A 72,089-nucleotide genomic window follows, 5' to 3' on the forward strand; every position below is an offset into this window, starting at 1 on the left:
ACACAACCTTTAAACAACTAGATCTTGTGAGAACTCACCATCATGAGAACAGCATGGGGGAAATATGCCTCCATGACGCAATCACCTCCCAGCAGGTCCCTCTTCCAGCATCGGGGATTACAGTTCAACTTTACATTCCAGCAGGGACACAAATCCAAACTATATCAGACAAATTGGTGTGAAAGGCCTTGAAATTTCAGAACAAAACTTTAACTTGATTCTAGAATGAGAAAACATTCCAAAGAATGTCCAATGAATTGATTTATTCTTTACTTATTAAGTGCATCATATTGTGTCTGGAATTGATGAGTTCTTGGTCTCACTGACTTCAAGAATGATGCCGCGGACCTTCGCGGTGAGTGTTACAGTTCTTAAAGGCGGCGTGTCGGGAATTTGTTCCTTCTGATGTTCGCATGTATTCGGAGTTTCTTCCTTCTGGTTGGTTCGTGGTCTCGCTGGCTCAGGAGTGAAGCTGCAGACCTTCACGGTGAGTGTTACAGCTCTTAAGGCGGCGCGCCTGGAGTTGTTCCTTCCTCCCGGTGGGCTCGTGGTCTCGCTGGCTTCAGGAGTGAAGCTGCAGACCTTCGCGGTGAGTCTTACAGCTCATAAAGGCAGTGCAGACCCAAAGTGTGAGCGGTAGCAAGATTTATTGCAAAGAGCGAAAGAACAAACATTCCGCAGTGCGGAAGAGGACCCGAGCGGGTTGCCACTGCTGGCTGGGGCAGCCTGCTTTTATTCTCTTATCTGGCCTCACCCATATCCTGCTGATTGGTAGAGCCGAGTGGTCTGTTTTGACAGGGCGCTGATTGGTGCGTTTACAATCCCTGAGCTAGACACAAAAGTTCTCCACGTCCCCAGCTGACTCAGGAGCCCAGCTGGCTTCACCCAGTGGATCCCGCACCGGGGCTGCAGATGGAGCTGCCTGCCAGTCTTGTGCCATGTGCCTGGACTCCTCAGCTCTTGGGTGGTCGATGGGACTGCGCGCCGTGGAGCAGGGGGTGGCGCTCGTCGAGGAGGCTCGGGCCGCACCAGGAGCCCACTGAGGTGGTGAGAGGCTCAGGCGTGGCGGGCTGCAGGTCCCGAGCCCTGCCGCAGGAAGGCAGCTAAAGCCTGGCGAGAAATGGAGCGCAGCGCCGGTGGGCCGGCACTGCTGGGGGACCCAGTACACCCTCCGCAGCCGCTGGCCCGGGTGCTAAGCCCCTCATTGCCCGGGCCGGCAGGGCCCGCCGGCTGCTCCGAGTGCGGGGCCCGCCAAGCCCACGCCCACCCGGAACTCCAGCTGACCCGGAACTCCAGCTGGCCCGCAAGCGCCGCGCGCAGCCGCGGTTCCCGCTCGCGCCTCTCCCTCCACACCTCCCTGCAAGCTGAGGGAGCCGGCTCCCGCCTTGGACAGCCCAGAAAGGAGCTCCCACAGTGCAGCGGTGGGCTGAAGGGCTCCTCAAGTGCCGCCATAGTGGGAGCCCAGGCAGAGGCGGCGCCGAGAGAGCGAAGGCTGTGAGGACTGCCAGCATGCTGTCACCTCTCAATATGTTTACATGTTCTAGGTGTTGAGGTTTCAACAATCGGCAATCTTGACAGTGGCCTTCTCGTCCTGAATCATATATTTCAGTTGGGAAGCAAGAGATAGAAACAAAGGAAATTAATAGGCAAGATAACTTTAGAACACGGTAAGTTCTATGGACACAATGAAATTGGGAAGTGGTATGAGGCAGTCCTTGATTATTTTAGCATATATATCTCTCCACTCACTTTCTAAATATTTACCTGATTTCACTGCCGTTTGGATTAAGACCAAAGTGCTGGGAAAGATCTAGCTGTGGGATCCTGTAGTGACAGAGTCTTCCAAATTATGGCTAGAACAAGGAACAGAAAGAAGTCTCAAGTGCCTGGATTGTATTTGGAGGATGGGAATAAGGTAGTTGTAGTAAGAAAGACCAGCTCATGGAAGGCTTGAAAGCCATGGAAAGGAGATTGAATTTAATTCTGAAGGCTTAAGAGATAACCAGAAGGTTATATGCAGTGGAGTAATATGACCTAAGATACATTTTAGAAGGCCGTTTTGGTCCAGTATAAGAACAGTGGAAGTTGAATGATAAAACTAGTGTCATGGCAGTGGGAATGGAGAAAATTAAAGAGTTCACAGACTTTGCTATGGAATGCAAAAGAAAGAGATTATACATGAGAATTTTGCTTGGGTGTCATTGTTGGGGCATTTTAATAAATTTTAATAACTAGCGAATTATAGTACATTTACTAAGACTAATGATTTGGGAAAGAGTCGTATTTTGATATGCTAGGTTGTAGCTGCATAGAAAACATCCAATAAAGTTAGCAAGTCACTATTGCACTATATCATCTAAATTTCAGGGAATTTCCAGGTATCAAGCTGTTGATTTGGTATTGAATGGTCTATAAAGTAATGCGATTACATAAAATCTCTGAGAGATGTTGCTCCTAGAGACAGACAGAATGTGAGGCCAAAATCTGAGCTCTGGATCAGTCTAGCATTTAGGAATCAAAGAGTAAAGCAATTAGGAGGAACAAGTAGTAAAGCAACTAGGAGTCAAAGAGTAAAGCAACTACAAGGAGACCGAGAAGGAGCAGTTACTGAGGTAGGAGGAGAATCATGAGAGCGTATCACATGGAAACCAAAGGAGAATAGTGTGCACAGGTAGAAGCAGTAATAGGAAGGAGTGCTTCTGTGGGTCTCACTTGCCCAGGACAGGGAAGTGGAAACAGGAATTGGGAGGAGGCAGGTTATGGATTTTTTACGACTGACTATTATGGACTCAGGGAGACCACTCCAGTCCAGCATGGATTAAGAAGACTAAAGAAAGTAAGGAAGTATAATCAGCAAATGCTCACAGCCTGTGAGGAGTTTTGCTATAAAGGGAAACAAAGAAAATGAATGAAATCTAGAGTAAAATATAAAACTAAGAGAAATTTTATTATATGTAAATTTATATTTATAATTTTATTATATATGTTTTATACATAAACTTATATTTTATATAATAGTATATATACACTTATAATTTATATATTTGTATATAAATGTATATGTACACATTTATTGTATTTACATATACATTGTATACATAAATACATTGTATTTATGTATACATTGTATATATAAATACTATATATAGTATTTATATATAAACTTATATGTATTTACATGTATGTACAATATGTATATAGTATTTATATATTTATATGTATTTACATATATAAATGTGTATATATAGTACTATATAAATAAATGTAACAATATACAATGGTTCCTTGATATCTTCATTTGGATATTTGATTAATTGCTTAAACCTAGCATACCAAAAGATGACTGTTTCATTTTCCTCCCCAAATACATTTCTCTCTAGTCTTTTACCTACCTTCACATCAGTAAACTTAGTAAAATAATTACCATTTCTAGCTTTTAAATCTTTAAAATTGTGTATTAAAGAATGTTTTATAATTTTGTTTTATGATCTACCCCCTTCCTCCTTCCCTTTTAATCTCTATATATACTTAATTTTATGAATTAATATGTAATTTTATGATATATAAAATATATCTGTGTATATATAGACACATATATAGAGTGTCTTTATATATTTTTTCTATATATAAAGAGATTATACATGAGAATTTGGCTTATGTGAAAATTGGTAAGATCAAGGATTAGAAAGTTTCTCTGGAGCTCTGGAGTGGTGAAGTGTGAGTAACTGAGTTGGTGAGCTAGAAAATTATACTTTTGATTATACGTTTGAATTGGGGATGAAGGTATCGGTTATGAAGATCTAGGTCAAACCCATGGGAGTAGGTAATTGAAGAAAGTAGAGAAAAAACATTTTAGAGATGAGGATGAAATGGAACTACACAACATGTTGAATAGATCATACATGTTTGCTGAAGTTACTAGGAATGATGGCAAAAGTGGTGAAAGGGAATCTAGTTGTTAAATAAATAAGGAAGTAATCAGTTGATTGGTAGCTAAAAGTAATGAATGAAAATAGTAGATGGTGCAAACTAGGTCATGAGCTTCAGAAATATCTCTAGTGTTTGGACAATGGAGGATTGGAAACGTTTAAGACATATCTGTTATTTCATATTTAATACTTATGAGTATTGCTTAATTTGTTAGTATCAATGCAGCATTAAAATTCTCATTCATGTGGACCATTTTAAATGGATTTTTAAATAAATATTGACAGAAAAAGTTTAAGAACAATATCACTGACAGCAACTTAGAAGTTTGTAAAAAGAGAGAAGAGGTTATTTGAAATTTTTTGTAAAATACTGTTTTTGAACACGTCCTACCTCATAAGACCACACAATTCTTTTTAAAATACAAATGCTTTTATCATTGTTGGAGCAAATGAATTGACAAATTACTGAGTTTTGGACTATCTGGAATTGTTTTGGAAATTTATCTCTAAGGCTAAATAGTGTGGCACCATAATTATTGAGTTTAGATGAGGGAAAGGAAGCAAGGACACCCTGGGATAAATGAAATGTCAAAGCAGGGTTGAAGGCAATAGTCATGCCTAGCATGGAGGAAGTCCGTAATGACACTTTTTACAGAGTTCAAAAAAATCATTGCAATTCCCTTTAACTGACATGAATAAGAGTAATCTGTCAGCAAGAACACTTAAGGCTACCCAACTAAATTGGTTTGAGGCATCCTGCAGGAAACCAAATCTAATCTAATCAATAATACTGACACACCAAAGAGAGGTATGTAGGAGCAATTTTAAAAATGAGGAATAATATAAATTTTAAAATGTCAGTCTTTTTTCCCTTTTAAGCTCCTGAGAACTAAAATTTAAAGTAATATTTATGTAGTTTAATGTTCTCTCCAGTTACAGAAAAACCACTATTTTGCTGTTGTTTCCATTTGAGAGATAATTGGCTTAAGATTTAATTATACATATATGCATTCCTGAATATCTGCATGTGTATATATATATATTTTTCAACTAATATATATGTGTGTCTTTGTATGTGTACATGTATTATAGTATAACACACATTATTATGTACCTAACACATCTTATACATACAATAATACATATTATTAATACATAAGTATTATTATAATATAACATACAGTTTTACCCTGATAAATAAGAGTATTCTATTACGGCTTTTTTTTTTTACTTCGTGTTATGTTTTGCTTTTTTTACTTTAAATAATGTTTTTCTTTTTGCTGTGTAGTTATGTTTTAATCCCACCTACAAACATTAGCTAATCAGAACTTTAGTAATTACCAAGCATGGAAAATTCTTCTTATCTTTTACTGACTCATCTGCTTTCAGCGATCTCACCTCAAACTTACAAATGTCTCTAATTGGGCTATTTGCCCAACATTTTCACCTTTTAATTTTATGATTGTCCTTGAAGAAATTGTTCTGGGATCCCACCAATACTAGTAATTATAGCTCCATTATGCCTCTTACTTAACTCAGGAGATATTTAGACTTTGATCAATGTATTCATTACACTTATTGATTGATAATTATAATGCATTACTTGCTGACTTTCCTGCCTACCTCATTAATTGTCTTGCCACAGTCCAGAAACACAGTTGTGAGACACTTGACATACATTTTGCCAGAACATTTTACTTTGCTTTTACACTTACTTGGTGCTTAATTGTTCACTTCCCTTATTACAAAACCATTTTATTATTTATTGTAGCTTTCTGGTGCTACTCATAGGGATCCAAGCAGCATTCACCATTCTAATGTTCCCCACCCACCCCTTAGCTATGCTCCTCTAAACTTACTATTTCCAGAATGTTGTAAAAGAAACTCAGCATAATTTACCTATAATTACTCTAGGATTTATGATTTATTTAGATTTTATTTTTAAATTGTTAACTGAAACCTTACATATGTTAAAACCTGTGGATATTACTATCTGTATTTGAACAAGGTTGATTTAAATACACTATCAGTTCTTTTCGAGTCTTGCACTGTTGCCCAGGCAGGAGTGCAATGGTGCAATCTCGGCTTACCATAACCTCCACCTCCCAGGTTCAAGCGATTCTCCTGCCTCAGCCTCCCGGGTAGCTGGGATTACAGGCATGCACCACCATGCCTGGCTAATTTTGTATTTTTAGTAGAGATGGGATTTCTCCATGTTGGTCAGTCTGGTCTCAAACTCCCGACCTCAGGTGATCCAGCCGCCTCGGCCTCCCGAAGTGCTGGGATTCAGGCGTGAACCACTGCACCCAGCCACTATCACTTCTTAATAATGTAACAACACAAGTTGAGGAAGTGGTAGGATTCAAGACATTCATTAGTGTACAAATGTGTTTTAATTACATATTTTGGCAAGTAATACAGTATTTTTATTTAATCATTTTACTTCATTATGTAAACTACCTTAAATTATTTTCTACATCTAGACAGAGCAGCTTATATTTATTTGTGACCCAAAATATGAATAACAATGCTGTGTATTCTTTTTTCCAGATGAATAGGACTCAACCTTTTGTAGACACTTCAAATAATGCTTTCCGTCATGAAAAAAAAAAAGTTTAATGTGTGACATTTTCATTATCTGTCCACTTTTTAGTCATGTTAGTAATGACACTTACCATTTAATGCCCGTTCCAAGCTTATAAACATCCCAGTATGTTGTCCTTACTGTCGACATTTTATAGTGCTTTGCATGTTTGTGTAATAGTTTGACTCCATGTTCCAATTTTGTCACTAGGGTCTAGATCTCTTTATTCCCAGAACCTAGCATAGGGAAGGTTTTAAGGGAAGGTTTTTTAATACAGATGCTCCTCAACTTCTAATGAGGTCATGTCCTGATACACCAATCATAAGTTAAAAAATCATTTAATACCCTGCCTACCTTAAACATGCTCAGAATACTCACAATAGCCCATAGTTGAACAAAAGCGCCTAGCACAAAGCCTATTTTATAATAACGTGTTGAATATCTCATATAATTTATTGAATACTGTAGTGAAAGTGAAAAACAGAATGGTACGGGTCCCTGAAGAATGGTCTCTACTGAACACGTATCCCTTTTGCACCACAAAATAAAAAAAAAATTAAGTTAAAACATTCTAAATCAGGGATCGTCTGTATATGTTAATTTGTATGTATGTACGTACATATATATGAAAAAGGAAAGTAAAGAATTGACTCAATTTATAATATACTCTCATTTTATAAATTGCATATGCATTAAAGAAAATATCAAAATTTAAAGAGGGATAGCCATAATAAATATCAACAAAGGCAATCATAACTGTTATTTGGTGAAAATGTTTCCTTAACTCATCTACAGGGCTGCATTATTACCTTTTGTTTTATCTCATTATAAGATTTTAATATTTTTTCAATTGCAGCTCATCATTCCAATATTTAATCACATTGTTGCCTAAGAAAGTGGTATTTTTTTTCTTTACATATGCTTTCTTTTTTCTCACAGTTTCTTCAAGCAAACTCTCAACAGTAGCTTCTTAGCATGAGTGTTAGCTTTTCTTATTGTCAACCTTTTAATTGGAGTTTTAAAATAGGAAAGGATTTAGTTGGTAGACAAAAACTGAGTAAAGATAAATTTTAAAAATCTTAAATACTGACTGAAATTAATTTTGTTTCTTTTTTTCTATTTTTATCTATGTTTAGCATAAAACAATATAAGCATAAAGAATATTTTATAAACAATGCAAATATATTATGTGGAAGAGAAAGTGACACGTTCAGAAATATTATTTTTATAATTAAAAATACAAATAATGTTCTATAATGCTTTAAATCATGATACATTAAAAATAAAAAATGTAACTTCCAAAAAAATTCTGTTAAATTAGGAATATATTGGTTTCAACTTCACTTGCAGAATCAGAGAACTAGATTGCTATAAAACAGATGGACTCTTTTGAGTGCCATTGGATTCATAGGAGCAATATGTAAATAATGAGTAAAAAAATCTTGATTATATCCTGTTATTTTACAAAATATTAACCCTTGTGATCTCCCTTAGGTCACCTCACAGGTCCAAACAATTTAGGAAATAAATTCCATCCATCATGATCCAATGCAGTTTTTTTCATACTGAGCCACTTGGAAGGCATTGGATTATTTTCACGCAAGAACTTGGAATATATTTGAATATAGGGAGGTAGGGAGGAGAGGAGAATGAAATGCTGAAAATATTTAAATTTATTTAAAAAATAAGTTGATTAAAAATCTGTTCACACGCATGCTGTTACATACATCCCAAGGGCTATTTGCTTATTCATGTGTAGTTTCAGTGTAAAAACAGGTAACATTTTCATTGACTGTGATCTAAATTAAATTAATGTCTCAAAATAATTCATGAGTTAGCAATGGAAATCAAAGTAGTACTTCAAGCGTACTTGAAGTATTGACTTGTGTTGAAAACAATTTAGTATTTTACCCTGCTTTGCTGTAATATTTTAAATAATCTCTAAAAAAAGTTTCATTTTGAAGATTTCTAGATTAATCTCTGGATTTGCATAATACCTGCCATTGTTTATTTATTTATTTATTTTTTTGAGGTGGAGTTTTGCTCTTGTTGCCCAGGCTGGAGTGCAATGGCACGATCTCGGCTCATAGTAACCTCCGTCTCCTGGATTCAAGAGATTCTCCTACCTCAGCCTCCTGATTAGCTGGGATTACAGGCTCATGCCACCACACCCAGCTAATTTTGTATTTTTAGTAGGGATGACATTTCCTCATGTTGGTCAGGCTGGTCTTGAACTCTCAACCTCAGGTGGTCTGCCCGCCTCAGCCTCTCAAAGTGCTGGGATTACAGGCATGAGCCACCGTGCCTGGCCTTCCATTGTTTATTAATAGCTAACAAGACTAACATTTTAAATAATTTAGAGAGGAAGGCTGATACAAATAAATCAGTATCTTTACATAATAGTTGTCACAAATACCTTTTACTTAATATAATGCTTCTAAGTTTTAAAACCTGCCTCATGAATGATGGTAAACTGAGAATGAAAGTCAACCGTTATTTACAGAAAACTTTGAACATGTCATGGTATCTCCTATTTTCAGTACATATGTGGAGTTAATATATGATTGCATTTCTTAGCAGTCATATGTTGTTATTATATTAACAATGTAACAATGTTTTATTTATTTTACTGCCTCACCTACCTAATCAAATTATATATTTGATTTATTAAATGATCCCGATGGAACATTTATCATTACTCAATAATATAAAATAAATAAAATAACCCAGTAAACTTTTCTAAGGTAAGGAAAAATTCCAGCCACTGATAATAAAATTAGAAATGTATGCTTTGTTACTAAAAAAATTTTAATTATATTTTTAACCTTAAAATTGTATGTTGGTATTTATATGTTTTCTATTTTATCTCATAAATAAGACCAAATGTCATTTCTAAATAGAAAATAATAATTTGTATAAATCTTAATATTTGGAATAATTTTTCCTGACTCTGCTCATCTACAGTTTTTTGCATATTTGCAATCACAGTGTAATACATATTTTGTATTCTTTTCCACTTGATTAATATGTAGCTTATGTTTATTGTGGTTGACAGAATCTTGTCCCCCATGAATTTTGTCCCTTGTGTTATGTCTGTGAAGATATTACCTGACAATAGAAACGGTACAAATGTTAACTGTGGTTATTTAACAGCAGGCTTACAAAATAGGGAGATTATCTTACTGTCCTGGTGGGCTCAATGCAATCACATGAGCCCTTAAACACAGGAGAGAAAGCTGGTGAGATTTGAAGCAAGAGAAAGATTTGATATGCTTGAAGACAGAGAGAACCACATAGAAGGTGTGGGAGGGAATACACTCTAACCAAAACGCTTGTGCCTGAATGAAGACCCAGAGTCCCATGTGAGAGCAGCATCCTTTGCCGATAATTGATTTTAGTTCAGTGAGAACCTTAGTAGAGAATCCAGTCACAATAGGCTGGGCTTCTGCTATAAAGAAAATGCGACGTTATAAATGGTTTTGTTGTGGTGACATTATAAATGTTTTTGTCATGAGCTACTAAATTTGTGGCACTTTGTTACTCAGCAATAGGAAACTAATACATGTATTTTGTTCCCAGTTCTTCATTACTATTCAATATTCAGATTATTAAATTGGTGTGTAACAGGGATACCAGTGTTATAAAGAATGCAATCTAAAGCTAGGAAATAGTATCTACCTTTTAGAAACCCACAATATAACCAGAAAGGCAAACAGCCACACAAGAAAAGTTAAAATATTTTTATTTTTGTCACAGACAGAAATGTTTGGGAGGAGTCAAAGCAGCAAGAGACACTGCTCTGGAGCTGTTTGCTGGAACTAACAGATACAGGAAGAGTTTGTAATGTAAGTCCCTGTCATCTAACTGATGCTCAACATTATCTCATTAACTCTATTTCCACTAACACTGCTGTAGTCAAATGGCTGGAAATGAAGAGAAACTGTAGATAGTATTATGTTAGACATAATACAAGATCAGACTGGAAACCCTATACAAGCTAGGCTAGAGATGGACATAACTAAAATAATTTGTGTACCTAGGAGATTTTCTGTAATTTCAGCATGTGCAAAACATTGACTCCTAAATTTACAGATTACATTTTTGGATATGACCATTTAGGAAGCAACGCTAGGTTGGCTTGTGTAGCATAATACATGATATCCAGGATACAGGAAGGGTAAAAGCCAAGATTTATTCCAAGATTTCTAGTTTGGCCACTGGGGACAAAATATACAATTAAAAGAAACAACATAATTTAACAATTCAATAATTGGGCAGAAGAGGGAACATAAGAGCTTATTTTAAAAGTTATGATATGTTTTGCTATGAATAAATGAAACTGTAACTCCAATTTTCTTCACAGTAAATAAGTCTATTACCTCAACTAATAGCATACAGGGTTGGTAGTTTGAACATTTCAATGTCATCTAGAACGCGAATTTGAATAATAATTTAAATGCATATGTTAATTAATTTGATTTAGTCACTCCACAATGTATTGATATTTCAAAATATCATATTGTACAAGATAAATATATACAACTTTTATTTTTTAATGTAGAAAAATAAAATAAAAAATAAATGAGGACAGAAATTATATGGTTCAACTTATATGAGGTACCTAGAATAGACAAATTCACAGAGATAGCAGAATAGAAGTCACCAGGGTTACAAGGAGGGGAAAGGAATAATCATATTTTGATGGGTAGAGTTTATGTTTGGAATAACAAAAACATGTATGGTATAATAGTGGTGATAAGTACACAGCATTGTGAATGTATTTAATGCCACTGAATTATATATTTACAAATAATTAAAATCATAAACATTAGGCATATTTGATCACAAGAAAAAATAGGAAAAAAAGAGTAACTTAAAACATAAGGTAGAAGTATGATTTTCCAAGTTTAAGAAATGTCATAAAATTCCCAATGCTACAGAAAAGCAAAGTAAGATGAGAATTGCTAAAAGATGACTTGATTCGATGAGTTATAAATCAATAATAATGTTAGATACAGTGTTTAGTAAAGAGTACTTTTCTAACAAATTGTGGAAGTAGAAGTCAGAGCGAAAGGAGAAAGTAGTGAGCAAGTGCAAGCTACATGAGTTGGCTGCTCCCTCATGGCATCCCAAATCAATAGGTGAGAAGGTGTGCCAGGGAGTAGCAGTCTCAATGGAACTTTTTGTTATTGTTTTTGTTGTTACATTATATTATTTTAATTTATAGAAGAAAATATTAAGTAGTTTAGAGAAGAAAATATGAGTCTCTAGATGAGAAAATGGGCAGTTTATATAAAAAGGTTAAAAGTTTAACTATGGAGGACATAAATTTATACACTAATGCCCTGGATAACAGAAGCTAAACTTATAATTTGCACATTGCAGATTATAAATACCCCAAGCATGCCTTCCTCCCAATAAGACTCAAGCTGCAATTTTACTTTAGCAATAACAGTAGAAACTATAGAAAAGAGGCAAGAGAAGATGGTGGGTAAATACTCCTGGCAGTTTGTTAGAGAATCTAGGGAATATGAGTATGTTCATATTTACTGATATCAATTTTCCAGGAAAGTACAAGTTAATGTAATCAGCTGGGAATAAAGGGACAGGAATTTCAGTCTTCAGTAAAAGCTTCAATATTACCTATTTATTCCATTATGTGCCAGTGCTTAACAGATAATTGTACTTCTTACTTGATGAGAGATAAGACAACTTAGACCAACACAGTAGTAGTTGCAATACAACCCAATATAATCACGTAACATTTCTTTCTAGCTCCAGTTCATCCAGTCTTTGATTAATTTTTTATTGTATAGCTTAATTGTGCCTGGTATTTTATTTTATTTTATTTTACAGTGTCACTCTCAGGGTATTGTGCCTATTTTTAAAATATTTGGCTTCCACAAAACTCAGGAAACATTGTGGTGATAATTAGAGATGGCAGAGTTTAGAGGCAAAGGGATTCTTTAAGAGATTAGTCCAGGTGATGATGCTTTGGACTTAAACTAAGAGATTGGAAATGCGTCTAGTTTCTAAATATTATGAAGAACATGATTTTTACCAAACTAAAAGTGATAAATAAGATAGCAAACCTCTGCGTTACAGCCTTGAAAACAATGTGTTATAACGCCATTAATTGAGCTAGATACTATTGATGGGGAAAGATGAGGTTAAGAGGTGATCTGATGTTGTCACTTGGGATATGTTGAATCGAATATGTCTGCAGAAGATACAAGTTGAGATAGCAATTTAGTTAGAGTTAAAATGTAGATATGGAGTTTGGGAAACAATCTCTACAGCTAGGCATCATTCTTTATTTGACTATTGAAGACTTAAGGCAAGTTGGTATTGACTAAGAAGAACAAGTATTGCTTTTTTAAAAAAAGCAAGAAGAGGCTGGGCACGGTGGCTCACACCTGCAATCCCAGCACTTTGGGAGGCCAAGGCAGGCAGATCACAAGGTTAGGAGATTGAGGCCATCCTGGCTAACATGGTGAAACCCCATCTCTACTAAAAATACAAAAAAATTAGCCGGGTGTGGTGGCGGGCGTCTGTAGTCCCAGCTACTAGGGAGGTTGAGGCAGGAGAATCACTTGAACCCGGGAGGTGGAGCTTGCAGTGAGCAGAGATCTCGCCACTGCACTCTAGCCTGGACCACAGAGCAAGACTCTGCCAAAACAAAACAAAACAAAACAAAACAAACAAAGAATCTAGTGAGAAGGAAGAGAAGAAACGAACTAATAGAAAAGATAAAGGAAGAATAATCTTAGATATTGGATTATAATCAGCATTTTCTGAGTATTTTCCGCAAAAAAAATTTCCGCAAATTGGATTTGTTTTGTTCTTACCATAATGCTTTTAGGATGTTATTTATATCTACTTTGCACTAAACAGGAAAGTAGACCTCAGAGAGGTTAAATAATTTGTACATGTTTATTAACATAGAACCTGACTATGGTAGAAGGCCAGACCTATCTGGATCCCAAGCTATTTCTTGTCCTCTAATACCACTCTGTATCTAGGAGATAACTTCAAACCCAAAAAATGTTTCAGGTCATTTACATAACAGCGACTTGCGGATTCCAAGGCAACTGGGTATGAAAGAATATGTGAGTGAGTTTTCTGCTAGCGGTTTTCCTCCATTCAGTCTGCTAAGTCTTTTAGGGAGATGGTTATCCTTTTTGCTTTCCTGGTTTTCCTAATCATCTAGAAAGTCCTTGCTCTATTTTCGCTTACTTTTTGTTATAAGACTTTTTCTGATTCTCCCTCTCCAGGCAGAAGCAAAAAGAAAAAAGATCATTATACGTCTGCTCATCAGCAGAACAAATTCCCATGGCTCTCTGTTCTAATCAGGAGGAAGTAATTTTCCTTTCTCACCTGACTGATTCTCCAACTTGGCTCTTGAAGCTGACTGCTCTCCAACCCCTCCCTCCAGGTACTCAGTTGCAATTTTCGGTTCCTGCTAAGGTTCACTTATTAAACACTTTACCACTTACTCTCTGTTACTTCTACCCATCTTCCCACTCATTTAAAGTTGTACCACAAATTTAACCAAGTTTTGGTGAAAAATAAAGCTAACACATATTTAAACAGCCACTATATGACTTTAAGAGCTATCTGTATTTATTTGACTAGATATTAAGTGCCTGATGACATAAACATAAAAGTCATCACTATCACCATCACACCTATTATTTGCTATGTGCTAGATACTGTGCTAAATATACTTCTCAGGCATCATTTCCTTTAGTTAGGAGTATTTATATCATCTCTCTTTATACAAATATAAATATAACATATATTTAAATACATATTTACATTATATGTACAGAGAGTAATTTATGTAAAACTGGTATATATATATACACATATATAAATATACATATATACTGGTGTGTGTGTGTGTTGTGTGTGTGTATATATATTTATATATATAAAGAATAGTCTTAGATGTTAGATTATAGCAGTATTTTCTGAATATTTTATGCAGCAAATATTGTATATGTAATATATAAATATTTTATATATAAAGTTTAGTTAATGGGATTCCATATATGTGGGGTTTACATATGTCAACCTAGTTTAACAATTTGTTGTGAGTTAGGTGTTATTATCATGGTACTGATAAGGAAATAGTGTTTCAAAGTTATACTGCCTCTCCAGGGCAGAACCAGTTCTTAAAATGCTTGAAGTTTTTAAGTTCTAAGGGTACATAAAAATCTAAGACCCAAGTGAACTTGAACTACCAAAAATATTTAATAAACATATTAAATTGATTTACAAACTAGGAAAGTTTATGGCACATATAAATATAAAACATACATAAATGTACAAAGTAATAGCAAGTTTCAGTTCCCTAAAAATTAAGAAAAGATGCAATACTTATGAAACATAACCCCTTTTCTAAATCAATGTTCAACTTGTAAAGGCAGCCACAAACTAAGAAGTAGTCTAGAGGCTACAACTCAGTGCTGATGGAAACATATTTTGTTTAAAGTAAGCATCTGATATTAAAAATATGCTTTTGAACAGTTACTGAAAGTGAATCAGCACCACAGATCACCTTGTCAGTGCTCTGACAGGAAGGCTGATGTTTAAAGGTGAGTTCCAACTGTTTCCTTAATTTATAGTGTAAGAATTCTGCAGCCACCTGTCTAAGGGAAGCAACCATGCAGCGATTATTGGTCCCCAAGCAGTTTTGTCACCCGTCTTGTTAGACCTCTTGTACAAATCAGCATTTTTTGTGTGTGTAGAATCTAAGCTGTTTTAATCACCTGTTTTTCCTTTTCCCAATCTTTGTATCAGATAATTTTACATAAATCTCAATGGGGAAAAAAACAAGAATAAAAACCAACCACCCCCAAACAGAAAAGCCAATATATCTGGCTTGGCTAATGTTCCAATTATTGGTCTATGGCAAACACTTGCCTTGTTAGGTTTTTAAAAGCTTTCCTCGGCGGGGCGCAGTGGCTCACACCTGTAATCTCAGCACTTTGGGAGGCCGAGGTGGGCGGATCAAGAGGTCAGGAGATCGAGACCATCCTGGCCAACACAGTGAAACCCCGTCTCTACTAAAATTACAAAAAAATTAGCCAGGCATCGTGGCGGGGACCTGTAGTCCCAGCTACTCGGGAGGCTGAGGCCAGAGAATGGCATGAACCCAGGAGGCGGAGCTTGCAGTGAGCTGAGATGGTGCCACTGCACTCGAGCCTGGGCAACAGAGCAAGACTCCGTCTCAAAAAAAAAAAGCTTTCTTCAGAAATAAGTGTTTTTTTTATGTCTCATATATAACATTCCTACTAACTTAGCAGCCACATTTTGAAAGCCATTAATAATCACAGACCCTGAATGTAACCTCAATCTCTTCCCATTGTATAGTATTTATCAGACATCATTCCCTTTGGTGCACCGCTTAGTGTTTTGCCAGTTTCTAGCAATGTTAACAAGGTCTAACAAGACTCGACCTAGCTACAACTCAGATTTCAGCATTAAAAAATGGGCCCAGTTGTACTCCACAGAGTTATTTGAGAAAAATAAGAATGCATGTAGAAATTCATAGCCAAGTGCCTGAAAAATAGTAAGTGCTACAAAGTTTTATGTTCTTTGTTTCTTCATCTTTGCTTTTCCAATCATTCATTACTAAATATGTAACAGCTCTCAAGGGGGAACTCATAGGAGTCAACAATTTAGTCTCCTCCATACACTTACTTATAGGTCACAAGTTGATCACTTGTCACTTTGATTTATTGTTCTTCATTCTCTAGTAGTGCAAAATAATTCTATTCTTCCTCAGTTGTAAGAGTCTCAGGCACAACGTAGTAGTATTCCCTAAGAATGTACACTGTATGATAATAGATGGGTTTCATTTTTTTTCTTTGTTCTGTTGCTTGGTTTATCTTGTTTTTGAAAAACAAAATTGTTACAAAGTAGAAAACATCACAGGAAAAAAATGCTGAGTTTTATGATCTGGGAAAAGTAGGGAAGGAATATATTTCAGTGTTTCCAAGTTATTGAAGATAACCTTTTTTCTCATCGAAAGCATCCTTAACTTCTATGGCATAGACTTTCATCTTCTAATATTTAAAGTGTCCATGGTAAGATTAGATGGAAGAGAGGTGGAGAGAGTCATCAATCATGCTTCTCTTTAAAACTGGAAGTTTAATCTACTCTGTTTTACACTTTCAAAGCAGGAAAGGAATACTTTTTTATATAGCAAGTGGGACACCTTTGCACAAAGGCTTCGAAATAGTAAAAAGAAAAAAAATATATATATACACGTATATGTTAAATATTTCTCATTCATATGGACTCTCAATGTATTCACTCTTAGCAGTGAATGAATGGACTCTCAATGAAACACTTTTAGCAGTACTCATGGATAGGTTAACTGAACTCAAAGATGCTTAAATGCTCTATTTAAGGCAGCAGAGATATACAGGATCCTCCTGTGAGTTCTTGATGGCATTGTTATGTTACTTATTCGACTAGTGCCTACCAAGTGTGAGAGGAGTGAGTTAAGTGGGGAGAATAACATGATTAACTTCCATGTTAGTTGATTGATTGAGTTTTGTACCTAGACAGCTCATATAACTGTAATTTTTCTGTCTATAAACTGAGACAAATTATGCCTCTCTATCAAAAACACTCAGAAGACCACGTTTGTTTTTATTAATGTAGAATACTTCAAGATATTTACATTAAATTGCTTTAAAAATTTTTCTTGTCTTATTAATAATGAAACATAATCTTCTAGCAGTGGAAAAGCTCAATTTGCCTCCTAAAGTATACTGGTAAGAGAATGATACTGGAACCAATTCTAATTTGCTTCTGAAAGGGCTTGTATTATTTTTAAACAGATTACTTCGAGGAGTTCAGATTCCTGTCAGACACATATAAGTATGAAAATATAATAGCATAATAACTGGTACACCAAATATGTGTAATAAATATGCTTTAAAAAAAGCAAATAAACATTTAAAAAATGTATCTTTAAAGCCACAGGTCCCCAGGGTGAGCAAATTGAAAACGTGAAAGAGAATAGAAAGCGGGAAGAATGAAAAGAAGCTATTTTTTAATTAATTGCAAGTTAACTTCTAGGGCCATGCTGTGCATTCCACATATTTGAATCTAATTTTATTAAGCATTTTATTATATTATAATTAAAATAGCTATGACACTGTCTATAGAAGCTAAGGTTTATCTAATTTAAACAGTTTTTCAGGGATCCACAGTTGCTGGACAGGGCTGGAAGTATAAGGTGGTGCTCATAAGTTCTATGTAGGTTTCTTTGTTTCACTTTTGTGTTATCCAAAACCCTCTTCCAGAAGGGTAGTTAATGACCCGGAAAGGGTCTGCTCTATGGCTTCAAGTGATTCCTGGTAATGTAACTGAGTCTATTCAATACAACAAATATTTAATTAAGTGCCTAGTTTGTGCTTATGGGGGTTAGGTGACATTAGTGAAGAAAGCAGACAACTCTTTCTTTTCTACATTGTAATGGAGAGGGACAGAAATCAATAATAAATCTACTGAATGAGGAAATTATATAGTATAAAAGAAGGTGATAAGTGCTAATTAAATACATAAAATAGAGTGAGCAAAAAAGATCAGAAGTGCTATTCATGGGCTAAATTTTAATAGTGTGTTCAAGGTAGGTAGGCCTCACTGTTAAAGTGACTTTTGAGTAAGGAACTAAAAATAAGGTTAAAAGTTAACCGTTGAGGTACCCTAGATAGCCAAGGGGAGGGAAGGCATTCTGGGGAGAAGTAAAAGCCAATGCAAAAACACATGTTAGCAGGGTGTTGTCTGGTCTGTTCTAAACATATCGAGGAGGCCTGTGGCCAGTGAAATGGAGAAAGTGAGGGGAATAAGAGTAGATGACAAATCAGGGAGATAATTGAGGAGGTGGGGATGTATGTCATTAGGATAGGCATGCAGGCTGTCATAAGCACTTCCTCCGAGTTCACGGGGAAGCCATTGCAGAGCTCTAAAGGTAGGAGTGACATAACTCATCTTTTGTTTTAAGAGTTTAACTTTGACTTTGCCAAGAATAGACAGAGGGAATGATATAACCTTAGAAACTGATGACATATAACTTGGTTAGAAATAACAGTGGCTCAGCTGGGCGTGATGGCTCATGCCTGTAATCTCAGCACTTTGGGAGGCCAAGGCAGGCAGATTGCTTGAGCTAAGGAGTTTGAGACCAGCCTGGCCAACATGGTGAGACAGACCCTGTCTCTATAAAAAGTATAAAAATTAGCCAGGTGTGGTGGTGTGTGCCTGTAGTCCCAGCTACTCAAGAAGCTGAGGTGGGAGGATTGCTTGAGCTAGGGAAGTGAAAGTTGCAGTGAGTCCTGATAATCACACTACACTCCAGAGCAGGTGACAGGGAGTTCAAAACAACAGGATTTTTGGTGAGCTATCATAGTCTGAGAACTGAAGAAGAATGAAAAATGAGTCCAAGTTTTTTGGTCTGAACTACCAGAAGATTGAAAATGCCATCAACTGAGGTGAGTAAGAAGACTGCAGATAGAACAGGTTTATGGGGAAAATATTAGAAGTTCAATTTTGAAAGCATTCTGAACATTTAAGAGGAGAAGTCAAATAAGTGTTTCTGAATGCATGTGAATCTGGGGTAGAGATGGAACTTTTGGTGTTGTCAGGATTTAAGTGTTACTTAAAGTAATTATCCTGATTATAGCTGAGACCACAGAAATTAAAAGGATCATTAGCAGCTAGTATGAGCAACTATATGCTAATAAATTGGAAAACCTAGAAGAAATGGATAAATTCCTAGATGCATATAACATGCTAAGGTTGAACGATGAAGAAATCCAAAACCAGAACAGACCAATAACATGTAAAAAGATTGAAGTCTTAATAAAAAGTCTCCTAGCAAAGAAAAGCCTAGGTTCTGATGGCTTCACTGCTGAATTTTACCAAACACTTAAAGAAGAACTAATACCAATCCTACTCAAACGATTCCAAAAATGGAAGAGGAGGGAATCCTCCCAAACTCATTCTATGAGGCCAGTATTACTCTAATACCAAAATCAGAAAAATACACATGAAAAAAGGAAAACTACAGACAAGTATTCCTTATGAATATCAATGTGAAAATCCTCAACAAAATACTAGCAAACTGAATTAAACTACATATTAAAAAGATTATTCATCCTGACCAAGTGGGATTCATCCCAAGAATACAAGGATAGTTTAACATACACATATCAATGTGATACATATCAAAAGAATGAAGGATAAAAATCATATTCATTTCAACTGATGCTGAAAAAGAATTTGATAAAATTCAACATCCTTTCATGATTTAAAAAACTGGATATATAAGGAATATTCATCAATACAATAAAAGCCATATATGACAGATGTACAACTAGCATTATACTGAATGGGGAAAAATAACTGAAAGCCTTTCCCCTAAGATCTGGAACATGACAATGATGCCCACTGTCACCACTGTTATTCAACATATTACTGGAAACCCTAGCTAGAGCAATCAGACAAAAGAAAGAAATAAAGGGCATCCAAATTGAAAAGGAAGATGTCAAATTATCCTTGTTTGCAGTTGACATAATCTTATATTTGGAAAAACCCAAAGACTCCATCAAAAAGTATAAGAACTGTTAAATACATTTAAAAAAGCTGCAAGATAGAAAATTGACATATAAAAATTAATAGCATATTTATATGCCAGCAACAAATAATATGAAAACAAGAAAGTAATCCCATTTACAATAGCTACAAAGAAAATGAAATATATAGGAGTTAACCAAAGAAGTAAAATATCTCTACAATTAAACATTGGTGAAGGAAATTGGAGAGGACACAAAAATATGGAAAGATATTCCATGTTCACAGAGTGGAAGAATCAATATTGTTAAAATGTCCATAGTATTCTAAGAAATCTACAGTTTAATAAAACACCTCTCAAAATACCAATGACATTCTTCACAGAAATAGAAAAACAATCCTACTGTCAGTCCTTTCTTTTCTTTTTCTTTTTTTTAGAAAGACTCATAACAGCCAAAGCTATCCTGAACAAAAAGAACAAAACTGGAGGAATCACATGACCTCACTTCAAATTATAGTAACCAAAACAGCATGGTACTGGCATAAAACCAGATACATAGACGAATGGAACAATATAGACAGCCCATAAACAAATCCATACATCTGCAATGAACTCATTTATGACAAAGGTGCCAAGAACATATACTGGAGAAAGGACAGTCTCTTTGATAAATGGTGCTGGGAAAACTGAATATCCATGTGCAGAAGAATGAAACTAGACCCGTATTTCTCGCTAGATACAAAACTCAAACCAAAATGGATTAAAGACTTAAATCCAAGACGTCAAACTATTCAGTTACTAAAAGAAAACATTGGGGAATCTCTCCAGGACATTAGAGTGAGCAAAAGTTTCTCTAGAAATACCACACAAGCACAGGCAATCAAAGCAAAAGTGGACAAATGGGATCACGTGAAGTTAAAAAGCTTTTGTACAGCAAAGGAAACAAGTAACAAAGTGAAAAGACAATCCACAGAATGGGAGAAAATATTTGCAAACTCTTCATCTGAGAAGGGATTAATAACCAGAATATATTAGGAGCTCAAACAACTCAATAGGAAATAATCTCATAATCCAGCTAAAAATTGGCAAAAGATCTAAATAGACATTTGTCAATACAAGACATAAAAATAGCAAACAGGTGTGAAAAAGTGCTTGATATTATTATCAGAGAAATGCAAATTAAAGCTAAAATTAGATATCATCTCACCCCAGTTAAAATGTGTTTTATCCAAAAGACAAGCAATAAGAAATACTGACGAGGAGGTGGAGAAAAGGGAATCCTCATACACTGTGGAAATGTAAATTAGCACGACCACTATGGAGAACAGTTTGGATGTCACTCAAAAAACTAAAAATTGACCTAATATATGATACAGCAATCCCACTGCCAGGTATGTACTTAAAAAAAAAAAAGGAAATCAGTACATTGCACATGCACTCCCATGTTTATGGCTGCACTATTTACAATAGACTAGCCTTGGAAGCAACCCTCTGTGTTCATCAACAGAAATATAGATAAAGAAGATGTGTTAGATATACACAATGGAGTACTAATCAGCCCTAAGAAAGAATGAGATCCCGTCATTTGCAACAACATGAATGGAGGTTATTATGTTAAGTGAATTAAGCCAGGCACAGAAGGACAAACTTCTCATGTTCTTATTTATGGGAGATAAACATTAAAACAATTGAACTCATGGAAAAGAGAATACAGTGATGCCTACCAGGGGCTAGAAAGGATAGTGAGGTTATGGGGAAGAAGTGGGGATGGCTAATGGGTACGGCATAGTTTTTAGAAATAATAAGATTTAGTATTTGATGGCAAAACATGGTGGCATCATACTGAGAAACTGTATTTTACTATAGTAAAATAGCCACCATGTTGTGGTGGCTATAATATTTGGCCATAATTTTAATTGGCCATTAAATTTGGCCAAGTAATATGGCCAAATAATAATTGGCCATAATTTACTATAATTATACTTATTTACTTTAAATAATTTACTAGTTATTTTAAAATAACTAAAGTAGTGCAATTGGATTGTTTGTAACACAAAGGATAAATGCTTAAGGTGATGGACACCCCATTTACCCTGATGTGATTATTATGCATTGTATGCCTGTATCAAAATATCTCATCTACCCCATAAATATCTCATCTACACCTACTATACCAATAAAAATTAAAAAAATATATATAAATGTCATAATTATGAACAAGATCATCAGGAGCAACAGGAACTAACGTCAGGGATTAAGCATCTACGTGAATAAGTCTAGGAGAAGAGGCAGATCAAGCAAGTGAGAACAAACTGTCTTGCAAGGATAGGGAAGAAAGTATATCATGGAAATGGGAGTGGCTGGCTCAAATGCCATAGCTAGGGACGAGAATTGGCCACAGGATTTTGACACCAGGAGGAGGGCATTGTGCTCTTTCTAAGAGAAATTTTGATGGAGTTGTGAGTGGGAAGGCAACAGCCTTATTGCAGAATGTATACAGAGACCAGGAAGAGGGGAACCCAAAATATTTTTTCAGGGAATTTTAGTGGAAATCAGAGTAAATAGAAAAATGTTAAGAAAGATAAATTCAATTCTAGATTACAGATATCCTCAATGAAACGTTTAAGATTATAGTTTGATTGCACTTTTTCTTGAATGTCTAGCTACATGCATACTAATCTACATCACTAGAAATCTTACATAGACATAGAAATTTATTTTAGCTTATTATTTTAACAAGTTATACGGTAACAGATTCATTCACTTACATATATATATATATATGTACTAGTTTTGATTCCATGATCATAGTTAACATATTTCAAACCACAGGCACAATTAATATGCAGAAAGGAATATGTTATACAGAAATATATATGTTATATATGCTATGAAATATGTTTGGGAAACTACATACTGCAATACATCTAGCTATATTACACTATGAACATATTTCTCTACTTCTCTTGGGTTTTCATTTGCTGAAATTTATACTCAAAACAGTTAAATTTAATAGTGGAATTAAGTGCTCAAATATTCATACAGGCATCATAGAAAAAATTTCATTTACTTATTTTAGAAAAAATATACAGTATGGAGGAGTGGGTTATAAAACACATCAACCTAGAATGAGAAAAAGAATCCAGCTTCATGAGATGTAACTGAGAAAAGCCTATAGTTCTTTATGTGATCAATACAGAAGTGATCAACTGGAAGACAGTGTTCAGTTCTTTAAGATGAGTTTGTGCCCACAAAAAGAGGTGGGTCATATAGATGAGATATCACTAGAAGTTTGCAGATCTTGGTATCCTTTCTGAAAAAAAAAAAACCCAAACTGATCCTTAGGTACTAAAATCAAGACTCTTACATATCAATGTTTATGCAATGATTTTTATTTCATTAATCACAAGGTCTTATTTCCACTGGCTAAAAGTTTTAAAGTATTTATTGGGAAACCTGTCTATGGTGAATTGACTCTAAGACTGGAAAGTTTCATATGAAACCAAGGGAACTAGCTCTGTGGTTCTTGAGTGAGCTCAAATTCATAGAATAACTGCTAGAGGAGGGACGCCTTGTTTTCACAACTGAATGTATGCTGAGAAAAAAAAAAAACAGGGGCTGCAGGAGCATGAGTCAGGATTATTTAGGGAGAAGACTTTGTCAATATTTCAGTGTATGCCCATAAATATGGATACCATATACTCCTATCTATTTAGCAACAAATAATTTAAGGTATGTATTTTAATCTTTCTTCTAGACAGAGGATAACTGGCTAAAACATAGTGTCTGCTAAGTATTCAGATGTCACAGGAGTGAAATAACAAAATCCTTTCAGTTTAAAAATTTTATATAGATATTTTATACATAATGCGCATCATAAGGGGCAAAGACTTCTGCATTTAAGCACAAAACAGTTTATCATACTGACCAATGTGTTGATTCTGCTTACATTCTTTTACTGTTTAGAGTATGACATGTATTTTTTAAATGGTGCTAAACATTATTGGATATTTTTAAAATTTGTCATCACTTGCAAAGAAAAATACTTTTTTTCTGTTGTTTCCCCTCCAAATAATAGCAATTTAAAAATATTTTATCTCAATGTGAATTCAGAAAAAAGGATAATACAGTGACAAGATGAACACATAAGAATATAAAATTGTTATTAAGACAAAGACAACTGCTATGTTCATTTACATATCAGAATGAATATTTGCAGTGTATTGAAATCCAGGTGGCATGTGAGATAAAGAAATACCATGTATCCAACAACTGAGCCTGAACTCTGCTTGGAGAATGAGGCCCTCTGAAGTGAAATTTTATTTCTCTTTTAGGGCCACATCATTATCTGGGCTCCCTGTAGCTCTTCCACTACAGATGTAGGAAACATTTCAATCTCAATATTTTGTTTTTATAGTTCTCCCTTGTAAAAGGAAAGCCAACATTTCAAATGCATTTTCTTACATTCAGCTGTGTACCAGGTAGAGCAATGAAACTGCCAATGCCTGCCTTTGCCTTGATCTTCATCAAGTCCATACAGTGAACCAGGAAGGATTTAGAGCACCTACTATGAGCAAGGCCCATTCTGCCACCACAAAAGCAGAGGCTGCTGTATTCCCTTTTCATAATTTCTCCCATTACAGTTGTCACATAAGCTGTATTAAATGAAAGATTTCTATTTTTTTCATTGTTAAATATAACTCAGGAGAGCATTTATAGAATAAAGTAATTTCATATTTTATTTGTTACATGAGATCTTAAGCTTTTAAAATCATTTTTATATAGTTGGTCAGGAAATGGTTTTAGATGCTATAGGTGGACAACATGTTCTTAGGAAAATAAAATAATAAAGTTTTTTTTTTCTCAAGAAAATATGGCAACTCTTACATTTTTAGAGGAAGTTGTCTACTAATAACAAAGAATTGCAGAATCTCTCTGGCACTATATAAATATGGAAAGATAGAGGGAAAATGTTTCAATTTGTATTTCTAAATGTTCCATACTAGAAATGAAAAGACCAAAGAGACTCTCTTGAAATACTAATTTTCTAGATAAATTTTTCTGTTATTTCATTTATTTATATATATATTTTGGTGGCTTATTTCAATTTATGATATAAAAAGCAGATATTATTTTCTTTTGGTAATCACTATTCATATAGTTTTATAATGATGCTCTGAATTGTAAAAAAACATAATTAAGCAGCAGAACAAATATATTTTACAAAATTTTGAATATGTTTGCCTAATACACCTAGATAATCTTATTATCCCATACTTTAAAAGTAGAACATGTTGCTGTAGAAATATATGTATTTTTTGCTTCCATAAATATTTATAGGTTTAAATTTGAGAACTCTCAATTTATATTTAAAATTTCTAAAAGAAAAAGACATTACATTATGAAAATATTAACATCAAGAAAGATTAACAACAAAATCGTTGTTCATTTATCCCAATATTACGTGAAGTAATAGTACTGCAGGAAGAAAAAAGGTAGGTTGAAAAGTGGCTATTACATCTATTTTCCAGATTTTAAGCTCACTGAATGCTATTATCACAAGGTTACTGTACTCTTTAATGTGCCTGATAGCTAATTGTCACTCAATGAATATTGTAGAAGAAACTGTATTTAATGTCTCTCCAGTGGTTCCTGTCTGTGCTTGGAGATTTTTTTTTCTTCAGGTTCTATTTCCATCATTTTGGATTTTTCCCCTGCAAACTACAAATAGTGGACAAATTATAAGTATGTTAAAGTAACAAGTGAAAAAATATAAATCAATTATTTACAAGTACACTCTAATGTACAGAGTGTACTTGTAATGGGTTGATGATTTTACAATAAAACTCATCCTAATTTAATTTTTTTAGCTTAATGTGAGTATAATTTATGTACAGTAAACAGGACATATTTAAAGTAAGTGATATGGAAAATTTTGACACATTTTTACATGTGAAAAATTTTGAGAAATGATGTATATCTATCAACAAAATCATGATAATGAACATATTCATCACCCTCCCAAAAAATTCCTCATAACTCTTTCTGATCTCTCCCTCCCATCCCTCCTCATAACTCTACTTCAGGCCAAACAACTACTGATCTACTTTCTATAACTACAAATTAGTTTTCATTTTTTAGAATTTAGATTAATAAAATTTTATTTTAGGTACATTTTGTCTTCCTTTTTTTCACTCAAAATAATTTTTTTTGAGATTTCTGTATCTTGGTGGGTGTATTGAAAGTTTATTTCTTTTTATTATTGAATAGATTTCCATCATGGTAATAAACCGTATCTGTTCATTCATGCACGTATTTATGAACGTTGGAGTTGTTGCCAGCTTTGGATTATCACAAGTAAAAAGTTGTTATGAACATTTATGTGCAAGTCTTTGTGTGAATATATGATTTAATTTGCCTTGGATAAAATCTCCAACTATAATTTTGTGCAATTTTCAATTTCTATTTGCAGTTCTATCAGTTTTTCTCTGGTGTATTTTGAAACTCTATTATGAAATGTTAGAATGTTACAATTTTTATGTGTTCTTGCCCCTTTCTCAGTATAAAATAAGCTTTTTCATTCCTGATAATATCTTTGCTGTAAAATATATTTAGGCTGAAATTGAATTAATTTTCTAATGCTGGGTAAAAATTATCACAGATTTAGTGATGTAAGACAGCATCCATTTTTTGTCTCACAATTGCCTTGTGACAGAAGTGTGGTCAATACTTAGCTGCATCCTCTGGTCAGGGTCTCACAAGGCTGCAATTAAAGTGTTGGCAAGGATAAGTTATCATCTGGAGGCTTGACTGGGGAAGAATACACTCTCAAGTATAGTCAGATTGCTGGCAGAACTCATTTCCTTGCAGCAGTATGTTTTTAGGCTCTGGCATTTTGCTCATTGTCAGCTGGAGTCTGTTCCTGGGTCCCAGGGGTTAGCCACAGTTTCTAGGGACTGCATATATTTCATTTGAGGTTCTCCAACATGGCCACTTATGTCATCTAGCTCTCAAGGAGAGTCTGTCTCCTCAGATGAGGCCTACTCCTACTGAGTCAGACTCACTCAGGGAGATCATGTTTTTGGTTACCTCAAAATCAACTGATTGTGTGTTGATGATTAATTGTATCTGAAAATTTTCTTTTTCTTTGGCATTCTCTATTTTCTGAAGCAAGTCAGAATTCTTGCTCACATTTAAGAGAAGGACATTAAACAAGGTATAAACACCACGTGGTGAGGATTACTGGGGTTTCCCTAAGGGTTGTCAACCACAGATACTAATAGAGTTTCTTCAGCTTTCCTTTGATTTGTGTTACTAGCTGTATTAGCTTTATTATTTTATAAACTTTTTTCATTAATTTAAAGTTTTTTGTTGCTATGATTGTTGTTGATTAAGCTACCATATTGTTGGTTCTTGTTTTTTTAATCTGCTTTCATAATCTTGAGTTTTTAATTTTTTGATATTTATATTTAATATGAATGTTAATAAGAAGGTTTTTAATCTGTCACCTTTCTGTTCTCTATTTATTTATATGTTATTGGTTCTTCTTTTTGAATAATTTAATTTTTTATGATTCTATCTTCTTCGTTTTGGTTAATTATCTATTACTCTTTACTTTTGTGTGCCTGTGTTTGCTTTGGGATTTATAATATGCATCTATAATTTATCGTGATTTATCTTCAGGTAATATATTTTCACATATTTTGTAAAAATCTTACAATAGTATGTTTTCATTTTCTCTCTTCTAGTATCTTGCTCTATTTTTAAAGACATGTCCTACCTCTGCATATTGTAGGAACTGCATACTACCTCTGGTATCTTCTTTGTCCTTAAGAAACTATTTAACATTTTTTGTAGGGCATGTCACTGATTCTACTTTTTTACATTTTTATATCTGTTGAAACTTTATTTTACCTATGTTTTTATTTATTTATTTATTCATTCATTCATTCATTCATTCATTCATTTGAGACAGGGTCTTGCTCTATCACCCAGGCTGGAGTGCAATGGTGTGATCACAGCTCTCACTGCAGCCTTTACCTCTCAGGCTCAATCAATACTTTCACCTCAGCCTCCCAAGTAGCTGGGACTACAGGTATACACCACCATGCCTAGCTAATTTTTTGTATTTTTTGTAGAGATGGGGTTTTGTCATGTTACCCAGGCTGGTCTTGAACTCTTAGGTTCAAGCAATCTGTCCACCTTGGCCTCCCAAAATGACGGAATTACAGATATGAGCCACTGTGCCTGTCCTACCTTTGTTTTTAGAAAACAATTTTGCTTGATATACATTTTTAGTTTAAAAGATATGCTCTTTCAAGATACATACATCAAAAAGTCTGCTGTCACTCTTGTTTTGGTTTTACTAAAAATATCCACCCCTCCCCCCAACCTTTATCCAGCCATTTTGAAGATATTGTTTTTATCAGTCATTTTAAGCAATGTGATTATGTGCCTTTTTTTCGTTGTTTTTATTTGAGTAAGAATTATTGAACATCTTATATCTGTAGGGTTTTCTTGAGCTTTTCTTGAGCAGGTAACATCTGTTGGCTACAAGGAGCAATAGTCTCAGGGTGTCCAGTCACTGCATTATTTGCAGGCATTAAGATCACCATGAGACATGACTCTCACAAGTACCTGATGAATCAATGACTTACTCATGCAGAGAAGAGACATAGCAAGATTAGTGTCAAGAGTGATTGTTATTCATCAACAACCAGAGGGTCTTGCCTTGCAGCCAACACAGGAGAAGTTCCACTCACACTCCTCTAGAGCTACAGGTGAAGGTCCCTGTTTTCTCCCCACCAGGAAGTGGGGTTGGCCAGTTAACACATGACACACACATTTTAAGCAGAGTAAAATAACATCAAGCCCAGACTATGAAAAGATATTCACAAAAAAATGCAGTAAGTCCAGCAGTCTATGAGAGTTCCTATGTTCACATAAGAACATGTTGTTCCAGCCCAAGACACACTCAAACAGGCATGCAAGAACCAAGCAAGATGCATCCAACTGTCTTTCCCAAAAGTTTGTAATTTTCATTAAACGTAGAAAAATTCTATCCATTATTTCTTCAAATATTTTTGCAACCCACTTTCCAGACACTCCAGTGATATATAAAGGGGGTCCTGTGAGGCTTTCCCAGAGGTTACTAATATTTTACATAATTTTATTTCTGTTTATTCCTTTGTGTTTTATTTTGGGTAGGTTCTTTGTCATCAAGTTCAGAATTTTTTTTTAATTACTTTTGGCAGTGTCTGCTTTCAGTCCTATCTAGTGTATTTTTTTATCATAGACATTGTATTTTTCTACTTTAGAAGTTGGATTTTGGTCTTTTAAAATATATTTTGCATAATCACCTAACATGCGTCATCTTATTTCTACCTTCTTGAATATATAATGTAAAATTTTAATAACTGTTTTCATGATCTTGTTTACTATTTCTCTTATTTGTGTACTTCCTTGGCTTCTAAGTTATTGATTTTTCTGCTTATTATGTAAGTGTCATATTTTGCCTTTTTTGTATGTCGGGTAATTTTGGATTAGAAACCAAATGCCGTGGATTTTGCCCTTTTTTGTTGGTGGTTATTGTGTATTCCTACAAACGTTCTTGAATTCGTTCTGGTATAAAGCTAACTTGCTTGAATATGGTTCGACTCTCTTAAGTATTGTTTTTAAGCTCTGTGGAAACTGAGCAACTTTTAGTCTAGGGCTATTTTGACTCCCTGCTGAGACAATATCTTTTTAAGAAGTCTTTGTGATGCCGTGTGAATAAGTTTTTCCACTTTGACTGGTGGGAACATGAACTTTCCCTGGCCCTGTTGATCCTTGGTATTGCTCTCTGTCCTTCTTTCTATTATTTCTTTTCTGGCTTCAATGTTTTGTGTTATGCCTTCATTAATCGGTTGTAAGCTGAAAACTGGTGGCCGACTCTGTGCCCTTTTCAAGAGGTTTGGCTCCATGCCTCTCTCCTCTCTTTACACTCTGCTCTGTGGAATAGAACTTCCTGAACTCTTCAGACTCCCTAGTCCTTCCCCACAACTCAGAGAGGTGCCATCAGGGTTGGCCTTCTCCCTCTTCCTGCGTGTCAGCTTCATAACTCTATCCAGGCACAAAGCTTGAGAAATTTTAAGGCTCAACTTGTTTGTTGGCCTTCTATCAGGATCACTGTTCTGTCTTGCCTGATGTCTAGTGTATGAAAATCATTTTTTGATATAATTTTATACAATTTAAATCTGATTCCTGTTACTGTATATTGGCTGAAAGAAGAAATCCCCAATTCAAATTTAAAAGTTACTTTTTTTTTGAAATCTAGAAATAGGTTAAAATACAAGTCTCATGACATTTTAGAGTTACAGACATCTCATGACATTTTAGGTATCATTTACAGATTTGCTAATTTTTTGCTTTAAATCATTTTATAAATTGTAATGGACTACATGAAAACTCAACAGAAAACTTTAAGTTTTAATTTTGTTTGATCTGCATTCAAATACATGATAATAATAATTTTACTAAAGCAAATTTTGAACAAAATTATTTTACATTCTTTAACAGAAGACATGCTTAAACATTCTATAGAAGTAAAAAATTTGAAACAAATGAATTTTTCCCCCATAGCTGTGAAGAAGTAGAAGAAAACATACACTTTGGAAACTGCACATTTTGAATAGATAACGAGTATCATAGACGTAAACATTTAATAAACTTGAGTTGCAGTTTTTAGTTATACTCATTTTCTTGCTATACACCTTGGACAACTGACTAATTCTCTCTCATCTGATCTCTCTCTCTCTTTCTCTCTCTCAGTGTTCTTTAAAATTTGCAGTGTGGCCTAATTTATTTATTTTTACTATGTAGAGGTCATTATTCGGGCATTGTTAAAAGTTTATACTGTGACACTGTGACAGATAAGAACTAGCAGGCCAGATGCCTGGTGACATGCTAACTCAATGTCAACACTCTAATGACCCTAATAAAGGAGAACAAATGAAACAAAAGATCATCATAGAGGGCATCAGAACCAGATTATAATGGACATCATATGATCAGTGATGCCTTTGGGGAATATTAAAACAAGGAAAAATTAACAAAATGACTGATATCAGTGTTGACAGGTATCAACAGATGTTTGCTTGCCTCTGGCAAAATAAGAATCAGAAACAGAAGTAGAATTTCTGTATTTCTGACCATTTATCAGCTACCACAACTACAGTTTTAGCTAAATTATCAAGAAATAGTTTAGCTTAAATCATGGTATACAAAGAAAATAGAATATCACAATTTTTTAAATGCAAAGAGGTAACTATATGAAAACAAATTATATAATTTAGGATTTTATAATTATGACTAATAAAATGCCTTATATAATTATTATCTAAAAGCTCTACTGGATATAAGCATTGATTTGCATAATAACCTGTCTGAATTTTGACTTTAGTATTCGATATTTAGTGATTTTAAGAATTTCAAAACGTAGCTCAACAAATAAAATGTTGATTGTAGAATCAGACTTTCTTTTTTAGAATCCAGGCTCCACCACAGCCTTAACCTGTTTCGTGCTACTATGACAAAATACCTGAGACTGGGCAATCTATGAATAATAGAAATTTATTTTTTTCACAGCTCTAGAGGCTGGGAAGTACAAAATTAAGGCACTGGTACGTTTGGTTGGTTGGTGAGGGCTCTGGAGGGAAGGAAAGCTTTGTTCTAACAGGGTGGAGAGTTGAATGCTGCCTGAAGCTTCTTTTATAAGGGCCTTAATTCTATTCACTAAGGAGAAATGCTTATGGCCTAATCACCTATCAAATGCCTCACCTCTTGCTACTATCACATTAGCAACACTTGAATTTTTTAGTGGATATATCCAAACCACAACAACCACTTTCTAGCTATGTGAACTTATGCCAATTAGCTAATTTTTGTATGGCTGAATTTCTTTGTTTTTAAAGGGGTATCAAAACTATATGTACTTTAGAGAGTTGTTATGAGGAATGAATTAGTTAATACAAGCAAAACTCTTAGAGCAATGTCTGGTATTTAGACACATTCAATAAATATTAGATAATAGTATTGATATTTCCTCTGATACATTATGGTGTTCAATTATTCACACTGTCTTGCTCTAAAAGTATGTGTATCCCTCCCTATGTTGCCACAGCTTCATCCACCCAGCCTTTAGGCCTTATGCATTACCTCCTGTAATAATTTTCAGAGAAAAGAAAAATTGCTCTTGCTTTACAGAAGTATCTCATGGCACATTGGTTTAAGGCATAAGTGCTCTGCGTTGCCCTTATGGTTCCATACCCGGGAGGGTCTGACCACCAGTAGCGCAGGGAAATTATAGTGGAAAGAAATCTCAAGCAAGACATCTTCTTTTCTTTCTCTATTAAGGATTTCTTGAGGATTCCTTCATATCTCCTAGCCTGCTATAGATACATTATGCACCTTGAAATTTCTTGGATCTCTGGCTCCTAAGACTCAGTCGCAGATATACCTGTTCTCCAGCTTAACAGAATTGGAAAGCTTGTCTTATTTTATATCAGCATCTTTTGGATTACTTTAATAAGTAGATAGGTTTAGCATCACCAAATGGGAGATTATATATATAAATATATATATATATATATATATATATTTATATGTATATATACACACACACATACACATACACATATACTATATACATTTATATTTTATATATTTATAAAATATATATTTTAAATATAAACTCATTCCAAATCTCTGTATATTATATATATCCCAAATCTATATCATATATGAAGTGTGTATGTGTACGTACATATATATATGTGTATGTATATATGCATACATAAGAATACATAAAAATTCTTTAAAATCCAAATATGCACAGTATTGTTGTGACTGTTTTCTTTTGTTTTTTTTTTGTTTTTTTTTTTTTTTTTGAGATGGAGTCTTGCTGTCATCCAGGCTGGAGTGCAGTCGCATGATCTCCGCTCATTGCAACTTCCATCTCCCAGGTTCAAGCGATTCTCCTGTCTCAGCCTCCCGAGTAGCTTTGATTACAGACATGCACCACCATGCCTGGCTAATTTTTGCATTTTTACTAGAGACAGCGTTTGGCAATTTTGGCCAGGCTGGTCTCAAACGCCTGACCTCAGGTGATTTGCCCACCTTGGCTTTCCAAAATGCTGAGGTTACAGGCATGAGCCACCCTGCCCAGCAGTGACTGTTTTCTTAATGGCAGGAGGGTGAAAGATGTCCTAGGAACAAGATGCCCTACATGACATAGACTGCTGGAACCCCAAAAACTTCACTGAGGGATTGCTGGAATTTATGGCCTTCTCTCTGGCATAATGTATCTTACCAAACTATCTAGAGTAGCAGTTGACAAATTTCTTTCCATAAAGAGCCAGATAGTAAATATTTTAGACTTTATTAGACATGTCACAACTATTCACCTTAATAATCAGAGCATGAAAGCAGCCATAGAAAATATGTAAGTGAATGTGCATGGCGGTGGTTCAATAAAACTTTATTTACAAAAACAGATAATGGGTTGGATTGTTTTCCACAGGCTTTTATTTTTTCTGTCATTCCCTGGGGGAATCCACTACATCCAGCTGTCTAAATTGATGTCATCAATATAGCAGAGCAGTATGAGGCACTCTCATGGAATGATGAGGCTCATGGCTCAACTTCAACAAAACTAGAGAATTATATATTCAGCCTGTACAGCGATGAGATTCTCTGCCACATAAAAGCAAACCACTTCTGGTGGTTTCAGTATAATAGTTTAGAGGTAATAAAGCATTCCCAAGAAAACAGATGCATAGTAAAATAAGCTGTATTAATTTTATTTAGTGGAATGACATCTGAAATGCAACTGATATCTGAATGACTACTAGCTTAAACTTACTACTTATTGATTTAATTGATACTTGTCTTGTTTTTACATTAAATGACCACATTAATAGTTTTGTTATAGAAATCACTGCTAAAGAATCTTTCAATCTTTTTTTTTTTTGGTGTTTCTCCAGTTCGACCCTTCCTATATGATAATAAGGGCCTATAGTGTGTATGTAGGACACCAGTAAAAGGAATCTGCTAATTTTTAGAAAAATTTATCCAATTATACAATGAGGAACTGGTGATAATTCTGATTGTTCCTGCTGGGCTATCTGAAGGCAGACTAGGGACAAAACAGAACCAATTATTTGACTTCCAAAAGACCTCCCCTGGCCATTAGATATCAGTGGAATTTTGATTGTTCAGAAATTAGTGTTCTCTTACTGCCAGGGTCAAATATTTGAAAATAAAGTAAATATACTTATTTCATGCCCTTGTTTTTTTTGGCTATGTTTCACCTAGAAATTATGGTAACTGAACTTTATCTATCATGGACTACTCTTGAGTTCAAGATTTTATAAACATGATGAGCAAACCATTAGAACCATGGCTAACCAAGCGAGGTTACACATTAAGTCTAAAATTTCTGGTAAACACACATCCATATACAAATATAGTCAACTATAAAATAAAATTATGACACCTTCTTTTCTTCTTGCCAAAGAACTTCAGAATTCAATCCTGCACAGCTTCTCTAGGTTTTTTTTGATATGGATTATAAAGTTTTCCGATTCTTTTAGTATGCCTTTATATGAATTTTGCTTGTATTGTCCCATCTCAGCATGTGCTGAGATCAAATGCTATTTACAGACTTCAAGAAAATAACAAGTGAGGGAAGTGGAAGCTGAGGGAGTGGCTTAAAAGAGGTGGGGCAACCTTATCAGACATGGAAGAAATAATTGATTCATTAGCAAGAAATCTTGGAGGGATTAAAGGTTTGAAATGCTCACCATCCTTTAAATCCCTCTCCACATGTCTCTAATTCTAATTTTGGGGACCCCACTTCTCAGTGAATGTCAGGACTTCCATAAAACAGATTGACAAGGCTGTGATTTTTAGCAATAATGCCATTTAGATACCCACATCAAGTGTCAGATTTTGAGTTCGTTTTTGGCTTTATCACTCTTGTGCCACCAAAAAATAAGAGATGATTTTGAACATTGCCTTATAAATTTGTCTATTTCAATCTATGTCTTGGCATTAAAATGTATGGATTTAGGCTTATTTTGCTCTTTCTTGAAACCTTCCTATACTCCACAAGCAGCTATAACGACACAGAATCCTTCTTGATCACATTCAAACTGTTCGATGATATGGGTAAAATGGTCTGTGAAAGTCTTGAAGAGTAGATTAAGCCAGAGCCAAGAGTCACACTGGGATTGAAGCAAAGGGAATAGACTATGGCAGTATCTTTGAGGTTGCTGATCACAGTTAATATTGCCCGATTGAGTTACAGAGGGTGGGAAGTTCCCAACATTAGTAAAGAAATGAACTTGATACTTGCTATTAGTTAATACTATTATATAATATATAGATGTGTATATATATTACTTAACTGTATATATACTATTAAATTTTTAATTTTTTATAAAATTTTTAAATTTTTATTTTATATATATACATATATATTATTAAATTTTTAAAAAGGGAATTAGAAAATGAGGCACCTTGAAAGGCAGAAATGTTTACTGGAAGCTCAAGACTAAAAACACTCATGAAAGGCTAAAACAGTTGCCTCAAACAAATGGCAAGATATACCTTGCTCTTGGATTGGGTGGCTCAACATCATCAAGATGTCAATTCTAAGTTTTCTTAAAATTTTAAAGCTATGCTAGTTAAGCTGTCAATGAATTATTTTGGGAAAGCTAGATACATTGATTATAAATTTCATTTAAGGAAATCATCAAGACTAGCCAGAACAATCTTAATAAAAAGCAATGATTTGAAGTGGGTGCTAGATCTAGGTTTATAAAATTTGTTGTACACTCTTATATCTAAAATAATAAGGTGTTGGTATATGAATAAGCAGAGAGTAAATAAAACAAGAAAAAGTTCCACAAATACCTAAATATCTATGTACATTTGGTATTTGATAAAGATGACATTTTTTAAATCGTTAGAGGCAACAATGGTTTCTTCAATAAGTGGTGTTGCACTGTCTGAGAGCCATTTAAAAATATATGCCAGAATTTGAATAACATGAATTTGAAAAACATGAGAAGAGTAATTAAGTACAAGTTAAGTAGAGGTATTGATTAAATACATATTAAATAACATGCATGTATGGATACATATGTATACACATATAGTAATAAGATGCAAATACAGAATAATGTTTCTGATATTTTCCATTCATATAAAATAAGAAAAATAATTAAATAAAAATTAAACTAATAATAAAATTAAAAAATAAAATAAGATAAAAATAATTAAACAAAATAAAAATATTTATGGGTTTTTGCTTAGTTTTGGAAAACAGCATTAGAGTTTCACATCATAAACCTTAGAATGTTAAATCCTAAAGTATTTTTTAAAAATTTATCAATGAGGGCATGAGGACTAGGGAGAAAGAAGTAGGGATGAATGAGTTACTTATCTGTGTATGTATTTTTATGTATTTGAATTGCCTCCATATAATATTTTATATATTAAGAATTCATAGATTAAGAGAGGAAGCATATTACAATATGGAAAAAATATATACCTAACAGTTTAACAAGTTTATACACACAAACACATACAGGTGCATATAAAATGAAATAGAACAAATACTGATTCAAATTACTTTTGAACATATAACTTCAATTATTTATATTAATATTAGCAGAGTATATTTTAAGAATAAAGATTTACCAAAATCTGTGAAAGTTTATTTGGCAGTATTAATGTTTGAACTACTGTTGGGGTTGGTGATTTTGAACCTCTTTTTTATATAGCCTTTTGAATAAAGTCTATTAATAAATATGCTTAAAAATGTAACTATTGGGTACTGGGTTTAATACCCAGGTGATGAAATAATATTTACAACAGACTGTAATCCTAGCACTTTAGGGGGACGAGGAGGGCAGATCGCTTGAACTCACGAGTTTGAGACCAGCCTGGGCAACAGGGCGAAACCTCATTTCTACAAAAATTAGCCAGTCATGGTGGCACGTGCCTGTAGTCCCAGCTACTCGGCAGGCTGAGATGGGAGGATGGCCTGGACCTGGGAGACAGAGGTTGCAATGGGCTGAGATGGGGCCACAGCATTCCAGCCTGGGCTACAGAGTAAGACCTTGTCTCTCTCTCTCTCTCTCTCTCTCTCTCTCTCTCACACACACACACACACACACACACAAATAAAAAAATAAAAGAAAGAAAAAATAATATGTACAACAAACCCCCGTGACACGTTTACCTCTGTAACAAACCTTCACATGTACCCCCAAATCTAAAATAAAAATAAAAAAAACAATAAATTGGAAAAATCTAATACATTATTAAATGACTGTATATAAAACAATGTAAAAATAACATTCATATGCTATTATTATAAAAGGAGAGGTAAAATCAGAAAGATTTAAGCAAAATCTGTGATATTAAATTGATACTAAATTTGGTTTTAGTAACAATAGCACATATGACATATATGTATACACACATACACATACATATGTTTTTTATGTGTCTCCTAGCACTGCCCACTGTAAGGCCCTAGAATTTGAGAGGTTACGATAGTAAAATAAAGAAGCCTAGCAGCCATTGTATGTTTTCTACATACAGTTGTCCACTAAAATTTTCCAGGGGTTTTTGGAGTCCTGCTCTGGAGCAAGTCTGTACAAAGTGAGTCTTCAAAATCTTGTGTTAGAAACCAAGGAATCTCAGAGGTGAAGATGTTGCTATAACAGGAGGAAAGTTACAGAGGCTTTCCTGGGCCAACTTTGTGTCAAAATCAATGTCAAAAAAAGATGTTTGTAATTTAGTGAACCATTGAAAAAATAAAATCTGTTGTTCTGAAGCAGTACAAGAAGGAGAAGGGTGGGGTGGGGCGAGGTGAGCTGACTCCTTTGCTACCAATGGAAGTGATGATTTCATCATCTCATTCTGTAAAGTGGCAATTAATAGGAAAGAATTTGGCATTCACCCTCGATTTTCAGAAAGAATGCTATTTCAATTATACTCAAAAGGAGTAAAAATGCTTGTTTAAAGAGAATTCAGTTAATTTATAAGCTAGTAAATGTGTATATATATATATTTTTTTTTTTTTTTTTTTTTTTTTTTTTTTTTCAAGATGGAGTCTCAACTCTGTTGCCCAGGCTGGAGTTCAGTGGCACGATCTCCAGTCACTGCAACCTCTGTCTCCCAGGCTCAAGGGATTTTTGTGCTTTCCGAGTAGCTGTGATTACTAGTGCATGCCACCATGCCTAGCTAGGTTTTTTTTCTTTTTTCTTTTTTTTTTTGTAATTTGTTTTTATTTTTATTCTTAGTAGAGACAGGGTTTTACCTTTTTGGTCCAGCTGGCCTCAAACTCCAGACCTCAAGTGATCTGCCAGTCTCGGCCTCCCAAAGTGCTGGGATTATAGGCGTGAGCCACTGCATCTCTCCCAAAAATTTAAAAATTACTTTTCTACAACTCCAGTGGAAAAATTGCATAGGAAAAGATCTTAAATAAATGCTAACATTTTTGAGTGCAATTTCTTAATAATCATGATATTTACACAGTTTCAAATATCTGCCCCAAACTTAATTGCTATTTGCAAAGGGGAAAACATCTTGGAAATTAATAGGTCTGGTGGTGACCACCATGACCAAATTTTCAAAGTTAGCATTATAAAAGATGAGACAATTTGACATTACTTGCTTCTTGATTGAGATAGTGTAAAGTACTGACAACAACATACATTTGATCTATGTATACATCACAGATATGTTAAATCAAGCCAACTAACATATCTATCACCTTAGCAATTTATCATGTTTTTGTGTTGTGCAAATGTTAAAAATCTCTTGTTAAACAATTTTGTAATGTATGCCACATTTGTGTTAACTGAAGTCACCATACTGTGCAATAGATCACCGAGAGTTTCCTGCAGTCTGAAACTTTGTGCTCTTATTTTAATAGACATCCCCTCTTTCCTAATTCTTCTCCTTCCCCCAGCATCTGGTAACCCATTTTCTTCTCTGTTTCCAAGTGATCAATTTTTTATATAGATGCCACAATTATTATTTGTCAAATAAAATAAATAAATGTATATTAAAAAGGAAAGAAAAAAAGTAATAACACTTGCCACAAATATTTTTGCATGAATCTATCCACACTCTCAGACTTAACAGGTCATTTATAGAAAATAAATGGGTGAACAAATGTTATGGCTCCATAAGGGAAACCATTAGACAAATTAAAAAATGTGTAACTTTCCTTGTTGAAAACACTGGAGTATGAAGAAGAGGCATAATAAAATGTGCTTACCTCTAGAGGACATAGCTGACTCCCTAGAGGAGGAAAGAAGAAGCTTGTAGTTTGTTGTTTCTTTAACCATATGTGTGGATGACATTTATTGTAATATTAATTTGGAAATAGAAAACAAATCAATGTTTTTTAAAAAACAGTAGTTAGATGCAAATGACTGAAAGGGAATATAGGTTGTAAATGTTTCTTAGACCTACCAAATGAATATCATACAGTGCTTGATTTGTTTATGACTTGGAAAAATATGTGTATCAATTCATGACTCTGTTTGACTCTATTATTCTGAATGTCAAACTATAGAAAATTATTTTCTTGGAAAATAAAATATAGACCCTTACCTGAAGCATGAGCAGAAGGATATACGTGCCTGTAGCATATTAAAAATTATTCAGAATATGTTATTAAAGGATTTTCTCAAAGAATAATACAATGAAAAGCATGACTTTTATCTATGCTCCCCCAAAAGACAAAAAGCTGAAAATATTTGCACAACAAATACGACCTTGTCCTTCAGCAGGGTTCCCCAGCATGTACTTTCACAGAGGTACAGGAGAAGAGATGTCTTCAAGGACTCTTCACACATGGGTCAAAACTGACTCAGTGAATCTTCTGCCATGTTAAATTGGAGAAAGTGACTACACAGCATAATCAAGGAATGGGAAATAGACTCTATTTCTTGTTGAGAGGAACTTCAGAGACTCATTTCAACGGACATAAATCAGGTGGTGGGGGAAAACTTTTTTTTAATCAATCAGCCAAACCATAATAAAATTAATCTAGGTTAATAATAAAGGATGTACAGAGGATAATATTGAAGCTGAGGTCCCTTTTGTAATGTAATTTTGTTCTAAATATAATTGCATTATATTTAGACTTCCTGCTTAAAAGTAGAGAACACCCACATTTTGTTTTACTTCTAATACTTGTATTACTGAAAATGTAAAAGCAACATTATATATGGCTTCCATCATCAAAAAGTATCCCTTATCCAATGATAAGGGGCACTTTTTCATGTTTCATCTTAAACATGAAAAGATGAAAGAAAGGCAGAGAAGTGTTTATAAGAATAACACAATTAGGTGCCGGGCGCGGGCCTTTAAATCCCAGCACTTTGGGAGGCCAAGGCGGGTGGATCACGAGGTCAGGAGATCGAGACCATCCTGGCTAACACAGTGAAACCCCATCTCTACTAAAAACACACAAAAAATTAGCCTGATTTCGTGGCAGGCGCCTTTAGTCCCAGCTACTCAGGAGGCTGAGGCAAGAGATCTCGCCATTGCACTTCAGCCTGGGCGACAGAGCAGGACTCTGTCTCAAAGAAAAAAAAAAAAAATTTAGGACATCAAGGCCAGGTGCGTTGGCTCATCCTTGCAATCCCAGCACTTTAGGAGACCCAGGAGGGTTGATAACCTGAGGTCAGGAGTTCGAGACCAGCCTGGGCAACATGGTGAAACCCTATCACTACTAAAAATACAAAAAAAATTAGCCGGGCATTGTGGTGGGTGCCTGTAATCCCAGTTACTCAGGAGGCTGAGGCAGGAGAATGGCATGAACCCAGGAGGCAGAGGTAGCAGTGAGCCGAGATCGCGCCACTGCACTCCAGCCTGGGCAACAAGAGTAAAACTCTGTCTCAAAATAAATAAATAAATGCAAAAAATAAAAATAAAAAAATTAGGACATCTAATATTTCATTTGGTTCCTGACATAAAATAAATCTGTCAAATATTTTCTCACAGTTTCAGCTGTGACTGAATGTTACTTATTAATTATGCACATTTTTTGGTACTTTAGTTCTCCAAAATGAGCTTCTTCTTTTCATTATTTGCAATCTTTATTGTGACTAGGCTGATATATTATCTCTATTATAGTTTTCTCTGTAATAGAGATTCTCTTAAAGAGTTTAAGAGAATAAAAATGTACTTATTTAGCAACCAAAGCACAGAGAAAACTGTAATAGAGAAAATACATCATCATTAGCTTTGGTTGAAATGCTGAATATTTCTAAGATAAAGAGTGAGGTGAAAATTTTATAGATGCACTTTTCCATGTAAGCATTTGTAATGACTAAATGCAAAATTTCTTCAAAAGGATACAGTGATGTGAACATAATTGTAACGTTGGGTGAAATATATAGATTTAGATATATAGATTTCTATCAAACATTATAGAGAACCAATAAAACAATAAAATTATGGCTGGATAAAAATTATGTCTCCGAAATCAACTCTGTGATGATAAGAAAAAACAAATCTAAACCAGATGATAAAATATTAAACACAGCCACACATATACACATCTGAATACTATCAACTGATATTTTTGATGTATGTAAACAAAAAAGTTTACAAGTATTTTTAGCACTATATAATATTTTAAATTATAATTAGAAGGCTTGTTATTATCTGTACTAGATGACATACTTGTGAAAAGTAATATTATCTTGCATTTGTTCCTTTCCATTCACATTTGATGGATATCATAATTTCAGAAAGGTCTTGAATGAATATATTTTTAGTAGCTTTTAATCGTATACTCTCAAAAGTGCAAAATGATCTTAGTAGTTAATAGAAAAAAATGATTGTTCTGTGACTTACGAAAATTTTTGTGAAAACATTGAACAGTCTCCTATTGTTGGTTATAAGTGGATAGAAAAATGAAAACAATAGTAAAACTAATGCATATTTAGTATACTTTAAGATAAAATATCAGAAACATTGAGAGAAAATATTTACGTTTTTGTAAAAAACTTATGAGTAGTTTGAAGAGAGCCAGCACTCTTCTCATGGTATAATTTCAGGATACAGAGTGAGGCCAACTGCCTCTCTTAAAGTTTGCACCAGTTTCCAACATTTTATCCTTTGCACGTTCAATGTCATAAAATATTTCTAAGAATTTCTTTAATGGGCAGGTTTTGTTGGTGTTACTTTCCCTTGGGTGCTTGCATCCTTGTTTCTTCATAACCACTTTAGTCATTATGGCTAATTATTTCTGCATTATTTTATATAATTCTGAAAGTCCATGTATTAGGAACTATTGGGATGATGATTTTCTGGGTGAAGAAACTGAGGCACAGAAATGTAAAGTAACTTTCCAATGCTACCATTAGCAGAAGATAGAGCCGGGATTCAGACTCCACCTATTTAACCCTAGAACAGGCTTAAATCATTTTGAGAGGTGAAGCCAGCTGGACTTCCTGGGTTGAGTGGGGACCTGGAGAACTTTTTTCTCTAGCTAAAGGATTGTAAATGCACCAATCAACACTCTGTAAAAACGCACCAATCAGCGCTCTGTGTCTAGCTAAAAGATCGTAAATGCACCAATCAGCACTCTGTAAAATGGACCAATCAGCACTCTGTAAAATGAACCAATCAGCACTCTGTAAAATGGATCAATCAGCAGGACGTGGGCAGGGACAAATAACGGAATAAAAGCTGGCCACCCCAGCCAGCAGCAGCAACCTGCTCAGGTGCCCCTCCATGCTGTGGAAGCTTTGTTCTTTAGCTCTTCATAATAAATCTTGCTGCTGCTCACTCTTTGGGTCCACACCACCTTAAAGAGCTGTAACACGCTGTAACACTCCCCGCGAAGGTCTGCGGCTTCATTCTTGAAGTCAGCGAGACTATGAAGCCACCGGAAGGAAGAAACTCTGGACATAACACTCACCATGAATGTCTGCGGCTTCATTCTTGAAGTCAGCAAGACCAAGAACCCACCAGAAGGAACCAACTCCGGACAAAATTTAACCACATGTCCAATAATCTGTGTGATTAAAACATCTTAACATCCTGGCCCTGCCCCAGAACAATTTCTGAAGGTGAGGCTCAGGCATTGGTGTGTTTTAAAAGCTTATCAGACAACTCTAATTACCGGCCATGATTGATAATTACTGCTTCTGAGCCGCCAGGCATTATTAATAAGCATTAGCAGCATTGAAAACCTGAAGGAGAAACTACACTCTTCAGTAACTGGTGTTAAGACAGTTGGAAACAAATAAGATTGGATATCTACCTCACACATTTGCCTTGGGAAATTCCCAAGGGTTCAATCACTAAATGTACGAATTGTTACTATGTAATTCAAATATAAAATATGACAGAATAGGTATGTGCCTTAGGGAATAGAGAGAAAAGGCCAAAAACCAGAAAAACAACAACAACAAGAAAACAAGAACCACAAGAGTAAAAAATTGCCTGCAAAATTAAACGCAAAATACTGAGTATACACTATTTTAATTGCTTATGGTCACTAAATGGATTAATTTTTCAGTCTTTATATTTTGAAGTCTGTGTGATAAAGCAGTACTCTGGCTAAAACAGTGCCGTCACACAAGTCCTGTTGGGTCTGGCTTCAGCTAGACTATTTTATGCTGCATGATATTGTATCAGGCAGTGTTCTAATACATTAAGAATATTTTAAAATTTTTTTGATTATTTAAATTTTACAATTTGGCTGCTAATTTTGTAAACCCAGAAAACCTGAGACTGGTCTCAGTTAATTTTGAAAGTTTATTTTGCCAAGGTTGAGGATCTCTCCCGTGACACAGCTGCAGGAGGTCCTGACAATGTGCCCAAGGTGGTTGGGGCACAGCTTGGTTTTATATATTTTAGGGAGATATGAGACATCAATCAATATATGTAAGAAGTACATTGGTTCGGTCTGGAAAGGCGGGACAACTTGAAGCAAAGGAGGGAAGACTCAAAGTGGGGAGGGGGCTTCCAGGTCACAGATAGGTGAGAGACAAACAGTTGTGTTCTTTTGAGTTTCTGATTAGCCTTTCCAAAGGAGGCAATCAGATATGCATTGATTTCAGTGAGCAGAGGGCTAACTGCATAGGAGAGGCAGATTTGCCCTAAGCAGTTTCCAGCTTGAGTTTTCCTTTTAGCTTGGTGATTTTGGGGGCCCAAGATAATTTCTTTCACAATTTTTAAGAAAATAATTTTTCTTCATTTTCAAAGAAGCCTCAAATGACATTAATAGGGCTTTTTTATACCTTTGAGTAGAAAAGCATTATGTTCTGTACTATCGATTGAAAAATTGTGAATTTTTCAGCTATTTTTAAAAATAATATTCATTCTTGACAAAATGGTGCCCATGCAGCATTTCCAGAAATAAAAATCAGTATGAATAATGGAGAGGGATATATTCACTGCGGCTGCCATAGTAAATGAATGGCTGGAACTTTGTTTAGTAGAACAATTTTTCCATAATTAATCAGTTGTACATATTTGACATAAATACATGTAAATATACTCTTATCAAGTGTCACAAAAATAGGGAATGTATTATTTTTTAAATCTTTGTATTTATGGACTATAACTACACATTTAAGCAACAAGTTTGAAAGAAATCCTTTATTTTTAATAATTTTGTTCTCAATTTCAGACAATAGCTTAAAGGAAAAAAAATGCTCTCAGTAAGTTCAGCTCCACAACTAAAGCAAATGTTTGGTTTAAAAAAATTATTTTGAGAATTACCAAGTTGAATATAAAAGCAGTATTTTACTTTGATACAATCACATTTCGATTACTCTGTAAAAGACACCATGTTACCATTTTTGTGTATGGTGAGAACACTTAATTTGGGATCCAGTTTCTTAACAAATTTTTTTTAATATTCAGTACAGTATTGTTAATCACAGGCGTAATGTTTTACAGAGGAACTCTAGAATTCATTTATCTTGCCTAAATGAAACTTTATGCTCATTGAATAACTTGCGATGTGCTCCTTCCCCAGACCCTGCTTACTACCATTCTAGTTTCTGCTCTGCAAATTTGACTATTTTAGGTACCTCATATGAGTGAGATCATGCAATATTTGTCCTTTTGTGTCATGCTTATATTACTGAACAAAATGTCCTCCAATTTCACTCATGTTGCAAATGGAAAGATTTCCTTTTCATTCTCTTTAGTACATTTAGAATAACATTTTATTGTACATAAATATATGCTACATTTTCTTTATGTATTAAACTGTCAACAGACAGGTGGCTTCCATATATTGGCTATTGTGAATAATACTGCAATGAACATGGGAATGCAGGTATCTCCTTGAAATAGTGATTTTATTTCCTTTGGATGTAAACACAGAAGTTGTGTTGCTGCATCATATGGTAGTTCTATTTTCAATATTCTGAGGAACTTCTACATGTTTTGTATTGCGATTTCACCACTTTGCCTTATCAACAGTCTGCAAGGGTTCCCTTTTCTCCACATATTCACCAGCTCTTGCTTTCTTTTTTTCTTTTAATATCCATCTGATATGCTTAGGCTTTGTGTCCCCACTCAAATCTCATCTTGAATTACAATCCCCATAATTCCCACGTGTCAAGGGAGAGACCAGGTGGAGGTAATTGCATCATGGGGTGGTTTCTCCCAGGCTGTTTCTGTGATGGTGAGTGATTTATGATGAGGTCCAATGGTTTTATAAGCATTTGGTGGTTCCTCCTGCATTCGTTCTCCTTCCTGCCACCTTGTGAAGACAGTGACTTGCTTCCCTTTCACCTTCTGCCATGATTATAAGTTTCCTGAGGCCTCCCCAGCCAGGCTGAACTGTGAGTCAGTTAAACCTTTTTCCTTTATAAATTACCCATTCTTGGGAAGTTCTTTATAGCAGCTTGAAAACGGACTAATACAACATCCTAATGAGTATGCAGTGATATCTTAATGTGGATTGATTTACATGTTCCAGATAATGAATGAGGTCAAGCAACCTTTCATCGTATTTGTATGTCTTTTATGGAGAAATGTCTATTCAAGTCCTTTGCCTATTTTGTAATTGGATAAACTTTTGAAGGTAATAAATATATTTATTATCTTGATTTTTGTGATATTTCATGGGTATGTGCATATGGTCCAATCCATCCAATTGTATACATTAAATGTATGCAGTTTTGTATATCAACTATATGTTAATAAAGCTGTTAAAACAGAAATAAAGAAAATAAAGGCAAATGTGTATTTACTATAGGAACTGGTTTAAAATGTTTTGCCTATTTCAACACACCTACTAGGTGATATTTACATGTATGACATACTCCAGTAGACAGATCAAGAGTTGTTTGTTAAGGCTGCAGAAAAGAGAAGCCAAACTTCTGAGACACTTATAGGAAATTTTTGCTGTGCTGAAACCCAATTTCCTCTTCTTCCTTTGAGATTATGAACCAAATGTTTAGGACCCATAGGATTGGGCAAGACAGATAACCTGTGCTCAAGAAACATGCAAAATATTTTACTGTGCCTCCCAGGTGATTGCTGGATGTACTGATCCTTGACAAATGTCCTGCAGCCCAACACTTCCATTGGGAACCTTAAAATGCTAAGGAGAATTCTATACTAAGATGTTTATCAACTGGAAGAAGAACTTAGTGCACTGGGGATGCAAAACACACATAAAGTCAGTTATCAAATGGTCGTAGACTTACAAACCAAAAACGATTCAAAATATCAATGTATTCCATCCTTCTGTTTTACAGAAGGAAACTATAGCATAGATAGGCCAAATAATTTGTCCAGGTACACATAGGTAAATAGTGGCAGTGACAAGAGACAAGCCAGTCACTTCCATTCAGGTTTTCTTACCACTAAAGGTTTCCATCTAACAACTGTATTGTGAGTTCATTATGTACAACACCAGTCATGCTGTCTTAATATCAGCAACCAAGAACAAAATGCAGCTGTGAAAACTGAGATATAGTTCTGTAGATCCCAGTCACTGTCAAAGTTTCTACTTGGTAGAAAAATCGTATGTTATTAAAGTCTTATATATCATTATATCAGATTTATTAAGATCAACTATTTATTTTTTATGCCAGATAATAATTGATAATTTATAGAGGTTAACTATGATTCAGGCATTGTTCTAAGCATATTACAAATATCTCATTTAATATCTACCAATAGTAATAACTATAAGAAGAAATAGGTAGAAAATGAGAAAGAGGAATTGTGTCTTGTAAAAAAAGGAATATTCCCAAATTAATCCATAGGTTTAGTAAAATTAAATATTAATTAACTCCCACTCCCCACCAATCTAAAAGTTAAAGAAAACAAACATTAGAATAGAAAAATATTTTTAGTTCTGTTATTTTAGGATGATTATAGGTTCATATGCAATTGTAAGAAAAAAATACATTGAGATCCCCTGAAGCTTATTCCGTTTCTTCCAGGAGTAATCTCTTACACTGCTGTAACTCAATAACACGCCTATATTAGCATAGCTGTATTCGCCATACAGAATATTATCATTACGACAAGGATCGTTCATGTTGAATTTTTGTTCTAGTTTAACTGAAGTATAATTGATGAATTGTAATTTTATATATTTAATGTACACAATGTGATGTCTTGATATAAATAATGTGAAATGATTACCACAATCAAGCTAATTCACATATCCATCACCTCACACAGCTATCATATTTTTGTGTGCATGGCAGGAACACTTGAGATCTACTCTATTAGCAAATTTCAAGCACACAGTACATTATTATTAACTACAGTCATCCTATTTTATTTTAGGTCTCCAGAAATAATTGCATCTTGCAAGTAAAACCATGAAACTATTGACCAACATCCCTGAATTACTGCACCCTCTAGGCACTGGAATCACTGTTCTACTCTCTATGAATTTGAATTTTTTAGATTTTATACATAAGTGACAGCATACAGTATTTGTCTGTGTCTAGATTTTTCCGTTAAATATAATGCCCTCCAGGATAACCTATGTTGTTGGAAATGGAAGAATTCCCTTTTGTTTTTAAAGGCAGAATAGTGTGTGTGTGTGTGTGTCTGTGTATGTTTGCATGTGTATGTGTTTGTGTGTGTGTGTATTTGTGTATCCTTGAGAAAAATTTCTATTGGCTTTTTTGTCCATTTTTCAATTGGGTTGTCTTTTTGGATGTTATGTTGTAAGAGTTCCTTCCTATTGTTTAATATTAACCCTATTTAATGTATGATTTGCAAATATTTTCTTCCAATCTATAGATTGCCTTTTCATTTTCTTGTTGTTGTTTTCTCTTTTTACTCTGCAGAAAGTTTCTAGTTTAGTTTGATGTAGTCCCATTTTATTATTTACATATTGTTATATTGCTTAATTGGCCACTTCATCACTATATAATGACCTTCTTTGCCTCTTGTGATAGTTTTTCACTTAAAATTTTTTTCTTATAAGTATCCCTATTCTCTTTTGGTTTCCATTGGCATAGAAGATCTTTCTCTATTCTTTTATTTTCAATCTATGTTTATCCTTAAAGCTCAAGTAAGTCTATTATAGGAAGCTTGTAGCAGGGTCTTGATTTTTATTTTTATCCATTTAGCCACTCTGTCTTTTGATTGCAGAGCTTAATCAATTTACATTTAAAGTAATTATTCATATTAAAGGACTTAACTATTCCCATCCGGTTAAGTATTTTCTGAATCTTTTATAGTCCCATTGTTCCTTTCTTCTTCTGCTATTTTCCTCTGAAAATAATTTACTGCATTGGTAAGCTTTGATTTATTTATTTTTACCTTTTGTGTATCTACTATAAATTTTTGCTTTGTAGTTAACATGAGGTTTACCTAACACGTCTTATAAAGAAAATAGTACATTTTAAGCCAATTACAACTTAAATTCAATTGCATACACCATCTCTACACTTGTACTTCCTTCCATCTATATTTTATTTTTTGATGTCACATTTTACATGTTGTTATATCATGTATCCATTAATGTGTTATTTTAGCTGCAGTTATATTTAATAGTTTCTCTTTTAACCTTTATACTAGAGTTAAGAGTGATTTACATGTCACTGTTATAATAATGTGAATATTCTAAATTTGATTGCATACTTAACTTTACCAGTGAGTCTTATGTTTCCATATGTCTCTCCTTCATTTCTGAGTAAATAAAGTTAGGTTGGGACAGATTTTCTCAGTTACTGGTGGTGCCCATGGGCCAGTTTGGGGGATTCACAGGTGAAGCCTCCTGAGTGGCTCCCAGGTAGGCTCCCAGATGGACTCCACAAATAATTGGTGGCCATCTTTTGACTTCACAGTCCTGGTTTCTGTGAGTTTCTTCCTATTTTCCCTGCTCCCAGCTTCTCCCAACCACTCAGTCATGTCAGTAGTCTAAGCGAGGTGAGAAAGAAAAGGTTCTCTTGGACAGCATCCCACACAGTTGGGGAAAGCAGGCACTCTCTATGCACTCGCTTTTTTATGTGGTAGAAATAGCAGGCGTCTCTCTTTACACTGAGCTGTGCTGCTTTGGGGAAGATGACGGGTGAAGTAAAACTGTTCTTACAGTCTTCAGTCGTTTGTTCTTAGATTTTGTGTTCCAATGTCATTTCTGAACTTCCTTACTGGACTTTGGGATTCCCACAAAGCTGTTCTTGTTCACAAGTGCTTGTTAAAATCAATGATGGTAGACAACATCTAGTGTGCCATCTTGCTGACATCAAATGTCTCATTTGAACTTTTATATCCATATCCACTTCCTTCCCAATAAACACCCTATTATTAACCCCTGGCAACCAGTAATCATTTTCCATCTCTATGATTTTTATCATTTCAAGAATATTATACAATTGGAATCATACAATATGTAACCTTTTGGGAATGGCTTTTTTTTTTTTTTTCTGAGAAAAACTCTTTGGAGATTCATCCAGCTTTTTGTGTATATCAATAGTTTATTCCTTGTTATTGTAGAGTAATAATCCATGGTACAAGTATGCTAGAGTTTGTTTGATCATTCACATGTTGAAGGTCAACTGGATTGACTCCAGTTTGGGGTTATTATGAGTAAAACTGCTCTAAACTTTTATTTATAGACAGTCTCTAAAGATAACCCTTTATTTCTTTGTAATAAATGCCCAGAGATGCAATTGTTGGATCATATAATACATGCACGTTTAGTTTTTCAAGAAACTGACAATTATTTTCCAGAGTGGTTTACCATTTTGTATTTCCATCATTAATGTATGATTGATCCAGATTCCCCACATCCTTACTGGCATCTGTTGTTGTTACAAGATTTTGTTTTAGCTATTTTATAAGTGTATAATGATACCGAATTATAGGTGTAATTTGCATTTCTTTAATAGGGAATGGTGTCAAACATATTTTCATGTGCTTATTTGTCACCTGTATATTTTGGTAAAATGTCTCTTTATATATTTTGCTCATGTTCAATATGGATTTTTTGTTTGTTTTTACTGCTGAATTTTGAGAGATTTTCGTGTATCTAGATAATAGTTTTTGTCAGATGTGTGATTTACAAATATTTTCCCTCAATCTGTAGTTTGTCTTTTTCAATATCTTCATAGGATCCTTTTCACGGCAAAATTTTGATTTTATGAATTCGAATGTAACCACTTTTCCCTTTAAGACTAGGGTATTACCAGAATTTTCAGAATTCTCAGAATGCTTGGTGTAGACCTGTATTTTGAAGCTTCTTCTTTGGTTTGTCTTTTTCTAAATGTTTTATACTTTCATGGTTTCATTTAAGTCCATGAACCATTTTGAGTTACTTTTTGTATAATTTGTGAGCTATTTTGGACATCCTCCCCACTGCCCGCCTCCATGGATGTCTAATTGCTTCAGCACCACTATTTGCTGAAAGGACTATTTTACTTCAATTGAACTGCTTTTGCACCTTTGTCAAAATTCAGTTGGGCATATTTACGTGGGTCTATTTCTGCGTTCTCTCTTCTGTTCTATTGATTTTTATGTCAATGCCCTTACCAGTACCACACAGTTTGGATTGCTGGTACTGTATATAATACAACTTGAAATTGGATAGACTGATTCTGTTCACATTATTTTTCTTTTTCGATATTGTTTTAGATCATATAGTTCCTTTGCCTTTCCACATAAGTTTTGGAATAATCATCTTTTCTACATCAACAAATATTGCTGAGATTTTGATAGAAATTGTGTTAACAGTATATCAATTAATAGAGCATGAACAAATTTACTACATTTTGTCTTCTAATTCATAAACATGGTATTTCTCTCCGTTGTGTGTTCTTTGACCTTTTAAACCACTGTTGTATAGTTTTCAGCATAAAAAATTGTACATATTTTGTGAGATTCCTGCCTATTATTTTCTTTTTAAAATAACTTAAAAATTTTTGGTGTCTCTCTGTTCATTCCTGGTAGTAGAATTTATAAGTCCAGTTTTCCTTCTATTGATACTCAACAGGAAGTGGCTTCTCATTATTGCTGGGAGGATGTGATAGGTCCAGCTCCCCATTAAGCCTTCACTGATATAATCCTGACAAGTCCAGATAGGAGAGCCTCATTAATGTTTCCACATTGTCTCCGGAGACATCACGGAGAGTGGAGATTTTTGTTACCACCTGGTGTGAATGAAAGTCCTGGCTCCCTCCTTAGCCTTGTCTGACACTATCCTGGTTTGGAGTGGGAGTTAAGGAGACCTGTTAGAATCTGGTAAGGGAGAAGCTGTGGTTCCCCACTTGATCATTGTGGGCCTGGGTGAGAGTGAAGCCACAGCTGGAAATAGGTCTCTGTTGTTAGGTTACTTCTTTCTATATCTTATGGCTAGAGAGAACAGAATTTTAGAGAGCTAATTTGTCTTAGCCCTATAGCATTTTTGCTGCCAGCATCTTCATCTTTATATATAGGATATATGAAACAGAAAGAAAATCTAAGGACCTCACCATCATGCCATTTCTTAAATCCCGAGACCCCTGGCCACTCTGCCTTCTCTCCATTTTTCAGATGCTTCTTATGATTATTTTACGTGTAATGTCTAGAGTTTTCAGTTGTACTTCATAGGAAGAATAGAGAATATGTTTACCAGGAGTAGAAAATGAGCAAAACATTTTTGATGGTGTAATGCTATGATGGATGCTTATTCAAATCAAGGGCCTGCTATTATCTAAACAAGCAAAACTCATGTTTATGGAACAACATGTGTGATAAATTACTAAATAAAGAAATAAACAGATTTATGTGTGATAAAAGAAATACCAAATTCATTTGGAAACAAATGGGTTATTTGAAAGGCAGTGTTTGAATTATGGCTTAATAAATCATAGAATGTTGATAGGCTATAAATTGAGACTACCATTAAGGATCATATTTCTGAGGAACCTTTAATGAAATAGAAATTGCATAAGCTATCGTGTTAAGTAAAAAATGTATGCTATTATATTATACTTTATAAGCTAAATTTAGAAAAGATAAATTTGATGTGTATTAACAATTTTCAAAGGGAAAAAACTTTCCAAATATTAATAAAAATGTTATATTTAGATTTTATTATCATTACATAAATGGTCTGACATATTGTTCTATATTTTTAACTTCTTCAAAAGTTAGGCTTGTATAAAAATATTGACATTTTTTATTTTATACATGTGTAAATCAAATAACTATCTCTAAAACTCATTCACAATGATTAAAACATTTACAGCTATATCCTTAATGCCTTTGATATTATCTGATAACATTTTTTAGCGTATTGAGAAAAACTTTACATAAGTGAGAAAAAACATAAACATATATCCTAGAATATTTTCTATAATTACATGATATTTATATCTATTTAAAATTATGTTTGCTTTCAGAAAATATTTCTTGTATGCCTACCATTGGCCAGCCTTATTGGCATTTACAGTATTTTCCTTAATTCTTACTAAATATTTACAAAATTATTTTATTCTTTTATTTTACATGCGTGGAATTGAAAATCTGAAGATTTGAAGAAATTCATGTTAAGTTTCCCAGATTATTCATAGTAAATTAGGTTTTACCTCTAGGTCAGTTTAAGCCAAACTTAGAGACTTTTTTTTTCTTTTGACTAAAACAGAGGTAGATATTTAAACAGATTTGTAAAGAATGTTTTATAAGTGACTTAATTTTTTATTGAACTTTCAGTTTTTTATTTAAAATTAAATTGTAATTTCATCTTTGGATTTCTAAACTCTTCTGTGCTGAATGGGGATGAGATAGAGTGGAGATTTTTTCTGGCAAATAGAATTTGTTTTGCAATAGTAGGTTGGGCTTTCTACGGAAAAATTCACATTTTAAGTCATAGGAATTTTTTTTTATTGTTGTTTTCGAGACAGTTATTTTTACATTGAAAAATCATTGTTCAGAATCCATTAAAATAAAAGATTCTTTTTCTGTTGTTACTGCATTTTTTTCTTATATTTATAATGGTATTTGAAATTATATACTTCGCCCTTTTCCAGGGTTAAAGACTTCTGGAAGAAAATGATTTTGTTTAATGATAGAGGTGTAAACAAATTTTCTTAGCACCTTGATTAGAAAGTTTTAAGGATTTGTGATGCAATGTAAACATTAATCAATTATCTGTAATTTGTACGTGACTATCTCTACACGACTTTAGGATGATTGTAGTGGTAACGTTTTTTGTTTAAGAGACTTGATATTTGTCTTTTTGGAGTAATATTAATATTTTATTGTACACATGATTAATTGAATGCGATACATACTGTGTATCTCCTCCATTTATAGCTATCTTTCTGCTGGAATGTATCTGTAAGGAATTGTTTAATTTTAAATAAATTTTGATTTATTGTTAAAAATATAAAATGCATTCAACATGCATTCTTCTTTCAAATAATGTTTGTTATTTTAACAATGTGTTAGCATGCTATTTTAATTAATAAAATACTGACTCATGTTTTCTTATGCTTATGATTTTTGTGATATTACCGAATTTTTTAAAAATACATAGTTTACAAAATAAGCAATTTAAATTATTGGATACACGTTCTTCATTAATCAAGCATAACAATGTTATTCATATTTTTCCATGAAGTGGACTCTTAAGTAATTCAACATAATTCTAATAATTTTATAATGACAATAATATTGCTATGAAAATTTTCTTTAAAGGTACATTTTTGGAATATATCTGTTACATATTGAAAGACCCTTATGGCACAAAACAAGATACTAAAGGAATATTTATTATTAGTCTTAATGAAAATCACTTTAGCCTTATTATTGATAAGTGACTAAACCCTGACAATATTAGCAGCTCACTGTCTAGAAAAGGTGGTAGGATTTATCACTAGGCAGCTGTTTCAATTATGATATAGTAGGATGGTCAGCATTCAAATCATGCAGTCAATGAGTTAGGTAGACATGTAGGCAATCGTTCAATATATGGTCTGTGTTTTGTGATGAGTTGAGGCACTGAAGCCTTATGGCCTGGCTGTGAATTACAGTTTGATTACATATTAACAGTGTGGCTTATCTGTCAACTTTTCTGTGCCTCAGTTTTGTCGTCTATAAAATGAGCTAATAATAATACCTTTTTTAAAAAGTTGTTGAATTATATAATTTAATACTCGGAAAATGACAACCCACATAAAAATATTCCATAAATATTTGTAATGGTTATTATCATTATAGTATGGAAAAAGTTGAAGAAATTATCCTATTTTATGAGTTTATATTGGATTGAGAATGATTTAATTATTGTTTCATATTTGTTTTTGATATTTTTCTGGGTATACAATTCTTATTTTGGTGAGGGTATTATAAATACTGCTTAACTTTTGAAATATACAACATGACCTACAGAAAGAAAGTTTTGGCAATCCATGTATACCTCCAGGAAAAATACTTCTATATAATTAACGGTTTACTAGTCATGTTACCTCTGTAACTAAAACAGTTATCTAAACTTGTAAAACACCCTTTGGTCATGTTTGGCAGGAACTGTCCCCGAAGGATATCACAGGAAATGTGCACTGAATGTAAGAATATTTTCCTTTCCTTCTAAAGTATTTAGAATTTTTTTTGCCTTGAAAGTGATTCTTAAGTGGAATAAAAGTCTACATTTAATTAAAAATGGCCTTTAAGGCATTTTTCAGAAATATGTCTAAACGTGGGGCACCGTTCTGAAGAGAGCTCCTTGTAATTATATTCTCCATGAGTGCTGATTGAACTAATTAAAAATTGTAAGTCCTATCAAGACTATTTATTGAAATCTATTTGGCAGCTTCTATTACTTGACATGGCTCAGTAGTTTATTCTTTTATACTCATTTAAGAATGGCAGCAGTGATTCAAGCAATGAATGAAAGTTGAGAAATGTTTGATAAACAGATAAGACCATATATGATCCTTTGTACTTCAGAAAGTGACTCAATGGGTAAATCCACAGATTATAAAATAACCTTTTAAATCACCTAGTAATTTAATTTTGTTTTGCTTTTATTATCTAGAAAAATGCATTAGGTAGCAACAATTCAGTTCCCTGTTCAAATTTGTTCTTATTGATTTGGTCTGAAGGAAAATCCAAAGTTAATTTTTGGTGTGTTAGTGGTGATCAGGAGACATCCATTAGGGAACTGCATAGTGAAATCTAAAATAATTGTATTAAAACCTGGCCTTACATCGGTGGGATATGAATAAATGCTTGGTATTCTTTTCTCAGGGAGGGGCTTTCTATATTTCTCCTGTGTCACTGTTTGCTCAAGGCACAGAAAATATGGGTAGTGTGATTAGAGGACTATCAAAATGAAGAAAATATGGAGTGAATCAGAGTAGGATGGGAAATTCTGCTTTACTGTGTACTAGCTCTGTGAACTTGAGCAAGAAAATCAATATTTTTACATTTCAGCTATTTATCTGCAAAACAGTATAGTGAAATGAATCTGGAAATATTGTAAGACTAATGCAAATTAAGTGCATGGAGGAGTTCCTGGGAGGGCAAAACTCATTTTCAAAGAAGATTCTAACAAGTAAAATTGTTTAAAAAATGAAGTCATACCCACTTACTGGGCACGTATGAAAAGGGCCAGTTCAGTTAGCTTCAGGGATCCTTTAGTCCTGATAGTCATTTATGGCCAGTTTGAAGTGTAAAATTGACTGAACTATATATATTTGCGATAGGGGTGTGGGTAAGTGTCATATATTGTTGCTTTGAATATATATTTTTCTACTTCTGCTGACAAAACTAACCAGAAAAGTAGAAACTCTCCCTTTCCATTGATGTAACAGTACCATTTTTATTCATATGGAAACATGTAAAATATGATTCTAAAGGATATAATTGAGAAATCAAGGCACAGATGGTGAATTAGTCATGCAATGAGTCATGAGGTAAAATAGGAAGTAGACTGTCTTGTGTTCATTCTACAATATTTGTAAATAGTTTTCAAAAGGCATTGCGAATGCATAAAATCAATTTGTTTTAGAAATTTGTATTGACCTTACCTGTAAATAACCAGTGTCACTACATCTATTGATTAAATATGTCTATTCTTTTTTTCCCTGAGCACCTGCCAACTGAAAAAAAAGGAAAAAAAAACCTGAATTATCAATCAAAGATTCTCATAAAAATAAAATCAAAACATGATACAAACTTGTTTGATAATGTCTCAAATTATGTTCAAGCTGTTTTTACAATGCTAAAGATTCACCTAGAACCTTACCCTAGAGGCTTTTCAAACAACTGACATATGTAAATCAATAATAAATGAAACATTTAGGAGTAAGAAGCACATTTCTAGGGAGAAAACAAACAGTTCAGAGTAAGTTTCTGAATTTGAATAAAATAAGCCAGTGGGAAGCTGTGAAAGCCACTACCATTAACCTGTACAGTAAGTAAGATAAAAAGAAGATCTGGACTGATATCTCTTGGTCATCAGATTTCTGAAAAAAGTATTTCTTAATAAAACTGGTAGAATTCAAGATTTTTTTTGTATGAAAACTAGCCTATTGGTAGATGAAATTTTATTAGACTGGGAAGAAAGAGGTTAAAAAAAAAACGCCTGACATATTTTAAAATGCTAATTCAATATCTACTTCATTCTTTCATACCACTTACGAGTCACAGCTTATTGCCGTTAAGTATAAGCCAAGAGTCTAAAAATTATTGTCTAAGGGAAGAGGACGGTGAATGACACTTAGAACAAATAATTACTTAGCCTTGGTTATCGAATTAGAGATTCTGCTTAAGTTCATTGTAAAAAAAAAAAAATGAAGGAAAAGAATTTATGCACTCTAACATGCTAGTGCTCAAAGAGCGAATTCTGAAAGCAAATAAAAAAGCAAACTGTCTAAACTGATGAAGAGACTATCTGGAACAAACTAAGTTATTTGATGGAATTAACAACCCTTTTAAAGGAAACGTCTGAATAATTTCTGAAAGACGCCGCAAGATTAAATTCCATTCTGGTGAGTTGAATTTATTCAGAAAGCTAAATTTCAATCTTCTAAGAAGTCTAATAACTTTTAACCAGACACTGCTTTTCTTAAATATCATCAAAAAATGTTTTCTAGTCACTTTTTTTCCCTTTAAAATCTCCCCAACTTAAGAAAATGTTTGAACAAAATTTTGTAGGAATCTCGTCTCTTGCAGCAAGCTTGAAATCAAGCATTGTCACAAGCACACAATTAATCTGGTGTTAAGTAGAAAGGCAGGATGAGTCAAGGCAGCTTTCTTTCAACTCTAATGATCAAGCAGCAGGTGAAGAGATCTGGGTATGCAGAATCTAGGTCAAGGTTGTAACTTTTATTTTATTTAAACAAAACAAAACAAAAAAATAGACGTTGAAGTGGCTTTATTCACATAAACATGATTCATAGGAAACTCTACAAATAAGCTACCAGAAATCAAAAGTGAATTTATCAAGGTCTCAATATACATGTCAATGTTTTTTGTTGTTGTTGTTTGTTTGTTTTTTTAATTATACTTTACGTTCTGGTATACATGTGCAGAGCATGCAGGTTTGTTACATACATATACACCTACCATGGTGGTTTGCTGCACCCATCAACTCGCCATCTACATTAGGTACTTCTCCTAATGCTATCCCTGCCCTAGCCTTACCCCCTTCGACAGTCCTCAGTGTGTGATATTCTCCTCCCTGGTCCATGTGTTCTCATTATTCAACTCCAACTTAGGAGTGAGAACATACAGTGTTTGGTTTTCTGTTCCTGTGTTTGCTGAGAAAGATGGTTTCCAGCTTCATCCATGTCCCTGCACAGAACATGAACTTATCATTTTTAATGGCTGCATAGTATTCCATGGTGAATATGTGCCACATTTTCTTTATCCAGTCTATCACTGATGGACATTTGGGTTGGTTCCAAGTCTTTGCTATTGTGAACAGTGCTGCAATAAACATACGTGTGCATGTATCTTTAGAGTAGAATGATTTATAACCCTTTGGGTATATACCCAGTAATGGGATTGCTGGGTCAAATGGTATTTGTGGTTCTAGATCCTTCAGGAATGGCAACACTGTCTTCTACAATGGTAGAACTAATTTACACTCCCACCAACAGTGTAAAAGTGTTCCTATTTCTCCACGTCCTCTCCAGCATCTGTTGTTCCCTGACTTTCTGTCTACTGCCATACCACCCTGAATATGTCTGATCTAGTCTGACTTGTTCTTAAGAAGAAATTCAACACCATGCACTAATGAATGCTAGGAATTTTAGACAGATTGAGGGCAAGGAGGAAGCAGAAGGAGCTGGATTTTTCCCTTAAATTTGGACTCTGAGAGGACTTCCACACAGGTTGCTCTGTGCTAACACGGGAGCAGTAGTACCGTAGACAAGGTATTGCGGAAGTCTGCAAAGAGGATCCGAAAGAGAACAAACCAGAAGAAATTTATTCAGAGCATGCCCTGGCAAAGAAGTCAATCATCATCAGTTTCTTTTGGCAGAGACTCAAAGACAGGCAGTGTGCCTCCTATGAGTAGAATCATGCAGCATTTGTCTTTCCATGACTGGCTTTTTTCACTTAGACTAATGTCCTCCAGTTTCATCCATATTGTTGCATATTGCAATCTCCTTCTTGTGGCTGAATATGGTATTCCATTGTGTGTATAGTCTATATTTTCTTTATCCATGCACCTGTTGATGGACACTTAGGTTGTTTTCACATCTTTTTTATTGTTAATTGTCAAATTCATAAAATCAAAGAGAGGAATGATGGTTACCAGGGGCTAGGGAGAAGGGGGAAATACTGATAATGAGCAAAACTTTCAGTTAAGCCCGATTACTAAGCTTGAGAAAATTCTTCCATTTTTAAAAATAAAAGTCTAAAATCTGGATTTTCAGATCAGAGATCTCTATTTTTATAAGATCTCTATTTTATAACTTCGTGGTGGTCAGAAGTTAAAAAGAAACAGAAGCAAAAACATGTCTGCTTGACATTACTCAGGTTGTTCATTTGTGACCTCATATCTCATTTTAGAGTGAAATAATATTATTTTTGTTATTTTCTATAGTAAACAAAATAGTTAAACTTAATTCCTAAAAACCTATTAAACTAAAATATTTCCTTTTTTTTTTTTTTTTTTGTTTGAGATGGAGTCTTGCTCTGTCGCCCAGGCTTGAGTGCAGTGGTGCTATCTCGGCTCACTGCGAGCTCCTCCTCCCGGGTTCACACCATTCTCTTGCCTCAGCCTCCCAAGTAGCTGGAACTACAGGCACCCGCCACCATGCTCGGCTAATTTTTTTTTGTATTTTTTTAGTAGAGACGGGGTTTCACCATGTTAGCCAGGATGGTCTCGATCTCCCGACCTCGTGATCCACCTGCCTCAGCCTCCCCAAGTGCTGGGATTATAGGCGTGAGCCACCACGCCAGGCCAGTATTTCCTTACTTAAATGTTGATGTGTCTAACTCAGTATCTAATATCCATGGTCAACTTCTGTCTGCCAGTAAACAAAGCACCTTATAGTCCTGTCTAACTGTGGAGTTGACTGAGATTCTCTTTTTGTTGAATCACATACAATTAATGCCAGAGCGTACCATTTACTCAACAGATAAGACTTTTTAAAATACATTCACCTAAAAGTACTTTCATGTTACAATTTTATATTCCAGTGCTTTTGAATATGCCTCATTTCCTAATACAAAACCTTCCAACATCTTAATTACCCTGATTATAAGAATATGTAGTGTTTGTCATGTTTTCTTAAAAATATACCTATAATACTTTATAATAAATCAATCAATATTGTTCTATTTTAGGCAAAATGTAAAATATGTAAATAATTGGTTCAAAAGAACACAGTAGTTCAGGTAATCTTTTAAACTCTGTTTGCTTTATATTGAACACTCTGCATTAAAAAATAATGAACATATGAGTATAAAAAGAGCATGGGACCTGTCACCCCAATAAGCAATATTGTAAGAGTTTTACATCTATAATTCAATACAAACACAAATAAAATTTTAAAAATATGTGTTAATTGACAAGATCATCTAAGTTATTGTTTTCTTGATACAAGTTTCTCAGTTTGGAGGTTTTCACTGAAAGAAACAATTGCAACAAAAGAGGTTGAGTGTCTCTTGTTTTCTTTCTTTATCAGTCATGATAAAAGTTCAACAGTATTTTTTAAAATAAAAATTTACTAGCAGCTTCTAAAGTGCATCTGGAAAGTAATTGCATAGAAAGAGATAACATTCTGAAAAAGGAGAATAAACTTTAAGTAACATGTTACCTAAAATGCCGTGTTAAATACAATTATAAAGTTATACAAATTAAAAATATAATAACACAAAGAATAAAATAATCTTGTCTTAGGCAGGTTTAGAGATATGGAATGCTAGAGCAAAATGTGCCCAGAAACATATTAAAGTATACATAGGTATTTATAAAATAATAAAATATGGAGCATACCCTATTCAATAAAGGGCTTATGTATATTTGGGTAACAATTTAGAAAACAACCCCCAAGCCACAAACACACACACAAATCTAATGACAACAAAACATAAAAGGATTACTACCTGACAACATTCGTGCACATTAATTCTGGGAATAAATATAAAACTGTTAACACATTACTAGAGAAATATTTGCATTTAAAGACAATTTTCCAAAAAAGATGACATACGACTGTCATACTGACCTAAAAATCGACATGTGTTTAAAGATATTATTTAATTCACTCAGTGAAGAAACCAAATTGATCTTATAAATGATGCAGGAAAACAGACATATTTATGCAGAGTTGAGTAAACAATTAAAAAGTGTGTTGTATGTGGACAGTGGTTGTAAAATAGCTAGAAGACAAGCCTGGTATGTTCTATACAAGCAGTGTTTGATTGAAACACATTTTTTTTTTTTCCTGAGGTTCTCTCTTTGTTCTATCAAAAAGATTCTGAAATAAAAATTATTATTAATCACAGACTAAAGTTGTTCTCATTAGATCTGACTGATTATTTACAGAGCTGTAGCAAAAGTGTAAATTTACGATATAGGCCTTTGTAACTTTACCGGAATTTTCCTGAGAAATCACACATAAAGATTTTTAAATTGTTTTAAAAAACTTTCCTGACTCTAGGAATCTAAACTAGGACACTCTCTCCATCAGGATTTACCTGCAGTAACTATACATTTAGGTGAATTCTGTCTCCAAAATATCCTAAGTTCCCTGGACTTATCAGGAAGTAAACTTTCTTGCTCACCATTAAGGCTGAGAGCACTGTAGACCAGTAACAGGTTCCATTTTCCCAAGAGGGTCTTGTAAATATTGCTCTGTAAAATCAATCTCACTTGATTAAAAGTTTGTGGTCATAGTTGATTAAATGAGCATCGTTTTCATATGTGACATTCCAGGCAAGTTCTTGGCCACAAAATCATTTTTTTCCAATTATATCCTAATAATAAAGGAAATTTTTTTTTCACTGAACCTACGCAAATAACTGTATTGTCATGAAAAGTAAGATTCAATAAGAGTTTCTGAATTGTAGGGGGAGAGGGCCAGGAAGAAAGAATAAGAGATCATTTTAAAGTGTTTTATTTCAGAGTACAGAAACAAAATTTACTAAGGTGTTTTGAGTTACAGACAGCTTAAGAAGAAAGAAAAAGGGCTTTCTAAAATATCCAGGAAACAGACCATTAAGACATCCATAATATCAACGGCAAAACAAAAATTGCAGCCATCCCTCACCAGTCCATTCAATCCTCTGTGATTAATTCTTATTTCACTGAATCTTGGGTTAGAAATTTCAGCATAATCTTAATACATCTTTTTACATTTTAGTGCTTCTTTTCAGACTCATTATTTATATGGCAAATCAAAATCCCTCTTCCACAGACCTAGAACTTTCTATATCCACTCAAATTTTGTTCTTCACTCTTCTCTTTCTCATTCTGTAATGACTAGACATTTTACTTTAGGACAAAAATACATGTTTTTCTCTTGATAAACAAAAACCTATCTAATTGTCTTGTATACAAACTTGTACTTATATGTCATTTTTGCTCTCAGTAGTCTCATTTATGTATACTAATTATAACCTTATTTTACTAACTATAACTTCTAATCAAAGTAACTTCTGTTGCACAAAGGAAACTATAGGATGAACAATTGTGAACTGTCTGCCAGACATCAGCATTTTAGCAACAAAGCGCATGAATACACATAACACTAGTTTCTATACCTACAACTATTTCTTTAAAAACTGCTTGAAGAAGCAAAAATGAACATAGTTATTAACAGAGCTTTCCTGTAGTTTAGAAAATAAGTTCTAAAGTTAGTGCTTTTCTGTGGTATAGAAAAATAAGAAGTGCATATAAATTTAAAATATTGCCTAGTTATCAGTGTTTCAGTATTTTATCTTATAAATGAGCTAGGCATTTAATAATTATCAATGAATTAACTCCATTTAATATCATTCCAAAATATTATTGGCCAAAATTTTGGATTATCTTCAAGGTAACATTCTACAAACATAATTAATGTTGGAATAGTTTGTCAGAATAACGATTCATTTTGGTTAAACAACAACTTAAATTTTTCATAACCTTAAACATTAAGTAGAAATAATGTTAGTTTATTTGATAAGTAAATATATATATGTAAAGGGAAAACATATGCAAGTGGAATACAAACATACGCATGTATTATACTTACCACTCATAAACCACAGAAGACAGAGCTGTTTTGTTAGACCAAAAATATTAGTTTTGTTTGTTGAAGATTTACCTACATTTTATAAACTTGACTTCTTAACTCTTTTGAATTGGTTTCTGTAAAAATACATTTCCTTTCTAGTTTATTAAACATATTAGAAATAGTTCTATTTTATTTGGAAAATTTAAACATTTTCAATTTGATTTTATCTCTATATACTAAGATTCTTTAATTTTACAGACTTTATAATCTAATTTGTAAAGACAATTTGGAGATAGAATAATTACAATACGCTATATAAAGTAAAAGACTTTATGAAATATAGACATTTAGGAATACTCAGAGAGAACTGGTAGTTTCAATTCTGCAATTTTAGCAATAGGTAAAGATTAAGCACAGAAACACAAAATCCACTGGTTCAGATACACAGGAGGTTCTCTTTCCATTGGGCACAAACTTAATTGTTTGAGCTCAAAATACGCCAATTTGCAAACAAACAAAAGACTAACAAACCAAATTTTTTGTCACGTTTCACCCAACAGAGACTATAACTCCATAAACCATTAATTGATTTCTAGAACCACCAAAAATGCAAACCATAAAACCAGATTTCCAACCAAAGAACAGACGTATTTATACAGAGTTAGAAAATTGTTCATACTCGAATCAGATAATCTAAAAAGGAGTGCCCTATGTAGATAATAAATTGTGGAAAAATAATGCAAAGGCAAAGAAGGATAAAATCAGGCGATCTGAAGGAACATTCTTTCACCAATGCATAGGTTTATGTTGAAATTCAATTTACTTCTGCTTTCTTAATGTGGGCAAGGCTTTCTCAGTGTCAGGTAAGTCAGAAGTCATAAAGAAATGGTAAAAATATCTATCAAAATAAAACATAGAATAACCAAGGCAGCACAATTCAATTTAAAGGACTAGAATGTGATTGTATATATATATTTATATATACACACACACAAACACATATATACGCACATTTATATGTGTGTGTATATATACACACACATATATACACACACATAGAATCTTCAGTCAGCACACACATAAATATAGATATCTACCTCTAGTCAACGCACATGCATGTGTATATTCTAAATATAACTATAGACTATTATATAAAGCATATATAGGGTACTTGTAGTCAGAACATTCACATTGTTTTGAAACATCGGTATTATAAAAACTTGTAAAATTAAATACAACAATCCATAAAAAAGAACAAAATCTGTGAACAGGGAATTAATAGAAGACTAAATGCAATTTTGAAATGCTGCCTAATCCTACTAATCATCATGTAGAGAAAATTAAACCATAAGAAAGATTTTTTTTTCTATTCATAATTGAAAATGATAAAATTTTCAAATATCTGCATGAGATATTTGAGTGACTCTTCAAAAAGACAGGAATTTGGCGTATCTATTCAACCTTAAAATGCACATACAAAGTTGCTGGAGCAAATTTGCTTCATTTATTCTTTTTATTTTTGTATTTTGTATCATCTTATTAAAAACAAGCATGTATATTATATATTTATATATATTCATCTTGACATGAAAAACTAATGGTAATTCTAATAAAAAACTAGCAGAATGCGTGCATGTGAATCACTAATATTGGTAGGCTATCCAAATATGCAGCTTTTGCTAGTACAAGTGTGATTTTTGCGTGTTCTGCCGTCCTGTATTATATTTGCACCAACGTGACTATTGTTTTAAATGAATAAGTAATTCAGTTATTCAGTTAATTTCAAAATAGTTATCAAAGAATAATCCAAAAGTTCCTACCATAAAAACTAAGATAAATGTTGAAGGTGATGGCTATCCCAAGTAAACTGATTTGATCTTTACATTCTTTATATCAATGTATCAAATTATCACTTGTACCCTCAAAATATGTACATCTATTATGTATCGATAAAATACATAAAATGAAAGAGCTGAGAATAATAAAATAAACTGGTTAAGCGAAACTATAGGTATTTCACACGCTGGTAAACTGTATTTCCTGACGCTGGTAAACTGTATTTCCTGCAATCATGTTATCCTTGAATATCAAAAGAAAGATTCATCATTCATTCTTTGTTCATCGAGGGGTATTTGTGTTTAGGTGCTACTAGATAAAATTTATTTATTTTTTACAACTCCTAAATAACCTGACTTTTTGGGGGATGTGAAATAAAGCCACTTTTATTGAGACTTCCAACCACACCAGAAGGGAAGTCATCCTCAGGGAAAACACTTTAATTTCAAAGGAAGCCTACCATTGAAATGTCACCGTTTTTGCTATATGCCATTGACAGCAGCTAAAGTGATTTAAAATGGCATTCAAGGAATAATTCATGAAAACGACTGGTTTGGTTTAACATAGATACACCTTATAAGATTATCAGAAATCTTCGAACAGTGATATTACCACTCAAAGCTCTTTAATTAAGTGGAGATAGAAAATCAAAACCCAGGTCATCTGTTCAAGTAATGCTGGGAAATAGTAACAGCTCTCATTTGACACAGTGATGGATATTTTTTTTTAAAAAGAAAGAAAAATGGGGCAGAATATTTGGTCGGTGAAAGAGAATGCTTCCTTGGGGAAGAAATATGGAAGACATTTGAAAGTAATTCACTGCAGGACCGGGCGTGGTGGCTCACGCCTGTAATCCCAGCACTTTGGGAGGCCGAGGCAGGCGGATCACGAGGTCAGGAGATCGAGACCATCCTGGCTAACATGGTGAAACCCCGTCTCTACTAAAAATACAAAAAAATTAGCCGGGCGTGGAGGCCGGCGCCTGTAGTCCCAGCTACTCGGGAGGCTGAGGCAGGAGAATGGCGTGAACCCGGGAGGCAGAGCTTGCAATGAGCCGAGTTCGCGCCACTACACTCCAGCCTGGGCGACAGAGCGAGACTCCGTTTCAAAAAAAAAAAAAAAAAAAGATAAAGAAAAAAAGAAAGTCATTCACTGCAGAGAATCCTTACCCTTCAAGATGGGAACATTCTATATGAAAAGTCAGCTTAATATTGCATCTCCCAGACACTATTAAGTCTTTTATTTCTCCTCGTACATGAGGATTTCTCACCGATATACAACCAAAACCAAAAATCAAAACGCTTAGTTTGAGTATTAAGCAACCCTACCACCTGAAACTTCCTGACATATTCTCTCCCTGGTTTGCTCTCTTTCCTGCTGTTACTTAGTTTGTAATCAATTCTCTCGGCTCATCTTGGATATTATACCTCTTGTTTTCTCTGAAATTTTTATTTCCGTAAGCAAGTCTGATTCAGATATCAAAAGGTCAACATCTTGAACAAACCTTTCCATTTTTCTCAATACATTTTGACAATTTTATTATCTTTCTTTTTATCCAATAAAAAGGTATGTCTCTCACAACTGCTGTTGTGAAGTGTACAGCCGCTTGGTGAATCATGCTTGATGAAGATGATTTTCAAGGGTCAATCCAAATGAACGAATATAACATTACTTATTCCAGAAGTAAAACAGAGGGGTGAGGTTGTCAATAACATCCTTCTATGTGAATAGCTAGCAGTTATATTATAATATTTTCTTCCTTTAGCATTCAGTTCTTGTTTAGCAGATCAAACCAACACATATGTTCAGAAACAAACTAGCAATCAACATGGTTCAAAGATGGTAATAATAATGAACAAGTCAATGGTATAATTAACCTATACTTTTTGATATGTGTATTATTTTCCAGATAATGGTAGTATAGGTAAATATAATTTGTAGATATTTTTCTCCAAGTTTTGTAGCTGAGAATAAATTGTTCTTACTGTAGTTTCATGTTTCCCCTTTAGTTAATTTCAACTATCCCATATGAGAAATTGTATTTACTACTGCCCCAAATTTCCCAGTTCCCTTGCATGTTTTGGGGGCCATGTGACTTTTCTGGACAATGAGGTTTGTTTGTTTTTTGTTTTTTTTTTGAGACGGAGTCTCGCTCTGTCACCCAGGCTAAAGTTCAGTGGCACGATCTCAGCTCGCTGCAAGCTCCGCCTCCCGAGTTCAGGCCATTTTCCTGCCTCAGCCTCCTGAGTAGCTGGGACTACAGGCGCCCGCCACCACACCTGGCTAATTTTTTGTATTTTTTGGTAGAGACGGGGTTTCACTGTGTTAGCCAGGATGGTCTCGATCTCCTGACCTCGTGATCTGCCTGCCTCAGCCTCCCAAAGTGCTGGGATTACAGGCGTGAGCCACTGTGCCCGGCCAATGAGTTTTAAGGATAAATATTTTATACAATTTTTAGATATTTGCGTTTATGATTTTTGGGCATTTTTCCTTTTCTCTCTTTCTTCATGCATGTGATGGAGGAATTTGTCTCTTCAAGATCATGGCTGCAATAAGATAGTAAAGCCTCTCTGGGTCCCTGATTCATCTATGAATTAGGAAGCCTACTAATCTGTATTGTACATATAACACGAGCACAAAATAAAACTCAGTTTTGAGTTTGATTCTTAATACCCATATTCCAACCTCTTATGACATATATGTCTCTTAAAGCCAATACATTAAGGACATTTATATTTAAAATTAAACATTAACCAAGCCCCATTTTTTTAAATTTGTTCTTTTTAATTTTTTTTTCTCCATAGGTTTTTGAGGAATAGGTGGTACTTGGTTATATGAGAAAGTTCTTTTTTTTTTTATTTGAGACAGAGTCACTCTGTTGCCCAGGCTGGAGTAGAGTGGCACAATCACAGCTCACTGCAACCTTCACCTCCCGGGTTCAAGCGATTCTCCTACCTCAGCCTCCTGAGTAGCTGGGACTACAGGCACATGCCACCACACTCAGCTAATTTTTTTTTTAAATTTTTTTTTAGTAGAGACAGGGTTTCACCATGTTGGCCAGGCTTGTCTCAAACTCCTAACCTCAGGTGATCCACAGCCTCAGCCTCCCAAAGTGCTGGGATTACAGGTGTGAGCCACCATGCCCACCCATGGGTAAGTTCTTTAGCAGTAATTTGTGAGATTTTGGTGCATCAATCACCCGAACAGTATACACTGAACCCAATTTGTAGTTTTTTATCCCTCACTCCCCTCCCACCTTTTCCCCTGAGTTGGTAAAGTCGATTGTATCCCTCTTATGCCTTTGCATCCTCATAGCTTAGCTCCCACTTATGAGTGAGAACATAGAATGTTTTGTTTTCCATTCCTGGGTTACTTCACTTAGACTAATAGTCTCCAGTTCCACCCAGGTTGCTGTGAATGCTATTAACGCATTCCTTTTTATGGCTGAGTGGTATTCTATCATGTATAGATATATACACCACAATTTCTTCACCCACTTGTTGATTGATGGGCATTTTGGCTGGTTCCATGTTTTTGCAATTGTGAATTGTGCTGCTATAGACATGCACGTGCAAGTATCTTTTTCATATAATGGTTTCTTTTCTTCTGGGTAGATACCCAGCGGTAGAATTGCTGGATCAAATAGTAGTTCTACTTTTAGTTCTTTAAGGAATCTCCACATTGTTTTGCATAGTGATGGTACTAGTTTACATTTCCACCAGCAGTGTACAAGTGTTCCCTTTTCACTGCATCCCTGCCAACATCTTTCTTTTTTTTTAATTTTTTGATTATGGCCATTCTTGCAGGAGTAAGGTGATATTGCATTGTGGTTTTGATTTGTATTTCCCTTATCATTAGTGATATTGAGAATTTTTTCATATGTTTGTTGGCCATTTGTATTTCTTTTGGTAATTGTCTATTCATGTCCTTAGCCCACTTTTTCATGGAGTTGTTTATTTTATTCTTGTTTTAGTTTCTTGTAGATTCTAGATATTAGTCTTTTTTCAGATATATAGATTGTGAAGATTTTCTCCCACTCTGTGGCTTGTCTGTTTACTCTACTGACTGTTACTTTTACTGTGAAGAAGCTCTTTAGTTTATTAAGTCACACCTATTTATTCTTGTTTGGGTTGCATTTGTTGTTGTGTTCTTGGTCATGAAATCTTTGCCTAAGCCAATGTCTAGAAGAGTTTTTATGATGTTATCTTCTAGAATTTTTATAGTTTTAGGTCTTAAAGTCCTTGATCCATCTTCAGTTGATTTTTGTATAAATTGAGAAATGAGGATCCAGTTTCACTCTCCCACCTGTGGCTTGCCAATTATTCAAGCACGATTTGTTGAATAGTGTGTCTTTTTTTCCCACTTTGTTTTTGTTTGCTTTGTTGAAAATCAGCTGGCTGTTAGAACTTGGGTTTATTTCTGGGTTCTCTATTCTGTTCCATTGGTCTATGTTCCTATTTTTTTTATATCAGTACCATGCTGTTTTGGTGACTAATGGCCTTATAGCATAGTTTGAAGTCAGGTAATGTGATGCCTCCAGATTTGTTCTTTTTGCTTGGTCTTGCTTTGACTATGCAGGCTCTTTTTTTGGTTCCATATGAATTTTAAGATTGTTTTTTCTAGTTCTGTAAAGAATGATGGTGGTATTTTGATGGGAATTGCATTGAATTTGTGGATTGCTTTTGGCAGTGTGGTCATTTTCACAATATTGATTCTACCTATCCATGAGCTTGGGATGTGTTTCCATTTGCCAAAGCCCCATTTCTATTTCTACTTCTGTCTAAGGAATTTTCCCATTCAAGGAATATTTCCTTTTTATATAAAAATCTTGCTTCCATTACCCCTTTTTACCTTCTATTCTAATCTTCTAATTACTGTATTATTGTCATTATTTGAGGACATTGTATTCTCAGTCACAATACTGTCTTTCATTCTATTTATTAACAACTTTTTTTAGAACCCAAAAAGATAGACATTTATCTCTGTAACATCTTCATTTCTAAATATTTTTATTTACTTTTCACTCCAGACTGTATCTTGAGTAATGAAACTTAACATCACCTGAAACATTTGCACCATTAAAACCTTACTAAGTTCACTGTCTTTTTATGTACTCCAAATTTTCCACTTCTCTCATTTCTTTATTGTCTCTCCAATGGTTCTTTAGAAATATCAGAGCATTTTTCCTTAGACTTCTGTCATTTCCTTCTACTAGCAAAATTCTCTTCCCTTTTCTAATTTTTTTACTCAGCTAAGATATCATGGTTAATCCCTTCAACTAATTATTTACCAATATCCTCTACATGCTTACCTAATTGGTCTGCCTGTACACCTGCACATGCATGAACACACATGCACACACACATGCACATGCACACACACACACGTTGTGATGCTAATCAGATTAATCTGTTTATTTTCTATACTTTTAATGCCGGATTGCTATTGTCCCTGAAGTAAAACCATAAATTATGTAAATAATGTTTCTGGAAATCTATGTTACTGAAATTTACCTAGTAAGCTCTGCTTTCTATTTTCTGTAGTGGTTATTGATTAACCTCTCTACTTTGCTCAAATATAACAGAACACCTCTATCCACATACCTCATGCTCATAGAATATTATACTTTCTTTTTTCAATTAGAGAATAAAAGGTGTTATATAAGATTTTTAAAAAAGCATTCCCAAGTGATTTTTAAGTTACTTTCATCCTAATTGTTTAGATGTTTTCCTTGACTCTTCATTACAATGAATGTTCTCATTATCCATCCTGCAAAAGGGAAATCAATTCCCTGCATCTGTGCTTTGAATCCCACACCTTCATTCTCTTTTGTAACTTTCCTGTATCAATTATATCTTCACTCACCTCCAATTTTATATTCTTCACCTTATTTGTATTTTCATTTCACTATTAAACATACTGAAAACTAAAATACCTTAATAAAAAGGTATCTAAGTATAATAACAATAATTATTATTTTTTGCTTGAGAATGAGCAAGCAATGAGTTTTCACTCTTGATAAGATAAAAAACATTTTCTATTTATATTTTTCTCTTTTGAGTCATTACTTTTAACTATCTTTGCCAGAATTCTTAGATGTTTCTTTATATGTATGAATGAAACACTAAGTTTATTATGATAGATGGTGACTGAGTGTCCTCTGCCATTACATAGATTCAATTGTATAACAGATCTCTCCATGAATGGGGGGGGTCTGAATATAAGCTACATATACATAAATGAAGATCCATTTCAACATTTACTGAAAAGAGGTTACTTTTCTCTCTTAACATATGTATAATGTAACCTTGTATTCAAAAGGACCTCTAGATATCTCTGTGTTGTTAAAATAATAGGGATGATATCTATGCCTTTAGTCTGGGGCCAGTGCTGCTCCTTGTCCATCACTTTTGTAAGCAAGGGTTTCTATATGGAGACACATGCAGTGTTTTGTCCTAGCTCCTTTGTGTTCATTTATAATTACTATGACTTATATCCCGCAGTCAGTCAAGTGATTCCAGATCTTCTGCTCTGAACTCAAAGTCTATCTGAAGCTTTTCTGGGAAGAATGCATTCTGCCTTGTCTGCAGGTTTCTCTGCATGTTTATCTTTGTAGCTCCCTGCTTTCTGCCTTAACTATCAATAGTTTCTGCATTTTTTCATTTTTCAATACATTTTACAAAATTATCTAAAGACTTTGGTTCCAACACATACTTAAATTAAAACATATACAAAGATTATCTTAAATATAAGAAAATAGTGCCAGGGTACACTGGCAAGCTTAGAATAAAGAAAAGGAACCAACAGGTGTTACAAGTGAAGAAGAATCTCAATGTCAGTGCAGTGAGTGGAAGTCAAAATCAAAATGTTTCCTCTGTCATTTCAACTAGAGACAAATTATCAGAGAGAAGTGCTGTGTGTTAGAATTTTATACAGGGAACTTATTTCAGCCTTAAGACATGGTG

This window comes from Nomascus leucogenys, chromosome 4 (assembly GCF_006542625.1).
Source record: "Nomascus leucogenys isolate Asia chromosome 4, Asia_NLE_v1, whole genome shotgun sequence".
NCBI lineage: Eukaryota > Metazoa > Chordata > Mammalia > Primates > Hylobatidae > Nomascus > Nomascus leucogenys.